At 45.8% G+C, this 63,500-nt stretch overlaps 2 protein-coding genes and 1 long non-coding RNA gene across 5 annotated transcripts in view; 1 reads left to right on the top strand and 2 right to left on the bottom strand.

Moving 5' to 3' along the window:
- Nucleotides 1-2,837: 2,837 nt before the first annotated feature.
- dnajb6a (DnaJ heat shock protein family (Hsp40) member B6a) lies at nt 2,838-15,699 on the top strand. 2 transcript variants are annotated; one of them, XM_049011096.1, is made up of 8 exons: nt 2,838-2,996; nt 10,238-10,322; nt 10,429-10,538; nt 12,037-12,093; nt 13,598-13,708; nt 14,396-14,539; nt 14,754-14,913; nt 15,212-15,699. In XM_049011096.1, exons 2-8 carry the CDS (start codon nt 10,258-10,260, stop codon nt 15,315-15,317), a joined length of 753 nt encoding a protein of 250 aa, XP_048867053.1. In that variant the 5' UTR covers nt 2,838-2,996; nt 10,238-10,257; the 3' UTR covers nt 15,318-15,699. The 2 variants fall into 2 exon arrangements, with proteins under 2 accessions (XP_048867053.1, XP_048867052.1); XM_049011095.1 differs by having other exon boundaries at nt 2,839-3,001.
- LOC125740213 (uncharacterized) lies at nt 5,741-9,670 on the bottom strand. 2 transcript variants are annotated; one of them, XR_007397471.1, is made up of 3 exons: nt 8,564-9,670; nt 8,130-8,275; nt 5,741-7,655 (listed from the first exon to the last, which is right to left on the bottom strand). It is a non-coding gene; the product is annotated as an uncharacterized LOC125740213 (long non-coding RNA). The 2 variants fall into 2 exon arrangements; XR_007397472.1 differs by having other exon boundaries at nt 5,741-7,619.
- A 19,902-nt stretch (nt 15,700-35,601) lies between the features above and the next one.
- Nucleotides 35,602-63,500, bottom strand: part of ptprn2 (protein tyrosine phosphatase receptor type N2) — a 129,776-nt gene continuing 101,877 nt past the window's right edge. Inside the window, exons 13-23 of the mRNA XM_049011094.1 lie at nt 62,220-62,432; nt 54,355-54,546; nt 49,526-49,673; nt 49,343-49,416; nt 44,215-44,292; nt 43,390-43,509; nt 42,948-43,114; nt 40,217-40,270; nt 39,293-39,357; nt 37,315-37,388; nt 35,602-35,961 (exon numbers count right to left, since the gene is read on the bottom strand). Of these exons, the coding sequence (XP_048867051.1) occupies nt 35,890-35,961; nt 37,315-37,388; nt 39,293-39,357; nt 40,217-40,270; nt 42,948-43,114; nt 43,390-43,509; nt 44,215-44,292; nt 49,343-49,416; nt 49,526-49,673; nt 54,355-54,546; nt 62,220-62,432 (1,257 nt within the window). The 3' untranslated portion in view covers nt 35,602-35,889. The remainder of the gene's footprint in view (nt 35,962-37,314; nt 37,389-39,292; nt 39,358-40,216; nt 40,271-42,947; nt 43,115-43,389; nt 43,510-44,214; nt 44,293-49,342; nt 49,417-49,525; nt 49,674-54,354; nt 54,547-62,219; nt 62,433-63,500) is intronic.

The following is a 63,500-nucleotide window of genomic DNA, read 5'->3' as shown; positions in this document are numbered from 1 at the left end:
TGGCGCCAGTCCCACACAGCAACAACAGAATAAAAAAAAACAAAAAAAACACCTAGTTTGTGATTTCTATTATGAGTGTTATCTTTTATACATTAACACCATAGAATGCTAATGCTTTGGCCTTTCTGTAGTGTTGATTTGACACGTATTATCAGAGCTGGGCACCTGATGATGAATTTGTGAATATGTGTACGTGTTTTTGATGTCCTTCACATAGTACATGTACAGTTTTTTTTCCCTGTGCATTGAATAAAACCTCTGCCTTCTGTTTCATGACTTATTAAACTCGAATCATCTCCGTGGCCCATATTGCTTAGAAATAAACCACGAAGCGAATCTGTTTTAAAGCTGGAGGACGTGCATTTGGGTTCCATGCGAATTGTTTCTTTGCAGAAATTAGGACACTTTCAGGCCTTCAGGCAAATATTTCTTTTTCAGGTTTCTGCACTAGGATGATTACAAACCAGCATGTCTACCCATGTCCATTAACCTGCTCTAAATAACCAACCCGTAAAGTCAGTGGCCTGTCTGTCTCAAACATGGGAGGATTAAGAACATGTTTCAGATGCAGTGTTCTAATGGTTTGCGAGGGGTGACCTTTGACGTGAATGGAAACCTCAGCCAACATTTTGTTCTGTTTTCATTTTGTCTATTGTCAGGCGTGTTTGCGTGTAGAAAATGACCCCCAAGTTACTTGAAGGATCTGTATGTGGTTTCGAGAGGTGGGAGTTTCCAGGTGTACACCATCGATGGAGGAGCTTCTGGTCCCTTGATTAGACTGTGTGGGACTCTTACTGTCATAGCCATTAGGTGGCGCTGTTGTAATACTTTAAATGATTAGGCTGTCGCGTCAATACCACAAATTACATTGATAGTTCCCGGTTTTGGCATAATGACTGTTTTGTTTTCTGTATAATATACATTAAGCATAGGTGATTTGACTGTAATATATCGCTTAAATTTCAGAAGCAATTAGCATAAAATTTGAAATACGAATTGCATTAGCAGAATAGTTTGCAGTTAAGTGTGTGTTGATGACATACTTCACAAAATACAGGGTTCAAGGTGATCTTACAGGGGCGTACATTTTTAATCAAATCAGTGAATGCTCTGTTCCTGCAGCATTTGTCTTGATTATGCTTTCATTAAAGTATGGAAATTAATTCAGACTAGGGTTTTGATAGATACGTGTTTCTGCTGTAGCCGTACAGAGATAATCAGGATATGTTTACTATTGTGTTGTCAAAATCCTGTATTTTCCAAACCGATTCATGTCGTACACGGTACGTCCTACACTGGCAGTTAATGCCTCTCAATGCGTAAAAAAATTGATTTCCATCACCTTCATCTCTTACAGAGCTGAAGGCTTTTCTTTTTGAAGAATGGTTCAATACTCCATTACACACAGATCAAGACTTGTAGGACAGCATTTCAAGATCCAGCTGTTCTAAAGGCAGGCTCCTCTTAACTTCAATATTATAGCATCCCAGTCTTGTGAATGGGTGTATTTTATTATTACTATTATTTGGTATTGTTTCCCTGTTCTTGTTGCAGATAATGATTATGAGTGGACTGTAAAGCCCTGAACCATGGGGTGGGGGCAGTTAGGGGGCTATTCATGGGTTAGTCTGGTCAGGTTTCTCTCTTGCACACTCACGATCAATGTGTTCAGTTTCGTGAGACGATAACAGCTGGTATTAGGAATTATTTGTCATCAGGAGTCTTGTAAAGGGGGGGGGGGGATAGAATGATTCCAAGGCTCCCTGAGTGACAGGGGCTATAAAGAAAATATGGGAAATAACTGGATTGGTATAGACTGGAGGGGGGCAACTTTTTAGCAGCACCTCGTTGTCATTGTTGACACACCACAGCCCACAACAAAAAAAATATGTCCTCTACATTTAACCCATATGCGACATCATGACATAGCAGCGAATTCAGCGCCCGGGGACCAGTGATTGGGGGCGGTACGTTGCTCAGGATACCTCAGAGGTATTTTGTTGGTCGGGGATTCGAACCAGCAATATTTCGAGTACAAGTGCGCGTCCCTAACCATTAGGTCACCACTGCCATATATTGTCGGGTGCTTCCGTTATTTAGTCCAACCGCTGATATATATTTCGAAGTATACACGTCTACGGTCAGGTCAGGGTTTTTCAGTTTCTAAGTTTACCCTCACATCACGTCACACTGCCCTCTTCCGGCCTTCCAACACGTCATGAGCACTGGATGCTTCGTTCCGTTTACTTCGGAGGTCGGAGCTGTGATAGACACGATCAACCCGGAAAACAACATGTACGCCTGCAGTAACATCTTTGCACTTTGTTGTTGTCTGTACAAGCGACGCAGAAGTTATTGCAGTTGCTCGCCCTGACTGAGCTTTTTTTTGTTTTAATCACATCAATAACCAGTCGTGTCTCTATCAATGAAGCTGGAGTAGACTAGTGGGCTAATATCAATTATTACAGACGTCTTTGCAAACACTGTAACGCTGGCAACTTTACTAATGTATGAAAAATGCAAACACATTTCAATAGCCAATTACTTGTTAAAAGTAATTAAACAGCGTTTGTAATATTACTCTCATCAGTCACGACGGAAGACGCCATGATTGTAGTTTTTATGACGTCATGTCAGGTAAATCGTGGCATTGGATTTCTGCAAGAGTTTCCAAGCAAAAAAAGAAGATCCAACCAGACCATGCGCTCAAAACATTTCGTCCGACTCGGTGCTTGTATCCCCCAATTTCCACCGTGTCATGAACGGAGCACAGGGACGCGGACATTCCGAATTGCCAAAGCCGCCGCATCTCGCGGAGCACGCGACGCAACTTCCGGGGACGGAGCTTCTGCGCAGGTCCGTAAATAGGCAGCTAGCTGAGGTGAAAAGGGTGGCTAATTATCGGAAAGGTAGCTAGTTAAGGTGAACCGAGGAGGCGCTGTCACTTACGGGGGCAGGACAAAGGACGCCGCAGAGGAACTGCCGGCAGCTAAAGAGTACGGTGAGCGGAAAAAATATGGTTATCTGTGGTAACATGATAACATTGGCTGCCTTTGCAGCATATAAACCGCTTAGGGCAGCTGCTACAATACCGACACAATTGAATTGCGACAATGTCACCGCGTTAACTACAGTGTTGCTGCAGTCAGTGTCACCTGCAAACCGGTAACCAGTTACTGTAGTTTGGCTTCGTGCTCACGCTGACAGTCCAAGCGTAGGTGCAACAGGGCGGTTGGGTCCAGGTGTTTGGGGCTGATTCTACCCCCCCCGGCTCTGGTTAAAATATGCATTGATGTGGTCGTTTCAGGTATGTCCATATAATTACGCGAAAGGTCGAATAAGCAAAAACGCTTCCCTCAGTTTTTTAAAGAACACACTTTATACAGGAAAGTGTTAACAGGTATCATTGGAAGCTGTTACTTAAATTTAGTTTTATCGTTAGTACCCGGTTCGCTGTTAAATGCGATTTTGGAAGGTTTTCCATACCTTTGCAGGTTTGTTACTACGTTAGTTTACTTATTGTGCTTGTTGACCATGATGTGTAAGGACGTGTTGTGATGTTATTAGTTAGGGGGACAATGAATGTGTAAAGGGAGCATCTGGCACGACAGCTCTCGGCTTTGACCTGAATCCAGTAGCTTGTCTTTGTAGATTACCTTGCATTGCATAATGGATTTGATTAGTGTGGTGTTTTTATTCCCCGGAGTCGCTTGTATAGTTTAATCTTTTTTTATTATTATTTTGCGATCCACCTGATGTTTGGTCCCGTGTTCATATCAAGACTCGCATGTTCACCTTTTGGTTTTAACATGAAAACCACCTGCTTCCTAATCCAGATACTTACAAAGCAGATTTCCCAGAGAGACCCACAGTCTTATAGAGCCTGGTTTCAGGGAAGGGAAGAATTCTAACATAATTCCCCCTATTCATTGGATAATTTAAACTATGTGAAAGCTACGGGTCAGTATAGTGTTGTGGTAATTGTGCTTATTTTACAGACTTCAGTTACTTGTACTTGTGTAGTGTGATTTTGGGTGGGAGAGATATTTAAGTGACTCTAGAATTACTAATCAAGCAACGGTCATGTTACTTGCCCACCAAGAATACTGTAAACTTTGAAGCTGACATGATTTGGTTATAATTTTCGTGTTGCCACTGTGGTGGAAAATACATTATCTTTTTTTTATGGTTTGATTTTTATGGAGGAGTCATTCTTGGTCTCCAGCCTGCAGTCTTTCAGTGACATACCCAAGCCCTCAGTACACTGCTGCCATATGTTAGGCGTGAAAACTGCAGGCCAACCATGGCTGGAGCAGCTGTTGCGCTAGGGGTTTGGTCTCTGATTCCAGGACTTGAGAACAGAGATGCATGTCATTTACTCGGACATTAAGCGTGTTTATGCAATACACCCAGTGTGACTTTGGAAAACCCCTGTCAGACTGGGTCTCTCAAACCGGCGTGGTAGCGCTCTCTACTTCATGCTGAACTTCCTGACTGGATCATCTGATACTGGAGAATATTCTCCTCGGGCTCTGTCGTACTGAGTGTCAGCCACGAACCGCAAGACGGACCGTTTTGCGTATTTGCGGTTGAAAGTTGATCTTGAAATCGCTGTAGATGGAACGTGATTGATTGCCTGAAGACACTTGTGCTGTGTTGGCACTCCACAGTCCTTCTATGTTGACGTACGTGATGGAACAATTGGTTTTGTCAGGCAGTGTAAGTGGGCAGCACAGAGAGACATTGAGAACATTGCTAATGAGGGTGACTGTTGTACTGATTACATTACAGGGGGGGGCAAAGGACGGAGCCATCTGTATTCGCCATGGATATGCAGAAATCTCCAGAACGTCTGTATTGGTTAAATATTATGTGGCATTGGAGTCCTGAGGTATCTAGATGTTTTTCCAAGAGTTTCATCTTTAACAGTTTCTACTGTATGCCATAAATGACAAATAGTCTATAAGTTCGCCATTGTAAGATACCCCTGGGATTTTGCAAGTTAAATCGCCTCTGAATTTGGGATTCTCTTCAGTGTTAACAGAACACAGCTGGTGTTTCTCAGGAAGTTCAATAAATGTGGGATTTGCTCAAGGGCTGTTAACACTCTGTCAGCTCCGGCTTTGTCTGTTTGGTTCGGTGTACATTGACATAAAAAAAAAAAAAAAGAAAAGAAAGTGGAGTCACCTTTTTCCACAGCAGAAGAGCAAATGATCAGGATTGTAGAAGGGTTGGAGATATTTAAATCGATCCTCAATGAAAGGAGCAGAATATGTGCCAGTTTTTCGGTGTGGGAGCCACCCCTGTGAGTGCTATTTACAAAAGGAGTCTGGAGCTTGAAATAATAATTTAAGCAGCTGCATGTAACGAAAAATTAAACTGGAAATTGAATAGCTCAAGCATGACAAGCAGGTATGGCATTTACAATTACTTGCCATTGTGTGAGTCTACCAGGGGCAATTTATGTTTCACTAGATTTCAGCACCCGCGCAGGGTATGTTGTGGGAGGATGGGGGTTGGTGTGTGATTGATTCTGCTCCAGGGGGTTTAGGAGGGACAAAGTGTGGTGTATCACCATGTTGGGGGGACCGATGTGCTAACTTTTCGTGACACTTTGCTTTATAATTGATTAAAAATGCCAGTGAATAAGCTGCACAGGGTGCAGACCTGCATCCATTGATGATGGTCGTCATTCATACCCAACACAATAGAGAAATGTATTGTACATGCGGGCTTTAAGTTCAACTTTACTACACATACTGTATGTGGCTAGAAATTGCATACCAAAATAGATTAATGGTATTTCTTTATTATGGAAAAATATAGAGCTCCAGAAAAGAGGGAGGAAGTTCATGAAATGTATATATGTTTTTCCCCTTCTCAGTTTGGGGAAGGGTCATATGTGACTGGGTAAAGTGCCCTCCAAAGTAGTTACTATGACAACGCTGCCGTTGGTGGTCTGTGGTCTATCGGCTTTGGGCTCCACCTCAGGCTCCTCCAATCCTGAGCAAATTGAGGGCAGTTGAATCTTGGCATCAGAATAGCAAAGGTCAGCTCTATTCTGAGTCCCAGGCTGGGGGGGTTGGATCGGGGGGTTATTGGGTATGACTGGTAGGCGCACCCTCCATCTCCGACAAGTAGCCCACTGCTGGGTTCTGCAGGACAGGCATAAACCAAAAACGTTTTAGAGAACAGTTGTAAAGAAGATACTGACATGCATTTGATAGTTACCCAGATCTAAGGCATTACATAAAGCAGACTCTTAGGAGATCTGAGAGACATTAGGCACTAATGGTCACATGTCATCTGTGTAAGAGGTGTATTAATAGTCAGCTAGCGAATCACTTCAAATACAACACTGTGTATAAGTTGAGGTAGGGCCAACCCCCTGTTCCACACTCCTGTATCCTGTTCAGAAATGCAGTGCTTGTTTCGGTACCTGCACACCAGTGTTGTGGAAAGGATTCCTGCTCACGTAGTCAGCCTTGTGATCCCCCGAGGCTGCCCTAATTACTATATGTGTGCGACAAGTTGCCCCAGTTACTCTGGGGGACGTCAAACGTGGACCGGACTGGAAATCATGTAAATGAAGAAGCAGTAGGAATGTAGAATTGGAATCGAGAGGTGCTATGAAAGGCTCACGTTTATTCCAGAAAAGGCTGTGTTGGGCTAAATGTGCGGATAAAAACAGGAAAGTTGCTTAGGAGACTTCTGAGAAGCCACACCTTGTGTGCTTGAAGATTCACATTTTGTTGCAGCATGCCGTTCCGGCAGGTTAGCGTACGGGTGTGGTAGGCACAAATATTTTAGACTTCAGAGGAAATGTATACCCCTCATACAGAAATACAAAAGGCTGAAGGATTTTATCTGACTGTAAAGATTCAAGTCCGCCCCAAGGGATCTTCTTACAATGTAGTCTTGGTGAAAGGTGATGTCGTCGTGTTTTCCTTTTGATTTGATTGGCCGGGAGGTGTCTCATTGACGGCCAACAAAACCTGCTTGGGAGCAAGTTACCTTTTGTAGAGTCTGTTGCCATAATAAAATACCCAGTTAACAATTCACTGCTTTAGTAGTACCAATAACCTCAATATAAAGAGAGTCTGTCCTTTTAATCGTGCTTCATGGTAACGGCCCCTGGATACTCCTATTTGTGACCTCGGCTACCTCAAACGAACTTCGGTCCTATTGGAATTCACATGAGAGGATCACGAGGAATCACTTGATAATCCTCAAACAGTTTTTTTTTCCAGCTATAGTTTTTTTTTTATTAAATGTTCACTAATACTACCTCACACCGTAGCCCCACTACTTCTTACTCTTGTTCCTGGCCATTCCTGGAAGCTCAGCCTAGCCGCACTTATGCCTAGTCGACCTCTTGAGAGCTTTATGTTTGTGATGTACTAGTGAGGCAAATAGTTCACTTTGAACAAAAGCTACTAAATAAAGTGAATCTAAAATACCGGTGTAACCAGCACAGGGATTTCTGTAATAAGCAGAATAGAGAGCTGGATGTTCTCTGGAATCTCCCCGTGACGTTTGCATCCTCTGTGTGCTGGAGGCCAAATGGTCCGTTTCCCCATCGCTCGTGGTAATGGCAGCCCGGTTATAATGTCCATCCTCTGTGGAAAGGGCTAGCGTCAGGTGGAACTGCAGTTCTGTGCAAAAGGCATAGGCAGTCGAAGAGAGTAATGATGCTTAAACGATTTTCTGTTGGTATAAAACTGACTTTGACAGGCAAAATCAATCAGCTTCGCCATTTCAAAATCTCTCCTAAAATCACCCAGAATTTCCAGCAACCATCCAATACACCATCCATCCATCCATCCATTTTCCAAACCGCTTATCCTACTGGGTCGCGGGGGGGGGGTCCGGAGCCTATCCCGGAAGCAATGGGCACAAGGCAGAGAACAACCCAGGATGGGGGGCCAGCCCATCGCAGGGCACACTCACACACCATTAACTCGCACATGCACACCTACGGGCAATTTAGCAACTCCACTCAGCCTCAGCATGTTTTTGGACTGTGGGGGGAAACCGGAGTACCCGGAGGAAACCAATACGCCATGTATTTTTTTTTTTTTTTTTTTTTTTACTTGACAATTAGCATACCGTGTTTGGCTAATCATTACCTCATTGAGTCCTTTAACTAACTGATTGAATAAGAAAACTGGTGGTGAAATTCAGCAAATACAGGGAATGCCTGCGGTGCCCCGAAGGCGAGAGCCGGAACTGAAGCTCTGTTCTTCCAGCAATCCAACAACACATCGCTGACTTTCTGGAGAACAGAGGACATTCTTTTTAGTTTTTGTTATAATTTTAAAATCTACACTTACTACCAGGATAAATAGCTTTAGACATTTCAAAGTATTATTATGCAACCTCAACAGTCGCGTAATGGTTCTGTCGTTGGCGCTGCCATCATTGGGTCCCTGAGCAAGACCCATAACCCCAACTTGCCCCAGGGGGACTGTCCCTGAATTTAGAAAAATGGAAGTGGCTCTGGATAAGAGCGCCCGGTAAATGCTGTAAATGTAAACTGAATGTACAGTTCAGTACAGCTCACCCAGAATTCAGGTCCCGCCGCCACATGGCCAGTCGGTGGCCCGCATGCAGATGTGCTTTTGTTTTGCCTCTTTCCGCCTGCTGGGCTGTGGGAGTTGGTGCCGGCAGTGGATGTGCATTGCCGGTATCTGACCGATGCTAATGAGTTTTCCCCGTCTGTCCCCTGTCAGTCAGGAGTGCCAGTTTGTTGCCTAGTGACTGTCAACAAGAAGTCTGACAATCGCCGTCCCCCCCCAGTACCGTGACAGAAGGGCATTTAGCTGCTGGAAGCAGAAAGGGGTCTCCATCTGTCCCATCAGGCGCTTGCCATGGGGCTTATGCTGCATCTCACAGGAACACCCCAGGGGGTAATTATGCCCCTGTGGTGATCATCGTTATCTGACCCCGAGTGGCTGCTGGAACACTTGGAGGGCTATTATGTCTTTGGACAAGGCTGCCAGATTGTCACGACACTCATCCGCTTATTAATCTATCTCTCTATTCGATTATAGGTGTTACACTGTGAAGATCCGGCCCACTGTAGGCAGTGCAAGTGGCTGGGATTTACCTGACGTAGCAGCCTGGAACCGTTCTATTTGAGTACCTAATGTGGCTGTACAGCTCTAATAGACCCATCTCCACTGGCATTCTGCCTTGAGGTCACTCCAGTCTGCCCCCTTAACCTCAGTGCCTTCTGATCCTGACTGAGTTCTATAAACGTCCCTTTGTGTGATTAGGGAAACGTTACAGAGGATGCAGGTGGCTTTATATGAGTCATCTGTTGCATAAATAGACTCGCACTTAATGGCCTCGGTCACTGGTGAAATCACCCTGCTGGCCCTGGGATTCGAACCCTTCCCCCGTCTTATGCTTCTGCCTGAGTGTTGCTGGCTTTATGGTGTAGGGCAGGGGTGTCAAAATCCAGTCCTGGGGGGCTAGAGCCCTGTGTAGCTTAGTTCGTTCCCTGTTCCACCACAAATGATTCAGCTCAAGAGTCACGTGGTAATTAGCACAAGGAGTTAAATCAGGTGTGTTAAATGAGGGGGAACCCAAAAATGTGCAGGGCTCCTGCCCCCCAGGACTGGAGTTTGACACCTCTGGTGTAGGGTGTCAAGGATGCTCTTTACCTCTTTCTCTGGTTTTGGTAAAGAGACATTCCTGGGGGTCCATTTGTCATGGTGGATGTGATCTGAGGTGGCAGCACGTTTGCTTGGTTATATTATCTGTGGAGAACTTGCTGCTGGGTCCAGCTTCTAGAGTTATGCCACGATGGTGTAAAGCTCACTTCCCTGGCCTGTAACATTCTGGCTGGGGGGGTGGGGGGTGGTAATAGACACTGTTTCAGAAAAATCTTCTTGGTGCGGAGAACAAGTGTGCTTCTGCTGTCCCGTGCGATGCTCACATAAGCCACTCCCCCCCCCCCCCCCCCAAAAAACAACATCTGTGGCTGGCACTGAATGTTGGGCGTGGACCTAGTACACGATGTCTGTTTGTTCAAGACATGATACGGGGCGATTTTGCTGTTGTCTACCATCTGTCCTTTGTGTTTTCTTTTAGTGGAAGGTAAATGGGTTCAACAGACTAATTTTATGCTGTTCTCATACCAGGTTCTTAACTCCACTACAGGGAATGTTCAACTTCACCCTTTTCCACAGCAATCTCTAGAAGATCTCATGTTGTTCTCTTTACCCTGCAGACTCATCCTCCAGTAAGAACATGGTAGATTATTACCACATTCTAGGGGTGCCCAGGAATGCATCCCAAGACGATATCAAGAAAGCGTGAGTAGAATCCTCTGTACTATTTTTAGTCCTCAGACTTCCTGACCGGCACGTGCCTGGCCTGCATTCCTCACTAAAGTGAAACACCTCTGTCCTCTTGACACAGGTACAGGAAACTGGCCCTCAAGTGGCACCCTGACAAGAACCCTGAAAACAAGGAGGAGGCAGAGAAGAAATTCAAGGAGCTCTCAGAGGCGTATGAAGTTCTGTCAGATGGTGAGACAGCTAAATTCTAACCTAAAGAGCGGTTAATGACGTGAAACACAAGAAGTGACAGCCTCGCACTGTTCATACTTTCCCTCTCTCCATAAGAGTCACAGATGCATCATGAAAGCAGACCATACTGGCCATATACCAGTCGTTGTAGCTCTTTAGGTCTGGGAGGCACTGTCTGAGACCTGTGGTCTTCAGAGGAGTCTTGCTTTGTGTTGTGACTCATGAAGGTATGGATTGATGGGTCTGGTGGGTCTGTGAGGAATGGCAGGTCAAAGACAGAGGTGGGTGTAGGTGACAGGGACTCATTAAATGGGAAGGAATCGCAGGTAACTAATTTTCATCTAAGGGCAAAAGGACGCGGTTGAGGATGGTAGGGGGTCTGTTATGGGGCCATCATTTGGGGTCTGAGTCTGGGTCTCACTCTTCCCTCTCCTTGTTTTTATGGCCTTGGGTTATGGAGAGACAATTTGAAAACGTTACAGTGAAGGTTAGGGGCACCAAAATGGGTGGGGGGAGGGAGTTGATTCTAAGGGCATCCAAGTGACAGGGTCCAAATCCAACATAATTGGATTGGTATGAGTTGGGGGCCCAATATCTGCAGGGGCACCGAAGGGTGAAGGGATAAGACAAAATGATGACAATCATTTTCACATTGTCTGAGAATAATCTTTTTTTTTTTAAATAATTCTTTCAGTTTTCGCACATTCCGTCTTGCTCTCCATTAGGGACACACGCACACAGATACATACACATACATATATTGGCTGTCTCTTGCTTTGTGGGGACTCTCCGTTCATTTCTGGGGGGAATAACAACCCTAATCCCAGCAATGACAACCTTAACCCCTACCCAGCCCTAACCTTTAACCATAAGTAACCAAACAAAATACAAGACTTTTTTTAGTGTTTTGGTTGCATTCACAGGTTTTTGTAGAACTGGGTTTCCCTTGTGGGGATTGACATTAGTCCTCACAATGTATTACACACACACACAGGTGACAGCGAAACATCCGCCATTTATTTGATACCGTAAGAGCATTTCAGCAGGTTAAGGGATTTTTTTCAAAGGCACAATGAAGGTGTGAATTTTCTGCTGAGGATGGGATCCGAAGCAGCGACCTCCCGATCACAGGCCTGACTTGCTGAGCCACCCCCCTCACCGCCCATGTTCTTCCGATCCTGTCGTCGTACAAGCAGCGTTTCTCCGCCCCCCAGACGGTCCCCCCTTTTTGCTCCTTCCCTGCACCCTCCCACAGTCCACATTTTACCTTGAAGGGAGAAAGATGCAGACTGTCTGGGGCTTCCTAGCTACCAGGTTACACTGTTCGAAGCCACAAGGCTTGACAGATAACTGTCATTTCGTTAATATTCATATGATTATTGCTAGATGGAAAATCTACAGTAATAGTCGTTCTAGCAGATGAGCCATAGAATTCTGACCACCTTGTATTGGCTCCTGTGTGAATTTAATGCATTTTTAATACTCTCTCCTGCTGCAGCCAACAAGCGTGAGACGTATGACAGATACGGGAAAGAAGGCCTGAGCACTAATGGAGGTTAGTCATCCGGCTCCCGCAAGCATCGCGGCCCAAGCACATGCAGACAACACTCTTTCGCAAGAGGGAAACGCTCGTGCGAGACGTTCACACGGGCAGTAAAAATCAGATTTGCAAAACCTTACGTAAGCCGAGATGCGCGTTATGCAAAGTTACAAACTTAACATAGAAACATTTGCATGTGTGAGCTTAAGAGACGTCCCCACTCCCCCACCTAGAAATTACCCTAAATTGGCATGTTTGTAACTGCATTTTAGAGACAATGGAGCCACAATTGAGGGGGGAGGGGGGGCAGAAGAATCTCTCAGAATGTGAAAAGCAGACTTGTTGGTGTCTGAGGTTGAAGAACACCAGCCCATTTTACTTGCTGGTACATCTGCTGGTGTGACAAACGGAAGTAAAATAATTGCTAAATGGTTGCAGGTGACTGCTGCTGTCAATGTGTTCAGCTCAACAAACCGAACGATTACAAAAATAATAAAAAGGAAAAACGAAACTGCAAATGACCTGGATATAAAAGCAGTTGAACTGGCGTTCCTCTTATCCATATGCTTGATGAAATAGGGTTAATAATCAACACTTAAAAACTGCAGTCTCCTGTAAGTAGTGCATGTAAAATCAGTCAACGGAAAACTCGGTATATACTAAGCCGGACATTGCTGCAGAGTGTATTGTAATGTTTTTGCCTGTACGTCCACTCTAGGGAAATTTCATAGGCTTGAAAAATAATGGGGTGGGACATCGCTGATCTGTCAGCCAGGTCCCACTGTAGTTAAAAAAAAAAATAATAAAGCCATCCAAGTGTTGTCAGTACATAAAGATGGACAGGAAGAGCATGATTTCGTAATGTCGGACATTCAAGGCCAAGGGCAGTACATCACATCAGAATTGCTCTTGCCTGTTTAAACCGGCTTAGCCACTGATCGTTATTGTGATTTCTCCTTGCTCCCTTCTGCGTTTGGTTGTATCTGCACAAGGTCCTCTAACAAAGCAAAGTATGACATGATGATGCTACGTGTGACATGCGCACACATGGGCAGTTCTATCCTGATTACATGCGTGTGCACACACGTGTTGGTGATTATTGACTTTGACTTTTCAATACGTGCACCTCTTACTTGCATTCTGTTCCATAAATATATTGGTTTTAAAATAGTTGAGTATCAGGTATAATAAAAATGTTAATATAGAAACATACATTTCACCAGGCTCTAAAAAAATTGACTCAACATAGATGCACATTCTTATCTGATCCCTGGATGTTGTTGTGTTTTCCCCCATTTCCTTCAAAATGTTTGTACGGCTGTTCTGGACCATTTGTAGATGTGCAGACTTCTTCCAGAATGTTTTTCTTTTTAATTCCCAAAGTCTTTGTATAAATGTGCGCTTCTTGTCTCGAATATTTTTCGTCATTTTCATTCAAATGACCCCTTGATCAATCATTCACGATCTTCGTGAGCACTGAGAGAATCAGAATGCCAACCTGCCCCCTTTAACTCTACAGGGGGGAATTACCAAAACGGCGACCACATGGGTGGGGGCTTCACCTTCCGCAATCCAGAAGATGTCTTCAGGGAGTTCTTCGGAGGCCGGGACCCATTTGCCGATTTCTTTGGTAGGTCTTCCATCTTCTTGTTCAGCTGTGCTTTGGATTAACGAATACGTTTTTTGAAGTGCCTGTGTTTTATACTGACTGTCCTTCCTTAGATAACTCGCAGCATACCTTAAGAGCTTCTTCGCATCTGGACAGATGTTGAAATGTGGAGTTTAAACATTAAGCATGTTTGTTGTCTTGCTTTTGAATTTGTTACTGGCCGCGGTACAGCATCAGCAATATCAAATTACTGTACCACAGCCACAATCTGGGGCGGGTTTCCCAAAGCATTCTTAGCATTTACGAACGACGTAGTGTTCTTTTAATGTAGAACTTACGAACGATGTAGCTTTAAGGAGGACTTCAGGAAGCTCACCCCATGTCAGTTAACTGATGTTTCCGCTGTGCTGCAATTGTGTGCGAATTGTGCAAAGTTTAGTGTTTCGGCTGTTAAACTCTTAGGTACCAAATCAATATACCAAAAAAGGTAACTTTTTATATATACTTTTTCCTCTCTCCTTATTATCGTGCTCATTGCTCTCTTGGTAGTCATGCTCGGCCCTGTCCAAGTCTGATTTGAACACTTCAGTGCCAGTGCTCAATGCAAACCTTCTGGGCTGCCCTGTTCGTCACCATACACCCAGCCCTGCTTCTCATTCCGGAGCCTTCTCACTGTCACCCTGTGATCTCCCCCCTTTCCCCCTAAAGGCCCCGATCCCTTCGCCGACGACTTCTTCGGTGGAGGTGGCAGGAACCAGCGCGGGATTCACAGGAGCAGGACCAGTGGCCCCTTCTTCTATGGTTTCAGTGGATTTCCACCCTTCGGGGTTGGATTCTCAGGGTTTGATACAGGTTAGTTTCCGTGTCCCTGTATACGATCATTGGCTGTTTTAGACCTAGTGACCCTCTGTTTGGTACTAGTGTCTTGGTTTTATAGTGTTATATAGGAGAATGTGCAAAGAACTCCTGATGCATTGTGGGATTGCTTTTAAGTTGGTAGAGTTAGCGGCCTTTTGGGGGAGGACTGGTATTTCCTGCTGTAGCGTTTGACGTCTCGTCCACTCAGGGTTCACCTCGTTCGGCCAAATGGGAGGTGGGGGCTTCACCTCATTCTCCTCCACGTCGTTGGGTGGGGGCGAAAGTGGGGGCGGGAGCAGGATGGGGAATTTCCGCTCCGTATCCACTTCCACCAAATATATCAACGGGAGAAAGATCACAACTAAAAGGTATAGTCCTTCCATTTCTTCCATCTCCTGTCCAGTGTTCATTCTGCGTTTACGGTGAAGCTTCCTCCATTGACTTGAACTACTACAGAAGCATCTGCTAAATAAGTAAAATGACCTACTGAATGTCACATTGCGAATATGATCTTGTACTGTAACTCTAGACTCTACCTGGTCTCGCCTAACTGCTGCAGAATGTCTAGAGCATGATGTGATCTTATTTAGAACCACAGTCAGAATCCCGTAATCCTCTAATGATAATCCAGCATCACTTTACTTCTTCCACTATGTGTGCTTTTAGAATTGTGGAGAATGGACAGGAGCGGGTAGAGGTGGAAGAGGACGGACAGTTAAAATCTCTGTCTATTAATGGTAAGGAGCAGGTGCTGCGGCTGGATAACAAGTAAAACTCCCTGAATCAATGTGAGGACCTGTGTGGGCCAAAACGTCGTCATAGCGATGTTCAGATTTGTCTGTTTGTTCATTGTTGTTTTTCATTTTTCTCTGTTGGCATTTGTAATGCAAGGTTAACCTTCTGTGAAACGTCTATGTTTTAATTCAAAGTATTTATGAGGTGGGAGGGGGATTAAACGTTTTGTGTAAGAGTGCATTTGGTTGTGACTTGTTTCGTTCGTTTTTTTTTTTTCGGTTGTTTTTGTTGGTTTGTTTGGGACCAGCCTTTGTATGCACTTTGCAGTATTGCAGTTTATATGTGGATGTGCATTGCCTTTTTTATCCTTGGGGAGGGGGGGAAAAATGTACATTTCAATAAAGCATGATATGATTTTACATTTGAAGGTTAATGTTTCATTGAAGGAAAAATATTCGTATGGCTCTGTAGGTTAGCACTGATCAGAAAAGTGGCAGGTTCAAATTCTGTGGCCGGCAGAGTGGTCATATCACTGTTGGGTTCTTGACCAAAGCCTAGCTTTGCTGAATGGCTGCCGGAAGCAAATGATAAAAGCGTATTGTTAATCAAAATTAGCCCAGGTGAGACGACAACTAACATAGACCTGCCTATTGGCTGTCAGTCTGTACGCCTACCGAACATCCTTCCTCTGGTAATAATTGACAGTCAATACAGCCCAAGATAAGTGTATCAAATTCACAAATTGGTGTTTGCCCCTGTGAGACTGAAACACAATCTGAAGAGATTAGATTAAACACAGATATGCAGCGACCTGGATGCAGACATAGAACTGTTGAACCATTTTGAGTACGACGCAAGCGGTTGAACGTGTGGTGTTTAGCTTAAAGGAGCCCAGCTATCTTAGACAGGCTGCCATACACGTTTATGAAGAGGTGAAAGCGGCCCTATCAAAAATACATACTTCGATGGTTTGTGCTCTTGGTTTTACGACGTTTATTAAAGCTCGGCCTTTAATATCTTTCGTTCTGTGTTTTTTTTCATGTGATGGCTTTTTTAAATTATGAATTTCACTAAAAATACAACAAAAACAGACTGGCCAAAAACTGAAAAGCAAACAGTTGGGGGGGGGGGGGAGTATTTTCCTCCTAGGCTTAATGAAGTATTTCAGGAAAGCAAGAATTGATGCGTGACAGCTTATGTACCTCCACTCTAGGTTTTTAATAATGTTTTTAAAGGGAGGCGCTCTCTACAGTATATATCGTCACTGGAAGCAGAAAGCGTCACAAAGGGTGACTGGAAATTCCTGTTTGCAACACTGAACCAGTTGCGCTTATGGAGGATCATTTATTCGCTAGTGCAGTGACCTCAGTCGTAAGTAATAGTTTCAGCTTCATGCTACAGTGCAGGCTGACGATGTGCACTGCCGGTCACATTGCATTTTATTCTATACCTTTCTATTTGTCTATTCTATACATAAAGACAAATTATGGAGACACAGAAACAGAAAGTGTTTATCCAAATAGATGCATGCAAACAATCACCACAAATCAACGGCAACTGAACAAAAGGCAGAGGCTCCAGTAAGGATACAAGGGTACAGACAAAACCCCGTCGACGGTTGAAGTTTATTAAGGACCGCACTTCATGCGAGTCCATTGCGGGCAGTCATCCTCCAGTTTCCCCCGCTAAAAGAGCCGGCACACACCGCTTACTTTCCCCTTCTTCCCAGTACAGACTATTAGGCACTACAAAACAACTCAGTGCTGCCACCTGGGGTTCGTTTCCCGTACAACGACATGGGTTTGAATTGAATTAACATGGCATGATGGGTCATTGAACTGACGTCTGAAGTACGACTGTTTCCCGTCGTACTTTTAGTACGTACTTTTAGTAGAAGTTCGAACTGCAATGATCCCAGAGGTCCTCGGTCTGACTTTTACAGCCTTAAGCGTGGAAAACCCGTACAAACTTTATATTATTATTCCTAAATATGACAGCTGTGGTTGTATTACATTATTAATTTGTCATATAGTATTAAAATTTCAAAAACAGCAGTGGGGTAATAATAATGACACGCTTCTCGTAGAGAAAAAAAAATATAGCTATTAGAATGTATTTAGTGAAATATACTCTCTAATGACCTTTATGTAATTTCAATCGCCCTATAAACACGCCTGCAAAACCATGGGTTTCTATTCAAGCACCGCGTTTTTCATTTTTATTTTCATACGGCAATGAAAGCTCTCTTGATTGAGAATTATTAAGAATTGATTCAATATTTTAATCGTGAATTTTTTATTTTTTTCCATACTGTGGTCAGCTGGCTGGCGTGAGATTTTCAATTCGAGGCAAGTCTGCACACGCATTTACATGTATGTCACAGTTTAATTACTATGTAAATAGTCTGTAGGGTTTGCAAAGTACTCCAAAGCTTTTGATGTGGCGAGTTTTACGTTTATAATGGAATAACAGATTTGCTGTGGGATTTCTTATGTGAGCGTGAGAGTCAGACAGCGTCGGCAGGTATTAACCGCGCCGGGTATATAAGCGCTGAGCGATAAATGGTTTCGGCGTCTTCGTAGCAACTTGCATAATAATCACATCACTTTTTGTGGCTGCTGTTTTGTCTTTGTTGCCACAATTCTCGGCAACACCACCACCTTCCTCGGCACATTCTATTGTTAAGTTTTATTTGGCAGATGATCATTTCGGGTAATTTAATGTTTATAGTTGTACGCATTTTGCGATATTATTCGATGTGATATCAAGATATACAAGTCATGCAATTTATTCTACCATATAGCACAAAAAGTGGGTAAACAACATCCTCTTCAATCATACCATTCTCATGAACAGAGACGTACATAAAAAGTACTCTTACAACTACATCTTAAAAGCCCCTGACATCATACATTGGTGTGTACAGCAAGATTAATATTTTCCACCTTACTCAGCTGGCGATTACCTTCCTTTGACTGCATTTTCCGTCATCGATAACATCCGGAATTAAGCTTCCTACTATATCTCGACAGCTGCAGTTCGAAATGCACAACTCAGCTACCATTTGCGAACGTTCTTTCTATCTATACCTTTGGGAAACACCAGCGTCGTTTAACGATGGTTCGTACTATGCAAGTTACCGACGTAGCCATCACCATAATTCGATCCATGCTTTCGGGACACACTTGCATCACAGCTTAATAGATCTAACTATGCTTTTGGGAAACGCACCCCTGGTTGTATCAATAACTGTTTACCAGCTGTGTCCAGTTGGCACTTGAATCCAATGTTGTGGAAACCACCGTTAATGCTAGACTGTGTGGTACTGATCGCCCCCTACTGGTGCATTCCCAACTGGCCTTCCAGTCACAAACCCCGAGCAAAAACACCCGTATAGCGCAATCCACACTCCACGCTTCTTAATACAACACTTGAATGCCCCAAATGGAAGAGGAAATGAATCACAAACTCACCGACTTAAATCAACGCATTATTAACTTTCAGGACCAGGGTAAGAAATAGTCCACTGAGAAATACCAAACATTTACAATACCTCCAGAAGCATCTCTCTCTATTTGGACTATTTCCAATTTATTAATGAAGAAGGTAAATACGGGTGCTTCGGGGGTCGATCTGGCCAAAATAACGAAAAATAAATGGGATTAGCTTTTAAACCTGACTAGACAGAAAGTTGAAAATAAATACACAAAACTTCCCTGACTAACTATCCCGTCATAAAGAAAGACAAGATAAATCAAACAAATGGCATACTTACGAATGACCAGAGAGAAGTTTACCGTTATAAAAGTAAGAAACAAAAACAACGTGAATGGTTTCCAGCATCGGTGTTTAACAAGCCATTTGAAGGAAGTAGTGATCTTAGGAATCAGCAAATCGAAAAGAAGATTTGTGGTGACATAATGACAGGAAGGGGTTGGGGTCGGGAACGCCAAGACACGCCCATAGACACACCCAGCCAGCGTGTGAATGTAGATCTAGTCGTAAAATAACAAGACACTGACCAACCTGCATCGCTCCAAATTCTCACATACACAAATCATAAGAAAAAAACAGAGAAAAAAAATATGCGTCATAAATTATACATTAATTTTGTAAGTAATAGCCTACTGACTGTGAATGAAACTACTGAGTAAAATAATTCTCTTGAAACGGACTGATGGTGCAGTAAATTGGCCTGGATTTATCACGTTTTGTTTGAATTAGAAAAGATTTTTTTTTATTATTTGAATAACTCATCCGAATAATATTATTAACAAATTGTATTAGCAGGTATTACTTAAATTATCTAGAAAGATTATGTTATATTTAAAAATAAAATACTAATAGCAATATTAGTAGGCCTATACATTATTCGTAATAATGGCATCTGATAATGTTTCAACTGCTGAATATTAAAACTATGGATGATGATAACTTTTTACTCTTGTGACTCAAGTACCGTTACCCGTGCTTATACTAGGCTTAGCGTCTTTCATAATACAATAGCTCCCTCTGCTGGACGATATAAATGTTCATTGCGTTTCCCATCCATTCATCCATCCATCCATCCATCCATCAATCTATTCATCCATCCATACATCCATCCATCTGTCCATCCAAACGCTTATGCTTATAAATGGAGTTGCGCGTTGGGGGGGGCGAGGCTGAAGTCTGACCCCAGGCGAAATAGGTTTTGGTTAACAAATATTTACTCTATTTTTATGTCAAGTAATGAAAGTGATTATGTGAAAATTACATTACTTAAATATAACTCGAATCCACCATTCTCGACAGAAGACTGATGCTGAAAGGTTGTATTATTCATGACTAGTTTCCGTGTATGATAATGAATTTTAAATAATGCCTTTTCCTTGCAACCTTCATCTTCCCCCCTGGGTATTACTACCAACACGACGTTTATATAGAAAATGTCAAAGTAATTAGTGCACCCGACGGCGTTGCTTTTACTTTATAGATTTATAAAGCTTTTAAGCTATTTTGGAGGTTGGGAATGTGTGTTTGTGGGGGGAGGGGTACATATTTCATGTCATTCATTTCCCCCACAGAGTCCAAAGTTAATATGAAATATAATAGCATCATACAAAACAACGAGCGTATAGACCTTCGGATTACACGTCCTCGATACGAATTTCATTCCGAATTCACTCATTGTTTCCTGACACAATACGTCCACTCCATATTTTGTTCTGCAATGGAGAAAGAAACGCACCTTCCAAGTAGCTATAGCAAAACGTAAAGGACTATCATATGTCAAGGATAAAAATCATGCAAAAAAAACTCATTCATATCCGCTACGATGTCAGCGCTATAATGAACCTTATTAATCTTAGTTCTCTTTGTATTAAGCAAGCTACGCAGCCTTGATCGGCGCGGAAAAAAGCAGGCAGCTGAGCGAAGGAGAAATGCAGCCCTGGCTGCGCTGCAGGGTCAGTACCGGTTGGTCACCCCAAATCTCCCACCCAGCCTGCGAAGGTCAGGGGGCGCGGCGTGTTAATTATAGTGCGGCTCGAGGCGCTCCCATTCGCCGAGGCACCAACAGCGTTCCACCCGCGACCTTCTCCAGGGACAGACAGCCCGTTGAAGGGACGCGAATTTTAAAAAAGCAACTACGGCTGTCATTTCCTTCATTGAAAAGCAGGAGTATTCGCTAGCGATTGGCCTCTTAAATTAAACCTTTCCTTGAAATCGAAAATAGCCTAATAGACATACTCAGTGGGTATTCAAATATATAGGCGTCATGTATTGGAATGGCTCATTTCTTGTTTTTTAGATGAATGATACTTTCTTAGCGTGCTTTGTTTTTGCAATAATAGTCTAACTTAGGTTTTGCCGTTAGAACAGACACTAATTCTGATTAAGTAAACAGTGTTACACCATGTATGCAAATAAAATCGCACTATTTTGATTAACACAATAGTGGATAATTATTAATTAAAGCGGTCAGATGTATCGTTATTAGTGTAGGGCGTTGGAAGTTAAGGACGAATGACGATTTTAAAGTTTAGGCTAATTTGAGGGACACTCACGTCTCATCACCAGGTCCAAAATCCCTCTTCATACTGCGGTCAGATGTGACTCAGCCAGCTCCTCTCCAGGACCACTTCTATTGCTTTTCTGATTTCTATAATCACCATTTCGTATGCAGCTGGCAAACTGACAAGATAAGACTTTGTAATAGCGTCAAGTCGGGTTGAGGCATTTCTGGAAAGGACGTAGCCTAATTAGGGACACCTTAAAAACTCGACTTGTCTTCGCCCATGCAAACCTCTACATGTGGGCGCAGACATGCTTTAAAAATATCTCATTTGAAAGCAAACCTAAAACAACACAACGTGTAGTGTTAATATCCCATAATGAAATCTGCAGAGTAATCGCCCTTTCCGCGACGCGAGTTCGGATTCTTAAGTGTGACACTTGCATGCTACGGTGCTTTTTAAATTTCGTGGACGTCTGGATCTCTCTCGGTCCATCGGGTTCCGGTTAGCCGGCCCATTGGGGCAGATCGCGGACTAAAGGCATCGCAGCTGTCAATCACCCGTTTCTATGGTGAAGATTCGGGGATGAAGCTGACGTCTCTCTTACAGTGTTCGGCCTATACATGCGCTAATTTTCCAGAAGAATATTTACTGTTGATCGCAACGATTCAACCTGTAATTGGCTATCAAAGCAACCTACACCCCACAATATTTCAATAATTCTCAGAATTACGCTAGAAATTCTTAAAATAACATTAAAAAGCGAATTGAATATACTGCCGTGAATGAATATGCTTCATCGTATGTATTTCGTGTTAGATCATACCAGCTTTGTCATTCTCCAGTTTTATTTTATATTACATGCGTAGGCCAACCCCTCCCCCCCTTTTCAGGCCTTGGGCGATGTGCCGTAAAATGACGCGCAGTGAGTGAGCGTCTGCATGGGTCACTATGTCTAACCTGCAGTCTACACCAAAATGAAGACGTTTCATCCATGAAATAATTATTCCGCCCCCCATAAGCCTTTTTTTTAACTAAAACACTGGCTATTTTAAGAACACGTGAAGCAGACGGAAAATAATAAAGAAGCACTAAGATTTTACAACCGAGACTTTATCTTTGTTGTCTAATTTGTGTGGCTATTAAACATACACGACTATTAAATATTTACAGGGGCAGGGGAAGGTGGCAGACTGTATTGTAAATGACACGAGTCGAGCCAGGGGGCACGCAGTCCTTTTCGCTCACCCCCGCTTTAATTACCCGACACAATGGCGGCGCAATCTGCCGGTAATCTCGCCGTATAATCACCGTGCTTTATTCCCTCCTCCGCCGCTAATTCAATATAAATGTAAATCGCTAGGCGAAAGGAATAAAGAAATCTCATTTTTATTTACATGATTAATCACAATAATTGTGAACGGAATATTGAAGGAGGGAGGATGAAAAGAAAGAAAGGGCTTTTAAGAGCGAGCTTGGACGCCTCTGGACCGCGAATTCATTAAGAATTCAGCATCTTTAGCATCAAATACTCTCCCTGCAGCCTCCCCCGGGACCTCAAATCAAGGGCGACCAAGGTAGAAAATTATTTATAGAACTGAATACAATATGGTGGAACAGCTGGCTGGCGAACAACGAAACGTTGAGCGTTTTGAATATATTGATTGTTTTTTAATGTTTCGTTTCAGAGGGGAAATAAATACCATGTGACGCTTGACTTTGGCGCTGCGCTGCACCAACCATCTGCCTCTGTCCTGTTTTAAGCATGTATAACTGGACCTGTTTTCCACTCATTAAATAATTTCCACTGACTTTAAGCAGATGACCTACATTATCATATGAATAATACACCTTTATTGCTTGCAAAATGGAACGCACTTTATTTTTTAGTAGGAGCATTTTAAAACCCGTGATTGTTTTGAATGTTTAAAAGGGTAAAGGATGAGGATAAAGAGCCAGTGGTTTATGCATGGAAAGTCAATGTCTGTGCTCGAAGAATTATACAGTGAATTTGGCCCTGTCAATGTGCAGCCGGTCCGACGCTTCTAGAGGAGGCGGTACAGGGGCCGAAAGCGTGGGTTTGGCCGCCTCCTTGCGAAGCCTAGCCGATGTTCCCCAGGAAGAGGAAGAGGAGGAAGATAACAGACCGCAAACCCCACAGCAGATTGGAGGTAAGAATCCATAAACAGCTTCTCCTCTGCATAGAAAATCGGGAGGCGGGGTCGTTTGTGAGTTAGCAAGGATATCGCCCCCTAGTGGGCCATCCCAGTGCAAAGTGCCATATCGGGGTCGTTGATCGGTCAGCAATCGGTTAGTTGGCTTTGTTGAACCCTCGTTGTGGTACGAGGAGTATAATCGCTTAGCTCTGCACTCAGGATTGGCAATTTTCGGAGCTGCTTTGTAGCAACAATTTAAACAATTTCTGTCGGTGGTTCACACTGTTTGTCTTCACGCTGGATTTTAGTCCAGCTGGGTTCTTTATTAATTAAGCTGATTGAGCTGTTGATTAAAGTAACAGTACAATCAGAATTATGTTAAACTTAATCTGTGAACTGAATATTTTTCATTTGTGGCTTTAAATGTTTTAAGCATAAACATAGTGGTAAAAATAATTAGGTATTGACCCATACAATTAATTATGCAATGGTCATTCATTCAGTTAATGATTATCTTAACAATCAGCTAAAGATAATCTAAATTAATTACAATGTATACTCATATGTGCTGAAGTTTACAAATGATGAAATAACTGGAACAAGTTTAAATTGGTTGAGGCCAATTAAGAAATATTACAAGTTCCAATTTAATGTATTTCGTAATCTGATTTGAATTGTGCACTAAATTCAATTAATATCTCAATCAAGCTTAACTAACTGAGAGCTTAGCAAATATGAAATCAGCACAAGGGAAGCACTGAGGTATATTAATAGACAGTTATTTACAATAAAATATGTATTATTCTTATTTAATTTGAAATAGCCCAGTTTTGACAGTGTCATTGTCTTGTGTACAGAAGTGACTAAGAGATCTGATCTTTAGAGAGACTGGAAAGGGAAGCAGCGTCGGCTGGCAGAGTCTGGGGTAACACGCTGTGTAAATCCTTCATTCTTGCTGCTGCATTGTGTTGACCTTCCACCAGCAGAGTCCGCGTCACCAAGTAGAGGATGCTGAAAAACTAGAGGTCAGTGACAAGAAGTGGCCTGGACTGGCTCACTGGCCTGGAACAGGCCTTCAATAATGGATGCTCGGGCTACATGAGAGCTTTAAATACGGATTTCACGTAACAGCTGTTCGGAGCCATTTGCCCAACATGCAATTCATCTTAGTGCTTTCTTTCAGGTCTTCTTAGCCGCTACGTGAATCTTTTATGTGCCAACTGAGTTAGAACGGTTTCAGTCGAAGCCCCGCTTTTAGTCAAACGTCCCTGACTGAAGATATGAAAATGCCCTGAGAGATAAATCAGTAAGATAAAGGTTAAATAGGTAAATCTGGACGATGCAGGGTGAGAATAAATGATGGTGTGGGTTTTGCTATACTGGCGTGATCATTTGCACAGAAGGTCTCAAAATGGATCGTTCCACAGCAGAGGTGGTGGCCTTTTTGAGCTTAATACAGCCCAGGTGCTCAGTACTTCCGAAGTACACAAAGGCTTGCATCCCTTCCTCATGCGATGAGTGAAACTTGAATGACCCAAGCAATACAGCGACTAGAGAACAGCAAATACTAAACCAGTTACTGCGTTTCTCTGGCGAGTTGCCTCCTGTAGTCCAAAATCACACCGGTAAATCTCTACATTGCTTTTAGTCTGTGATAACATATATGAATCTGTGTCCTGTAATCTTGTCTAAAGTATCGCCTGCCTCATACCTCGTGCTTCCTGGCCATTACACCCAGAGGAACATTTATACATCAAATTCTAAATCCATAGGCATCAATATGAAGTCGGTCCCCCCTTTGCAGCTATAACAGCTGCCACTCTTCTGGGAAGGCTTTCCACAGGATTCTGGCGTGAATCTGTGGGAATTTTTGCCCATTCATCCAGAAGAGCATTTGTCAGGTCAGGCACTGATGATGGACGTGAAGCCCTGGCTTGCAATCTTAATTCTAGTTCATTCTAGGTGATTATGGGGTTGGGGTCAGGGCTCTGTGTGGGCCAGTCGCTCCACAGAACACATTTCCACTGCTGCAGACTCCAATGGCGGCGAGCTGTACACCACTCCATCCAACACTTGGCATTGCGCTTGGACATGTGAGGCTTCCATGCAGCTGCTCAGCAATGGAAGCCCATTCCATGAAGCTCCCGGTGTGATTTTTGGCTGGGGTTAATGTCAGAATGAGTTTGGAATTCTGTAGTTATTGAGTTAACAGAATGTTGGTGACTTAATGCACCTGTTCTGTCCTGTTTATGTCTGCTCTTACAGAAGATTGCAAACGAACGATTGATGGAAACTAAAACTACAATCATGGTACGGGGAGCATTTTTACAAGATTAACGTGCACATTAAGTGGGAGCACAGGCCTGTAAGACAGTTGTGCTTCAGCTTAACTGGGCTCCTTGTAAGTAACGCGCCCAGGATCGATATGAGCTACACGGGAAAGGAATAAATTGTGAAGGAAACATCGGCAGCTGAACTCTGAAAGGGCTGTTTCCTGAATGACCATCGTCACCTTCATTCTTCTCTCTGTCTCTGTATCAGTGGTTCTCAAACATCTAAACAGGCGTGTGGAGCCGGTGGGGATGTGTACCCCCCCCCCCTCCCAAAAAAAAACATTGGTCACATCCCACAACGCCTTTCTCCCTCAACCCACCGAAGCAACAGCAGATTCTGTATTTCAGGGATACTCAGCTATGTGGGGGCGGCTTCCCCTATGATAAAATTTTGCCGAGTGGTGGTGGTGGGGGGGGGGGGGGGGGGTGATTTGGTGACCCCCAAGGTCCATGTCCTTCACTGGTGCTTGGCGGCCCCTCCTGATTCTGGACTCCAGTTCTGTAAGTGACGTCCCCTCCCATCCACTCTCATGCCATATTCCTGTTGACTTCCAGCCTTCAGTGACTGGAAAGGCAGGATCCCACTTGCTTTCACTCCTAATTTAATTTCCCCCAAACCAGCCCCCCTCCCCACCTCAGCCACTGTTTGGATTTCTCCATAATGTAATTTCAGATGCTTTAATCGGCATTTAACACTATAATTTTCTGCAAAGGGCATTATTCACACTGTGCCTGATAAATGGAAATATTACAAACTTTGTATCGGTTCTGGGTACGCAGTTCTGTTTGCAGTCTCAGTGAGGAGACACCGCAAAGATGGATTCATTTCATGAACTCTTAATAATCGCTATCATTAATCACTACTGTGAATCAATGGTAATTATCAATAAATACAAGCTCATACCGTGCTGTAATTGTCATAGATCACCAAGGAATTTGTTATGTGAATGTCAGTGAATGTCAAGCGGGGTATGACTCACCTTGTTTGTGTGTGACCGGAACAAAATACACTTGGGGTTTGGGATGTGAAAGTGTCACATTGCTATCGGCCTGGTCTCCACTGGGCCTCCGCTGTTCAGCAGATGTGAACCTGCCATAGACCATGAGAGATTTTACAGCCCCTTTATACTTAATGTGATATTATTATTATGATTATTATCATTATGTTTTTATTTGTCAAGCGCTTAACATTTGAAACTAATCTCAAAGTGCTAGAAATGAAAAACATCACAGCAAAAACAACACAAAACACCTAATATATATTTAATTTAAGGGGGGCATGCTGGCCTCCCGGGTCGAGGTCTGAATCCTATTTCCGCTCTGGGGGTGTGGAGTTTGCACCCCCCCCCCCCCCCCCCCCTTCGTTGTGCACGTTTCCTCCTGGAGTCCAAACACATTATTGCAGGCAGTAAATGGTGTAACACTGGGCGCTGGACAGGCTGCCAGTTATTTAGACTCATTTATATTTATACATGTTTAGTTTTAACAAGGGTCTGGTGGCTGAGTTTAAAGTGTATATTTTTGCAGCTGAAGTCACTACCGCTAATCGAATTATCTCCCATCAAGAACAGGATGTGGGAACAGGATCACACCACAGGGGGCGCCAGAGTAGGTATCTCTTTCTCCTACAGGAAAAATGTCAAAGGAGATTCATGAGACTGAACTTTTATTTGCACTAACAGTAGTCTTGGTTTGATTGCAGTAGCATAACTAGACAACACTAGCACAAATCTGAGCAATTTAGTATTGGCGTTTACTTATTAACAAAAACGTAATTTTACTTGTTTAAAAAATGTCTAAAGTATGATTTGACCAAGTTGCACGATTTGCCAAGGCTTCATAGGGCTGGAGGCTGAAGGGACCAAATGTGTTTGCTGTCCCACGGCTGTGTGTGTTTCTATGGGACTAAATTGCTTTGGATGTGCTTGCTGGCGTGTGGTTTCAGTCATCAGCTCCTGCTTATTTAAACTAGATTAGAGGGCTGAAGCCAGTCAAGGGGGAGAAGGGGGACGGGGGGGGGGGGGGGGCGCTTTGTCACACAATGTATAATGGGTCGGTGACCACAATCCCGGCTTCACAAATGCCAATTAAGTGAAAGTAATCTCGGAGGTGCTAATGTCCCTGCCCACCCGCAGCAATGAACAAGACGCCCGTAATGACTTGTCTTCTCCTCTTAGAGGAGGTGTCCCAAAATGCATTACTGCATGTCCACTTCACTCAAATACCCACAGCTACCCTCGCAAAGTGGACTGTGACCTCAGCCTACGCAGGATTCATCAGTCTCCCTTACCGTAATGACCGACAAATATGCCAAAAGAGTACGTTTTTTTTAAAGATTTATTCCAGTCCAGATGGGTTATTTATTAGGGATTTTATCCTTGGGGTGAATCGTTAAAATCCCGCCTCTATGTGCTTGTCACCATTTATACCAGCCGAGCGGTCGGTGGTCGGCAGCCCCGAAGAATTGCCATCGCATCTCCAGTCACAGCAAGACATGGAAAGTCAAGGAAAGACTAAGGGTCGATCCCCATTTACAGGGATAGACAGAAAACTTGGAATTTGAAGGCGTGATGGCAGAGGGCACACCTCTATGTGCGTAATATATATACTGGACTTGATCTGCATCAATCTTAACGTCATGTACTGTTCATTATTTATAATAAGCTACAGGTTTTTTTTTTTAAGTAAAAATGAAAAAGTAGATTAAAAGCAACTCGGCGGAGAAGGCAATGCTTGAGCATGATAATATATCATTAGTGAGCTGAGATATAAGTCACATACATTCATTTCCTCAGCTGTACTCATCCATCACAGGGACACATGCAGATAGGATGGTGTATAAGGACTCACAGACTAAGGCAGCGGGGGGGGCAATCTTATCCGCAAAGGGCCGTTGTGTATGCAGGATTTTGGGGTAACCTGTAGGTCAGCTGTTCAAACCCCGGTGTGAGGACTTCAGCCAATCAGTCCTCTAATCGGTGACCTAATAAGGGAGTTGCATCGAAAACCTGCATATACAATGGCCCTTTCTGGATAAGATTGCCCCCCCCCCTCTGTACTAAGGGCTATTTAGAGCCAGCAGATAACCTAAGCAGCATGTGAGCTTCACCGCCAAGAGCCTGGAAGTAAGAGGGCACAGGGCTCCCCGCTGAGACACCACAACACCCACTAAGTGAATTACCCATCAGTCTTATAGCCATATACCCTGGTTAGGCGGGGGTGGGGGTGGAGATTATTGCAGGCTGCAAAAGGCTGGTGATCACCCTGGATGCTAGTCCACTGCAGGGCACATACACACAGTATAGGTAATGTAACCATTCCAGGCACCCTGAGAAACCCCATGCAACATGAGGAACATTCAAACCCTCGACCTTGGAAGCATGAGGCAGTAGTGCTAATCACTGAGCCACCATCGAAATATATTTATAATAATTATGGGTTGGTGAATATCATTGTCTTATCATATTATTTTATATTATATTTAAATTTTCTTTAAATTTTCTCTACTGCTTCTGATCATAATCATGATCAATCGCTTTGAAATAGGAATAATCTTTAACATATTTTAAAATTCAAATTTGTGTTGCATTTCCAACAGTACAGAATTTCTTACCTTTGACTGTAAAAACCTCTTTTAATTTGTTAAAAGTAAGTCTGGGCTTAACAAGTTCATTGCATTACGGTCTATGTCATTTCAGCCATTCGTGGGTGGGATTACATTACATTACCTCTCTCGCCTCTTTGAATTGGCTGAATTGGTGGAGACACCCGAGCTCCTGATTGGCTGGGAAGAGCTGTTGCAGTTGCTAGGATTCTGTTGCTAGGATCGCCGCCGTCTCCAGGTTCCGCAGGAAACATGTAATGAATTATGGATGGATGATTTTCTCAGAGAGGCCTAATCTGTAATGCAGATGAGCTCAGGCTCTCCCCCCCCCCCCCCCCCCACCTCTTCTTCTGGGTTCATTAAAAAGTCGGGAGTTTTAAATTGGGAGCCGGCATTTGCGTTGTCCCAGTTGCCACAACTGTGGCTCCAGAATACCGATGTGGATTTGTATGCAGAGGAAAGGTCAAAGGTCAATATTAGTTATTTGTTCCTGGAAAGCTGGGGGAGGGGGGGGGGGGCTTGACAATGATTACTCTGATCCCTGGGATTATTTATAGAAGAGTGACAAAAGACTGGTAGGACAACTTATAGGCACCACGGGTGGAAAAAAAGCAGAATGTAGCCAAAGAGCCTGGAGGATTAAGGATCTCCACGGTGACGTGTTTTCACCCACAACTGTGAACAATCGCATGGACCCAGAAGATACACTGAGTCAATGTCACGGAACACAGCTGGAGGATGTTTGGCGTTATTGTAGGAGTGCGAGTAATTGATTAATAATCAGATTCATTCTGCTCCTGGTGATGATCGCAACCCAATAAACAATAATAATGTTGATGCAGGACATGTGCATATTTGGCAGAATGTGAACTTGTAAACAGACCTGCGTTTTGCACAGCTTGAAGCAATATTTAGGATTTACAGGCATAACACAGCAGAAGTGTCACAGTATTCAAAGACGCCCTCACTTCCAGACGCAGTCTAGGACGAGCTGTGGACTTCTGAACACTGTGGTGAAGCAGCCCTGCAGATGGCAGTGCAGCCAGTAACAGATTTGATTTTCATCTCAGTAGTTTGATACATTAGCATACAAAAGGAGCTCGTCCGGGCGACTGCATAATACATGTTTGCGGTTATATAATGCTTACATTTTATATTTAAATGATGCAAGTGGTTATTAACCGATATTATGACTGCAAGTTTTACATCTAGTAAAATGTTTTAATGTGTATATATGCAGATACACAGACAATGAGTGTATATATATGTATATATATATATATATATATATACACACACACACACACACACTGAAAAGATACTTGTGTTGTCTATCTATATATCTACATCTAGGTTTGTGTGTACAGGCGGGTCTGTGACCAGCGCCCTCGTGGCTGCAGGACCGGATGGCTGCTTGTCTGTGCTGGACTACCTCCACCACCCCATTTCCCTCACCTGTTGCTAGTCGTGCCTCTTCCTGACCTGTCTACCCCCTACCGTGATGTTTGTGTATATGTATGGTCGGGTTGATGGCAAGTTTTTTCGCTGGTACTTGTGACTAGTAACATTGTGTATTGCAACAACAATAAATGATTTTCATCACCATCATCATCATCATCATCATCACATATAGATACACAGATATAGATATAAAGACAGATAATATAAGTAGCATTCAGTTTTGACACAGCTTGCACCCCCCACTTTCCAATTCTCCCTTTCAATTTAGATTTTCATTCTAATTTGCAATTACACAATTGTCAGCGATCTCCTTATCGATTGTAATTACGCAGAGGAGGCTTTCTTCATCAAGCACGGAGAAAGCAATTTTTGTATGCAAATAGTTAAAGTCTCCGGTGTATAGGGACGCACCGGCGTGTGGGTAAACTCCATCGTGTTGAGTGGCAGGTCGCAGTATTGGGGTCGCGCCGGGCACCCCCAGAGATGACACTGATGAAGATGACCGGCAAGATGCCGGGGGAGGGGTCCTCACGCAGAGGGAGTGTCTGGGCCAGACTGTTAATAGCCGTTTGGGAGCCTCGGTACGGGGGCTGGGGGGCTGTTCCCACCATTACCCAGGACACATGGAACGCCAGTGGCCCATTTCATCGGCCTGTTTCGAGGGGGTGCTGTAGAAGATATCGTTCGAATCCACAACACCTACAGATGTTTTACATCGCTTCTAGCTAGCTTCAAAGAAGAACACAGTTACGTAAATAATGAAAATTATGGGTTACTAGACTCGCTGCCATCATGAGAACAAGACTACAAAAAAGCGTCGACATCCTATTTATACTCCAGGCCGACAACATATATTAAGCACATCGCATGCCAGACTGCTGGCTTCCAGTCCGCCTGTTTTACGTAGCTCGTGGTTTTATCTTCCACTAACGACGACACGCAGATGGTGTGCTGAAGCTGCTTTTTACTGGGCATGGTGCATAATCAGGGCTTATTGACTTTGGAAAGTAGGTCTCTTTATATCCAATTTCCAGTGGTGGACCCCGAATTATACTGGGACCTGCGAGTTGTTTTTAATGGTGTCTGCAGTCTGTATTTTCAGAGAGAGCTATTCTGTGTTGTCAGTGGGATAATTGGATTTCTCGAGAAGTGCAGCTCGGCCTGCACTGAATCCGTATGAGTCACGGTACTCTGTATCGCCTTTAATGTCGACCACGGAGCTGGCTGTAGGACAGCAGTCACGTTAATGGTGTACGCGCTGTGCTTAAAACGGCAGGGGTGTCGGACGCGGTTCGGAAGGATCCCGTTCTGTAGAACCCGTGGACTCAGAATCCACTTAGTAAATGTCACCTCACATACACATATTCATAAGCCTGGGTTTGTGGCTACCGAGGCTCAATAATCTGTATTCAATGATTCTTGTCAGTTAAATCTTACCCTCTAATGTGACTTACCCTGATCCACCAAAGAATTAAAAGAATAAAAGAAATCTATTTAGCCGCCTAAATCTGCCATTCGGGGTGATGGCTCAGCTGTCAAAGAGTGATTAATGCAAACAATCTTTTGAAAAACTGCTTGGGTTGAAATGAGATTTGCCGTAAAATCGGTTTGGGTCATAATGTCTTTTTAATGCCAAATTTGAAGAGCTGCTGTAGTACCTTGATCAAGGGTCCAAGAAAAGAACAGCTTTTAGCAGTGAGAACCTTTTGGTCGGGCTTCTGCCTGATGAATGGATAGACAATAAGGATGGATTATCACAAACAGCCAGTCTTGATTACTTTTTAAATACACACTGTGCGTATTAGCTGTGGACTTAGCGTGTTCAACCTTGAAAGTTCACAACAACTTGTTTAACAGGCTGTCATTTTCAAGTCCAAAAAGTGGGCATGCCCCCCCCCCCCCAAACACTTAAAATTGTGTTAAATGATTTTTGACAGGGGTTTGCCTGTCACTCTTTAGACAGCTTTAGTCTAATTTCACGTTCTGACTTCGAAAGGAGCAATCAAACCAAACAGATTTCTAAGGAATCACAGAATAGCGAGACCGCTACTCTGGATCGAGGCGTAAATAGGGGTGAATCATCTTAAATGTAGCCATGCACCGTTTTATCAGGAAAAAAAAGGCATTTTTTTACATTTATTTCTGTAAAATCAATTTTTGAGTCGGGTTATAAATGCCTCGAGGATAGTGCCGTGGAGTTCAAATTGTAATGCCGACTCGATGGCTGACGCAGTGGTGTAAAATCCCACCAAAGCACCCCGTAAATCAGAATGCCCAGTGAAGTGAAAGGCTATTCCCTGCCATTTATGCCAAGACTCGTACCCACGCAAGCCTTGCATTTCACACCTAAAAACAGCACCTGGCACATAAATGACTGATGGCATTAAGCCAATTCTGAAACTGTCTGAGTATGACGGATTGACCTAACCGGCTCATAATTTTAGACAAGTAAGCTATGTTAATGCTCTCAGACCCGATAAGTCAGTTTGTTAATCCTGCCATTGTCCCGAGGCATTGGTCCACCGAGGAATAGCCCCTCCCTGCCAATTGTAAAGCACCTACTTGGGTACATTTGAAAACCACTGGCCCAGTTTTGCTAGTGATGTCACAATGGAACGGACCACATTCTCATGAGTTCCATTGCATTGATGTGGAATATGGTGAAGGTGGTGTCAAAATGGGATACAGTTCATCGCCGTAGAGGCTGGCTGGTGGAGCAGGCTGATGTGGGATAAAGGTGCTTCTTTACTCATATTGACAGGCAGCGTGTTTGTGACACATCCACTTAGGCTTGGCAAAACAAGTCTGTCTTTCACCACGAGTGTGGAAATTATCAACGCAAAACTGACAGCGACGCAATTTCAATATTCACAGTTTTCCACAGACAAAGCAACTTTATTCACAAGTTTTTTTTTTTTTCTCCCCCTTTTGTTTACACAGATAGAACAAAAATATCTTTTTCTGTCATTTCGGTTATTATGTACAAAGAATTGGACAAAAATGGAGTGTGTACGAGGGCATCGGCCAGAGAAAATGGAGGTTTAAGCAATCGACCGCACGTACGGTTATCAAACGAGCATCACGGAGTGATGATGATGGCGAACGCACTCCCCATGAATGTCACCTTCAGCTTTGAAAATGCAAAGGATTACATCAGGATAAATATTTCTACAGGCGCCTTATCTCAACCCTTTGCTGTGAAAACGTTAGATAAACAAACAGCTTTAATGTGGCGATAATATCCTTGGCTTGTGTGTGGCCCCGACCTCCCCTGACGTACCTGTTTATTGACTGGCTTATCTGCTGGCCCACGCGTGCTGTCTGACGGCCCGGGCATCTCCGGCACAATGGCGGCGTCCTCATCGTCATTCCCGGCTCATTCCCGGGCTAATTCGCTCACATCTTACTCATTGCCCGCTGAGCCGTGTTCTGACTCCTCAAACCTCTCTTTCGCTCACGAGGCAGAGGATGAATTCCTCTCCCAAACGACATTTATTTTTTTTCCCGCCGGTACGGCTGCAGACGGATGGCGTTAAGACAGAGTGACTGTTGACGTGAGTCATGTTCTCTGGATTTCACAAGGATCCATGTGGATATACAATCCAACATCTGGCTTATAAATCTTACCATTGCTTTCAAAACCTATTTTTTTTCTAAATGTGTTAATTGATTAAAAAAAAAAAACACCAAAACAAACGTAATTGGTGAAGGACTTGTGCAGTTGTGAAGGTCTTGATAAAAATTTTATGGAAACAGCTACTCAATCACTACTTTTCAGCGGGTCAAAACCACTAACCCAAAAATTATAGGGGCGCAAATTCAAGCCTCTGCAATATGACAACCTTACACTATTGGACCAAATTCCAAAAATCACAATAAAACCCATTTTTCCAGTGAATTGACCCAAATGAAGGTGATGCTTGAAAAATAAGCGTTTCATTAAGCTACAGGTCATTAATTTTGCAAAACAGATCTCACTGTTTGGCATCTAAAGCTGTTATGTTCTATGAACATTAGCACAGCTGGCTAAATACGATGCCAGTGGCGGTCTCGGCCGCCATACGGCACGCGCTTTTACCGCGATTCTTTAGCTACATAATAAGATGGCGTCACGGACCAGCGTCGCTCTGGCAACTCCGAAGTCCCTCGTCCTGCTCACCTGGCAGTGGTGCCTTAGCGGGTTAACAAGACAGGTGAAACAGCAGCATCACTTTCGCGCATATTTAGCCGAAAAATCCCGCGGCAGGACACAGGATGTGGGGCACGGGGATCACAGCACAGGGCGGGAAACACAAACCGGCAACAGCAATTGGACATTAGCTATAAAATTAATATTTAATTAGCACAAAGATGGTCAAAGTACTAACAGCCGATTATGGAGAGCAGGGCTTCATGTCCGATTGCGCATTAAGCGTATAACTGTACATGGGTCCAAATAAAATAGTTAGCCGTAAAATACGAAACGTTATATTGCTTATGTGTAATTTATTACTGAAAAATGTCTAGCCTTCACCAGCTTGAAACGAATGATGAAATGATGAAACATCGCACATCTTGGCACCTCTATACACCTCTAATGGTCCCTAATGTCACATGAGGAAACACGCTCACGCACGGCTATTTTCGACACCTCAGCCGGCAGCCGAATATTTAAAAAGCCAGGATATTAGGTACAGCTCAGGTAAATACATCTAAGGTTAGAATAGCCTGGGCTCTGTTAGCACCGGCAGCCTAAATGTGACAATTTCCTGACCCAAATTATGATGCACACTCACAATCTAAAACCGTTTTTAATCTGATAGTTACTGTACTCTATTTACAGAAATGGTGTTTTTTTTAAGCTGTTTTCATTATCAACATTGAAGTGTCAGCTTGGGAAGAACTCCAGAGCAAGAAGAGAGAGAGAGAGAAAGAGGGAGAGAGATTTAGGGGAGAGAGAGACAGCTAAGAATAGGTTAGGGTTCTGGTGCAACATCCACAGAGACAGACATGTAGGGCTGGGTGGTCCTTGGGGAGAGAGGAAGAAGAGGAGGAGGAAGGGCACAGGGCCAGAAGCCTCTCATTGAGGAAGAGCTTTGAGGATGGCGTTCACTTCTTCTGCTACAGCTGTCAGCGCAAACTCGAACTGTTCCTGCGGGGAGAGAACCAGACAGTGTTGTTTCACCCTTAATTTGCTGAGGCATCATGGGAAACCGCCCGTTCCCAGAATCGACCGCTTTCTGACCACGAGCTGTCCCGATCCTACTTAGCCACCGTGAGGCTGACAGCTCGGGTGGGGCAGGGGTGGTCGATGTAGAGTGAAGCGTCTGTCTCACCTAACAGGAAGCTGGGCGGGGCCTTGAGTTTGGCCACGCCCTTTCATTTTATGTTTTTTATCTTAGCATACAGATGTCGTCTGTCAAATACTTTAGGTAACATTACAGTTTTAGGTATTCCAGCTAATGAAAGCAGATGAGCATCTTGGAACACTGAAGCCTCAGCTAACTCTTTGTCACTTCAGGCCAGATGAGATCCATCACCGTCTCATTTCTGCTTAGCTAAGTAAATTAAAGTCTCCTTTAGTCCCTGCTACACAGGGCTTCAAATGTATTTTAGCTTTAATCCATTACAGACTTAAGCTATGCAGGCTGAAGCACTTGGTTGTGAAATAAAATCTAAGATGATACTGAAACTGCGCTGGTACACAATAATCAGTTTATGTTATGATTTATAAGTGCTCTGCAGCGGTTTGGTCTTTAGAATGTTTTTAGCCAATCAATTTAACTACCACTAGGGGGAGACAAACCGCACCTTGTTTGACTCCAGCCCGCTGCCAACGTGAACCCATAGTGCGGGACGTCAGTCAGGATTGAATTTTTCAGAGATAAGGAGTCTTTGTGTCTCATAACTTTATCGGGCATTAGTATCATCTCACCATCCCCAGGCTGACGTTAAACCCCAAATGAGCTTGAGGGGTCCTTACTGGTGCAAAAGCCTGATTACATTTAAATCCATCCACAGCAGACACCTGCCCCCTCACGGGGAGGGGGCGGGGGGGGGGGGCACATGGCCACCCGTTTCCCTGGCCCTGTGAGAGGCCACCCCACAGCCCGAGGCCTAAGGGAGAAAGGTCACAGCTCTGCCTGGTGCCGCCAAGCCCCCCAGCAGGGCGGCGCTGACTTACAGATTATAAATAGAGGCGCTGTTAGTTGGGGGGGCTGTGCCCTGCTGGGGCTGCTGGGAGCTATTAAAATGTGCAATGGGTCTCTGTCTGAAACAAACTGGCCACACTCCCTGGCTGGAAACATCACTCTCTGGGTACAAATTGCAAATCGCTGGGCCCCGCGCCTTAGGGAGCGGACCACAGGATTCAGGACCGATGGTCTGCTCTGGGTAATAGATGCTCCCAGTTCCTCTTGTCTAAGTACCCCCGCACCCCCCCCCAAGTCCTTGGCGGTCTGCTCCCTAGGGCCTCTTGTGGGTTCCTTAAAGCGGCAGTCTGTACCTTCGTCTGCACCATTCCCGGTCTCTGGTCCCGCAGGTGCTCCAGAGTTGCGGCGATGTCAATCTCCTTGGCACCTGCAAAGGACAGCAGGCCGGTCAGGGTCAGCGGGGTCACGGCAGCCCCGCACTGCGTCTCTTCGCGCTGGTGGAGTACTTCTGGATAAGTGCCTCCTTCACAAGGGCCCCTGTTCAAGGCTCTGCTCCACCTCAGAACTGAAATCCCGCCCGAAGCAAAAACAACACGCGATTGGTCTGTGTTGACGTCACCCCTTCACAGCCCCAACTAGCCAACGTTGGCCGGCTTCAGATCTTTTTTGGAATAAAAAGTCGCTAACAAAGATTTCTTGGGATTTTTCAGGACCTCCTGGTTTGTTCCCATGTAGAGCCCCTTTTCTTACACGGCCGTTGTCTCTCACTAAAAAAGTGGGATCTCCATTCGACACAAACATGGAAATGATTCTTTCTTTCACGAATGGCTCTTTCGTGTCATTTTCCCACTTGAAAGCACGCTGTGAGGTGCATTGTGCTCCAGTCGATTCTTACCGGCAGCCGGCCCATTATGCAGTTATGTGAACATAATTCTGGGGGGTGCGAGGGGGGGGGACAATGCAGCCGATGAATTCTGAAAAATGGGCTTTTTCAGCAGGGGGAGAAAAAAAGGCTTCCCACCTTTAGTTTGAACAACTTAACAACCGAACTATTAGAAGGATTCTAATAAACTGAGCTCTGGAAAAGAGGTTTAATAGTTCATTTGAGATTCACTGGGACACACACACACACACACACACACACACACACACACACACACACACAATCCCTCCAAGGAAATCCAAAAGGAAGGTCCTTTTGGGAGTTTAGAAAGAAAGGAAGGCAGCTAGGCGTACAGTTGAGCTCCTTCTGAAAACGGCCTCACCCTCCGTGCTGGACTCCCCAGCCGAGGGTGGGGGGGGGGTGCGATGGTACAAAAGGGGGGCTTTTTGGGGAGGGGAGAGAAAGCAGCATTCTTGAGCGGTTTACAATTCATCCTGGGAGAGAAAGGAGTAACGGCTTGGCCGTTTGGACCACGGGGCCTTTTGATCAAGCCGAGGCAAGCTGGAGAGGTAAGCGGGGCCTCTCCATTCTCAGGCCCGAACAAAAGGGACTCGGGTCTAACAGGCCAGGCCCAAATTCCTGTCGGAACCACCCCCCCCCCCCCCGGCCCCTCGCCCGACAGCCTGAGAACGGCCACGGCAGCAGGGAAAGATGGCCGCCTCGCTCTTTGATCTGTCTTCGAGGCGAGGGACGCCGGGTTTCTTTCCATTCGTCCGGCCCATAAGTGAACAGGGGTGGGAGGAAAGGGCAGCATTAAGGACAAATAAATGGGTGACCTTTCCCCATGGGGGGCAGCAGGCTTTCCTGCTTCTGGGCCAGTTTCACATGAGTTATTTCATATTATGCAACACTAAGACTGCAGAGTGCCGACAGATGAGCGGCACCCGGTCCTGGAAGATGGCCGACCACAAAAAAGTTCATTTTTATAAATATAACATCAGGTGTAAAGAAGGCAGCAGGAGTGCAGTAAAATAAGAGGATGCCAAATAAAATTTTGTCCAAGTGGTGCTATAAAATGAGGCTTCTTGAATGAATAATGTGACTGGGCTGTCTTGGAGCTTCATGGCGCCCCCTACTGACTAGTAACAGCAGGCAAATGGAACAGATCCCAGCATAAGCACCTGAAGAGCCAGCTGACAGAAGCCTCCTGAGATATCATAGCCTTCAGATAACACACTTATTCTGATCTAACATAGAACCGCTAATGTGTCTCTGTGCAAACCCCTCCCTGTATCTTCATATCCATTTAGCGTTCAGGAAAATCTTCACTCATCCCTTAATGCATCGCATGCCCCCCCTTTCTCCCGAGAGCCCAGGCCTGGGGGGTTGCCATGGTGACATCTCCACGCAAGTGTTTCAGAGGAGGGGGAATACCGGGTGACTCGCACCTTTGGCCATCTTGTTCAGAACCATGTCGATGAGAATGTAGGTCCCGGTGCGGCCGGCGCCGTCACTGCAGCAAGAGGAGAGGACTGTTAGCATGACGAAGCACTGAGACACAGGCCACATCCCTTACAGGCCACACCCCCACAGGCCACATCCCTTATAGGCAATGCCCCACAGGCCACATCCCTTACAGGCAATGCCCCACAGGCCACATCACTTACAGGTAATGCCCCACTGGCCACATCCTTACAGGCCACATCCTTTACAGGCAATGCCCCACAGGCCACACCCCCACAGGCCACATCCCTTACAGGCAATGCCCCACAGGCCACACCCCCACAGGCCACATCCCTTACAGGCAATGCCCCACAGGCCACACCTCCAGAGGCCACACCCCCGCCCCCCCACAGGCCATGCCCCCACAGCCACCTGCACTTCCAGTGTTATTGTTTGTCATTCTGTAAAAGCACGCTAACTTTCGCTAAAATCACTGCCCCCCTCATTCCCAACACTCCCTGGGGTGGAATCATTTTGGCATTTATGCTGACGAGTCAAACGACAAACAAATCTTAAGGTGAATTGTTATCCTGGGAAGGAAAAGGATGCATTTATGGGATGCTTTTTACACCTCACGCACTTTACCTTGGTGACAGGTCTGTGGTGGGCGATCAGCCATAAACGAGGGCGGAGCCACCATGGACATTAAACAACCTTACTGCCTAAAGCACGTCAATATTTATTTTGTCTGGAATCTCCCGTTAAAATGACTGGATTTCATCAAAATTTGCAGCTTGATAGAAATATGTGACCAGAAATTTATGTGACCATTCATCAAAATCGAACGATTTAAAATGAAGAAACAATCCTATTCCCGCACACGCACACACACACACACACACACACACACCTGTTCCTTTTATACTTGCCTGCAGTGGACAATTATTGGGCAAGATCGACCTCTGTAGCATTTGTTGACCTTTCTGTAAAAGAGAAACAGGAAAAATAAATATTAAAATATATATAATAAATAAATAATAATAAATATTATGCCATAACAGGCCTGAATCTGAATAAGCTGTTGAGCCCATCCCTCAGAGTTGCCCAGGACCGCAGTGAAATGTGCATGGGAAATGCGACAGAAAGCCCTGGTTTTGCATGTTCTACCTGACAGACTGACGGCGTCCACAGGCCTCCCACAGCTCCAGGTCTGAACATCACGCAATTAAAATAATTTAATTGTGCCTTCAAATTAAGCGTAGCCTTATCGGGGGTGTGGAGCACCGAGGTGAGACCTTCGCAAAGAGAATTAAACATGCGCAGACCTCACTGCCGTGTAGGTCCAAAGGGTCCGTTCCCATAGCGACAGCCAGGCTATTAATTATACTGGACCCACTGTTTTTCATACGCGTTTAAAACACGGTGGAATTCAGACAACCTTTCAATGACGACTTAAAAAAAAAAGTCATCTAAGAATTATTAATTTCAACAATATATCAACCTAATTACATATTTTTTTGCAGAATACTTCAAGAATTCTTTGAGGTAACAATCATAAAATCGTTCAGTAAAGTTTAATGTCTATATAAAATATTTGAAGTTAAAGAACATAATTATACCAAGTATGAAATATGCTGTTTTATCATTTTTACAAACCTGAGTTTATGACTGAAAAATCCAATAAAAGGACTGAATTCAGGTTGTAATTAGGTGCCAGGGAATGAACTGCCCCCCCCCCCCCCAAATACTTTCAATAACCGCAAATGCCCTGAAAACCTTAGAAATAAAAGGCATACGTTGTAGGATAAGTCTGCGTTTTCCTCAATAGGAGCGGTGACATACATTAGGGAAGAACCAACACAGACAGCTGATCATCTCGAAAGCCAATCAAATCAGAGGAAGAAATCAAACACCATTTAAGCAACACCCACAGAGACACGTCACCGATGGCAAAAAACAGAAGCGTAAATCATTGAAAGGAATCAGGTATTTAGTCTGCCGGCCGATAAAAATGCAAAGAGGAGATAGTCATGCAAATCATTAGCGAAAGCGAAAGGGCAGAGGTGGTCAGAGGCTGTAAAAAAACAGGACAGGGAATTTCCCATAAGCCCCTGCTGCAGAGTTACAGTCTCCAATGATCACTTTTGTGACTATGCAACTGGGCTCATATTACTAGCTGCAACATCACAAAAATGACACTGGCAACCGCTAATTAGCTGGCGAAAAAGGATACAAATTAAAACGAAAAAAGCCCATTCGGTCGGGAGTCGTGTTAGTAAATACTGCCGCACGCCCTGAAAGATGAGGCCGCAGTTTATATCTCTGAAAGCTCCTGCGTGTACTTTCATTACTTTTTACCTTTGTGCTAATTTGCTCCCTGTAGGATTTAGGAAGCATTTAATTAGGTGTAACCACATGTATCGAGCGAACCTCCATAGCGACAAGCCACTTAAAGGTGAGTGGTGTGTTTGGTGAGGCGGGATCCGATTTTAATTTTAAAATAAGGAATCTAATAAAATGCATAGGCACAAAGCATAGACTGACGCGTTAGTGAGAAGCTAATGAGGGCGGCTGTGAAGCTGTGAGTTTATCAGTCTGTACGTCTCTGTACTGTCTGTCAGTCTGGGTAAGTCTGACTATAAACAATAACACACAGATATATGTCTGTCCGTTTGTCTGGGTGTGTGTCTGTCTGTGTGTCAGTGTCTGTGGGTATGTGTCTGTCAGTCCTGTCTGAGTATGTATCTGTGTTTCAGTCTGTGAGTGTGTCTGTGTGTCAGTCTGTCTGCGATTGTGTCTGTGTATATCTGTGTGTCAGTCTGTGTGACAGTCTGTCTGTGAGTTTGTCTATCTGTGTGTCAGTCTGTCTGCGAGTGTGTCTGTGTATATCTGAGTGTCAGTCTGTGTGACAGTCTGTCTGTGAGTTTGTCTATCTGTGTGTCAGTCTGTCTGCGAGTGTGTCTGTGTATATCTGTGTGTCAGTCTGTGTGACAGTCTGTCTGTGAGTTTGTCTATCTGTGTGTCAGTCTGTCTGTGAGTGTGTCTGTGTGTATCAGTCTGTCTGTGAGTATGTGTCTGTGTTGCACTGCTAAGTCCGTAGGACGGCATCTCTCTCCATCTGCTCTCAGGCCTGCATCCTCCCACACAAAGTCTGCTTCGGCTCCTGCAGTTATAACCAGGGCGTCACCGGGGCGCTGGCAGCACACCCCCCCCTCCCCTGGCAGCACACCCCCCTCCCCTGAGAGCATAACCGTGTACCGGTGTCTGCGGCTGCCGATCCACATTACTAAATTCGGTCACTTCGCTTTATCGGGCTTCAGACAAAACATGATCCGCATGTCATGGATCTTCTAATTTTGGAGATCTCGTTTTAGGTTTTCCAGGGTACTTGGAGGGGGCACCCACTGGTGAAATTTCTATTGGTAAATCGGGGGGGAGGGGCAGATGTTTGGCTTTGTCCTGTCCAATGCAACAGTGCCTTGGGGCTGAGGAGCAGGAGACGGCTACCGGGCCAGCCATCGAAGGAGCAGCAGAGCCAAGCATGGCGTTAACGGGGAACGCGGGAAGGAGGACCAGAGGCAGCGCAAGGACACATGGCACCCGATTAAACCGCCACACGGCAGGCAGAAGGTCATCCCAAGTGCCCGCAAGCTCCTATACCTGCGGAAGTCCAGGAGGGTCCTACTAGATTCCGGAACGTTCTGGTTCAGCCAGGTCAGGAAGTGGAACTGCGTCACGGTGCGAGTCTCATTTGTCTGCATGTTCTTAAGGTAGAAACTCCTCACCAGGAAGTCTTCACACCAAATGTGCTCTGATACCAGGTTCACCTTTAGTGGGGGGGGGGGGGGGGGGGGATTCACAGAAGGAAAATTCTGATCATTAACTCTTATAATGAACTCTGCATAATGAATGAATATATCATTAATCACGCTGTGGTTCAGACACTTTGCCAGGAATTTAAGCCATTTTTAAAAGTGACGTGTTAAATGAGTCATTACAATAAATGAAAAGGGAGGGGGCATGTATGCAGGAAGAACAAAACAGCCATAAAAACAAAAAACAAGGACACCCGGGGGGGCTCTGAATGGCGGTGCACAGGCACCTCGTAAATGTGATAGAGGTTCGAGCCCTCGTCTGGCCAGTAATGGTAGCATTGCTTGACTCCATTCTCCGTCAGGGGTGTCAGCATCACGATAACCACACATCCATTCTCCCAAACCATCTGCGGATGGAGAGAAACAAGCCAAAATCGCAAATTACACACATAACCTACCAGACGACTGGAGGTGACTGACGTCTAACATGACACCCTTTGGTAATGGTTTCATCGATAGCCAAGGAGACTGGGGTGCTCTGTAGGCCTGAGAGGAATCTCAAAACGCCATGAAGGAGTGACTCCGCTAGTGCTTTGAACTTGTTTTCACAATTAACTCGCACGGCGCTGCTCCCAGTCACATTACAGAGCTTCATTTAGAGAATTTCATGCCCTCTTAGGTGTACGCGGGACTGCAGAGGTTGTCACGAATGCCAGCTTTATGACGTTAATAAAAACGCAGCGATGATCCGACGGGAAGTTTAATAGCTGGTGCTCCAGCCCATGAGAAGCATTTCAGCCTGTGCAGGCCGAGCCATCCGACGTCAACTAATGAACCTTTAATTACATGTAAGTGTTCTGAACGCATAAAACAGCTGTGTTTATTGGGAGAAATTTACTGCAAAATAATGAGTGAATGTTATACTACAGAACTACAATTGCAATCATTAATGGTACACATTGTGGAGTACACTGTCCAGTAAATTCATTGAATGCAATTGGAATAAAACAGTTTTAATTCATCTTAGACCAGGAAACGCTCAGGCCTGAAAGCTCTGGAATGCTGCAGAAGCTCATCTAGCAGCTAAGATCAGGTGCCCAGCTGGGTCTTACCTGCCAGAAATCTGCCACAGTGGCAGGAAGCGGCCCCTGCGTCGCGATGTAGGCGGGGTTTCGGGGGTCGTGGTCCATCTGCGTGAGAAACGAAGAAAGTGGGCATGGGTGAATGTCACCATGGAGACCATTTAATCCCACCCTCGACTCCAGGGCGACAGGCTCGCGGAGATTCTGAAGGGGCAAATCTGCGGAAGACATACACAATGGCGGCTGTTTCCAAAAACTTTCTCAGGGGATATTTGCCGGAGATGTGTCCATGAGTAACACAAAAAAGCACCATGGTTTGGTGTGATACCTGACCTCACACCATCAACATCCCTACGTGACTTAATCTCTGCCGAGAAATACAGCCCCGATCGGCGTGTCTTAAGACATAATTACTTACAATCGGTATGTAATAAAACCTTAGATGTCGGTAACCAGAGTCATCATTATCAGCAGCTTCAAAGGGTCCAATCAGAGAAGCCGTTTGCTGCACAGTTTGTCTTCATCAGTCACGTGTCTGTAGCCTTCAAAAGAATGGAGTTGGGCAGAACCGGTCCTTGGATACAAAAATGATGCTCAGAAAAAGAGGAGGGAATCTGTATCCCTGTGTCCACCGTGTGTCTCTTCCCCTCCTCATTTCCTCAAGGACTTTAATTCCGGTAAATAACGGGAAAAGGTTGGCTTTTGTTACGCTGCGATATTTATTGTTATTATGCTAGCTTGGCTGATCCCTAATAAAAAGACCCGGTAACACTTTACTTGCATTATAATGCATTATAACGCATTCATTAAGTATTATAAGCACCGCTATTACTATTTATAAAAAGGCATAATACATTATAGCCATGTGTATTATGCATTGTGAATGCTCTACGAAGCTCTCATCTATGATGCACTATAGATACCTTAATAATCTAGTACAAAGCATCCTTAATGCTCATACGGATCATTATAATACATTATAAAGGTATCTATAATGCATTATGAGGACTGCTTCAAGTAAAGTGTTACCAAAGACCCTTCGATTGCTGGTTTTGGTGTAAACGGAAAGCACAGCAATAGCCATTTTCCAGTCGCTACAGACACGGCAGCTATTAATTGGGGGGGGGGGGGGGGGGGCTGTTAAACAGTGCGTCGATGTCGCGAACCGCCAGTACAGCAAGGCGTACTGAAAGTGATAGCGTATCAGATACCGCCCACGTTCCGCTATAGGTGAACGCCCACAGACTCATGAAGTACTGGTAATGTTTCCACTGGACGGGTAATTAATGAGGGATGGCTGGAAACGTAATAACACCCCGCTGTAATTTCGTTAAATAATTAAACACTATAAAGTCTGTTAGTGTCTAATGCAAAAAATGACACATTTTTACAAATATGTAACATTAAATGTATGCAGACAAGGGAAATGCAGCCGGGATCTGCAGGCAGTGTGTGGGAGGGGGGGGGACGCAGGCTGGAAGTGGGGGGTTTATGTCACGCCATCTCATGAATACTAATGACGGGGCATTTAAGGCTAAGAAGTGTGTGGTTTTTTGTGCATGATTATTGGGAGGAAGTAATCCAGAGTCACGCACAAACGCTTTGGCACAATCGCGCAGATGCATGGCCACACGCTCCGGTCTGACTGCGCAGCACACGCACTCCCACACTTTGTGGTACAGTCATGCAGTGGGAAACACACACACTGTGGCATGACTGCGCAGCACGGGTACGCACAGACACTTGGGCATGACTGCGCAGCACGGGTACGCACAGGCACCATGGCATGACTGCGCAGCACGGGTACGCACAGACACTGTGGCATGACTGCGCAGCACGGGTACGCACAGACACCGTGGCATGACTGCGCAGCACGCGTATGCACAGACACTTGGGCATGACTGCGCAGCACGGGGACGCACAGACACTGTGGCATGACTGCGCAGCACGCGTACGCACAGACACTTGGGCATGACTGCGCAGCACGCATACGCACAGACACTTGGGCAGCACAGGCATGGCTGCCAGGAAGAGCCAGGCTTGCAGGGTGCATGGTCCCAGAAACACGAGTCAGCGCCCCTGGTATTTTTGAGTCAGAGGGTGTGAGGACCTGGGTGGGGGTCCACCCCGCTATCGTGTCTGCTCCCCCTCCCCCAATTCCATGTTATTATTTTCTTTGGTTCGTTAAGGCCCTTGTGATGAGTGCATGATACTACTAACCTGGTTATGGCTGCACAATACCAGTAACTCTGATACTACTGCAAGACAAATACTAACTGAGTTATGGCTGCACAATACTAGTAACTCTGATACTACTGCAAGACAATACTAACTGGGTTACGGCTGCACAATACCAGTAGCTCTGATACTACTGCAAGACAATACTAACTGGGTTATGGCTGCACAATACCAGTAACTCTGTTACTACTGCAAGACAATACTAACTGGGTTATAGCTGCACAATACCAGTAGCTCTGATACTACTGCAAGACAATACTAACTGGGTTATGGCTGCACAATGCTGCTAATTCTGCTACTGCCGCAAGAAACTACTAACCCCATTACGACAGTGTGACACTACTAACCTGGTAATGCCTGCACAACGATACAGACTCTCATACTATTAACCCGGTTATGACTGTGTGATGCTGCCAACACCGCTGCATAAACCCTGTCTGCATTTTACCCTAAATGAGAAAGTGAGCTGTTTCAGTTGAAGGCATTTTAAAAAGTATATTCCTGAGGGTTTATTAAGCTCTCTCATTGCATAAGTGACTCCCTGAGCTGACGGAAATAAGACAAGTGCAAACCAACGCAGCCTTTCCCACTGCGGAAGGTAACAAATTTGGGAGGGGGTGGGGGGTGCTGCCCTCCCTCCCATCTGACGGTCTGGACTTCATGCTCACAGATCAGGGCGTGTTACAGTGAAACTGCCTTTTAGGAGAAAAACAGCGCAGGCTGGGGGGATGAGGGGGAGATGAGACACACTCCGGAATACAGTGAACGTTACGGCGGCCCATTTCCGGGGGCAGGCTCCGGCGTTGCGGAGGGGGGATCCCCGTGAGCGCTGGCGTGGGGCCTGTGCTCAGGCAAACCTCTAACACAGAGTGGAACTGGCAGCTTCAGCATCTTGCTGCGAATAATCCGCAGGAGCCCTTGTCTTCATCCCCTGCCGCTTGTAAGTAAAGCAGCTAGTCTGGGCTTCTATAATGGAGGCCCCCGCCATCTGCCCCCCCCCCCCCCGGGGAAATCACACAGAGCGGGGGGAAACACCCGCCTTCCTGCACCTTATGATCCCCATCCACGCGGAATGAAGAGGCGAGTGGCTCTTCCCGGAGAATCCAGTTGGAAAACGTGGCGTAAACCAGAAGCATCACGGACACGACAGAGTGCGCCAGTGCACTGCGTGTATATCAGCGTTCATGCACACGCACGCTAACGTGTGCACACACACGGGTCTGAGATATACACCACCTCCTCGTATGTCGGGAAACGGACACACAAGCCAAACAGTTATGATAAAATGTGCTTTATACTCCGTGCTCTTCTATTAGAAAGACATTTATACACACAACCACAAAACACAGTGTATATGTTTGGTTAAATACACTATTGGGCAAAAAACAGGGATAAACCGAAATTGCACAACATCTAGCTTTGGCCTATTTTCTTGCCCAGGAGTATGTACTTGTGTATGTGGATTATGTTTCTATTACATTGTGGGGACCAAATGTCATAAATCTGTTTTTGACATTTTTGTCAAACTTTTGACATAATTTTGATGTCGTGGGGTCCATTTTTCAGGTCCCGACAAAGATCTATGAATACAATCAAAAAACTAAAACTGCCAAACGTCTCATGTTTTGTTTGGTTCCTTATGGTTAGGGTTAGGGCTGGGTGGGGGATAAGGTCGCCATGTTGGGATTAGAGAGTGTGTGTGTGTTTCTGTGTATCTGTATGTATAGAAATAAATGCCGAAGGGTTGCAGTTTAGGTATGAAGTCACAAACAGTTTCTTTTTTCTCTAAATTGTGTGCACAGTTCAGCTTAATGTGTACACGAAAATAATTGATCGAGCTGAAGAAATGCCCTAACATGTGCGTGGGATTTACTTTTTTTCGTGCTCTCAGTTTGCTATTTTGAGCTCAGGAATTAATTAATTGATCACGTTTTGGTTCTTTGCGCACTTGGGACTGCGGACATGTCATCCACACAGTCTGCGGGTGCACGATCACTACGGTATTACCGTAGGAAATGTATTCGCTCGAATCTTTGTAATACGACGTAATATGTCTCCCATTCCAATTAGAAAACGGACTCCCATATATGAGAACTAGTCATACAAAGTTTCAAAGTTCAATTGTTAAAATTAGAGGTTACAGTCAGATTATATACTGTAATAACAAATAACATGTATATATCACTAAGCTCATATCTTTCTAATAATGCAAAATATGTCCTCCAGTCCAGCTTGTCCTTATTCTGGCAGATTAGACACATGTTCACACAAAATGCCAAACAATTCTATATTAGAAATTACGGATTATGGTCGTCTAATCCTTAATGTCACACAAGGTAATAACTATTATCTATACATCTCTGAGGCTTCATCATAATGCATGAAGTCTGCCATTCCAGACTCGATCTCCTGTATTTCTTTAAAGGACATAAACTTCGCTTTGTGGTCACCTGGTTTTACACATTTATGATGAGATCGTAGCTTTGCAGCCACAAACAACCAAAACATGAGGACAACGTAATTAATTTGAGAGCTTGAAATTGCAAATTGCATGAAATAAAAAGAAATCGGACTGACATGATTTAGTGTATCATGCACACAAGATAAAAAAAAAAAAGTTGTGGCCCCTTCAAATGAAGGGTATAAGTATACAATGTTTGTGTAAAATGATATGGGTTCATAATGCTTTCCATTCCAGTTTATTTTATACTGCGTAGATTTGTAAAATGCAGTTATGGTGGGAATTTGATCTTCGAATTTAAAATGTCCACTGTTTTATGCTTTAGTAAGAATACGCAGAAGATAATGAAAATTCAACTGTAATTCTAGTTCTGAGCCACCGTGCGCACATGTGCGTGTGTGTGTGTGTGTGTGTGCGTGTGTGTGTGTGTACACGGTATATATATTTGTATACACTCACGATGGGGCTGGCGTTGATGTAGTCTGAGCTTCCCTGGTTGTTCTCTGCCTTCAGGGTGATTCGCGAGTGATCGTCTGTAACACAGACGTGTGCGTGTTACGAGAGGAAACCCACACACGGGCGGGGAGAACACGCAAACGGCACGTGCGCGCGCCGCGGTGTTGCCATGGAGATGGGACTTACAGGCCACCACGGCGCTGGAGCGGTTCTTCTTGCTGTTGCTGTCCCTCTGGCCGACGGCGCAGGTGTTGGGCTCCGCCTGGTACGCGCACAGCGCCTCCCACTCCTTCTCCAGACGGTTCTTATTCTTCAGGTGGTCCTCCATGTAGGACTGCGGAGACAAACGGCGAGCTATCAGTGCTGTGGGACCGCGGTTGGCAGGGCACACAGGATCATGGCAGTCGCGGCTTTCTGTATCAGTGGCGTTGTGAGAGAGTGTGTCTCTGTATGTGTGTGTGTGTGTGTGTGGGTGTCTGACACGCAGAGAGGGGTTACAAGACTGTGGATGGGGTCTCAGCCATTTATAATGCTCTCCAGCTGTGACTAAATGGAATCCGGCAAATAGCACCAGCCCTGCAATTTCAATAAAAAAAAAAAAGAAAAACGACGACTGAAAGCTGATGGCTAGACCGCCTTGCCGGTGCCCTAACAGGGTCTGCCACAAGCAAGCCGGTCTGCAGAGGTACGTCTCAGGCCTCATCAAGTGCCCAGAACACCCATGACTTCAAAATGGGACCATGTGACCGAGCTTCGGCCGTCAAAACACTGTAAGTTAAAAGCTACGCAGGCGCCTTCAGACAGATGATGAGGGAGGGGTCGCGAGATCAATGAGAAAGTGAGGTGACCCCCCCCCCCCACCATGTGGTCTATATTTCATAGCAAGGTGTGTCACCTCGAGCTGACACCAAGACCTATATCCAGAAATCCAAAAAAATAGCATAAAATATACCATGTGAAGCTTTAGCTTGCCGTTTCAGTACCTATGATAGGGCAGCCATCACTCTGCGAGTATGATATTAATAATAAAAAGCATTTTTTCGGTTATGAAACCGCTAACTGTCATGCATACCTCGACAGAGACCAGGCCAGGCTGCTTGTGGGATTGGGGTGTGTGAGTGAAGTCAGTGTGTGTGGTCGAGTGGCGTTCGTGATAGTGTGATAGGGCGTGGTCAGGACGGTGTGCCATCCGTGGGCTGTCGATATAAGTGTGTTCAGCCAGGGTTCTACTCAGTGCTGGGTACGGTCACCCTTCGGTTCCAAGAGAGATCACGGTCCTCTCCGATTTCAGATCTGGCGACAGGGGTGGAAACAGCAGCTTAATGGGACGTGAGCGTCTTACACGCGGCTTAGCATTAGCGACACGTCCCTGAGCCGCAGGCCCGAGCGGCGGTTTCAGGAACCTGCTGCTGAAAAGCTGCTAATCAAAGGAAACTGGTGAGCCGCAATGGCTGCAGAGCCGTGGGGTTCCTGGGGACAAGGCAGGGGGCAGGCGGGTGTGCTGCACATGCTGATTGGACATCCGGAATGAGGCGGATCTGGGCTTCAGAGAGACACCCAGACAGAGAGAGAGAGACGCAGCCACACACACACACACACACACACACACTCTGACAGAGTCAGAGAGACTCACGCGGCATTCTGCTTCAGAGACGCTCCGCTCTGATTCCTAGGCACACCTGATGTTCCGCTCTCTCTCCCCCTCATGTCGCTCGGCGCCAAACGCTGCGGACCTTCTGTTTTAACGCACAATGGCACCGGGGGGCGCCGCTATTACCCTGTCCAGCTAGCCGGACACCCAGCGAAGACTCAGCCAACAGTAAAATGACACTTTTATGCTATGATGGGTTTAGAAAATGCCTTGTCTGTCTAGGCTAATTCTCAGAAACATTTCCATCTGTATTACCAGAACTGTGTTAGCTGGCTGTATAATTACACAGCAGCACACCTTGTCACACTAAATTTGAAAATTTTTAGGATTCACTCCTTGAAGCACTCGTGTGTGCGTGTGTGTATGTGTGTGTGTGTGTGTATATATATATATATATATATAAAGATTAGGGGCCCTGTCGGATGTGTGTTTCAGTTACGTTTACTCAGAGGACACTCTAATGGCATTAAGTACCAAAACACGGGTTCTGCAGTCATTGAGGGCATGGCCATGTGACCACACGCACCGACACCCAACACTGCCGCGTGCCTCATACCGGGGGGCTCTCACAGTGCCAACGGTGACCGCTCCATGGCCGACGTTCAGGGAGGGAAGATGCCCCCCCTCCCACCACCAACAGAGAAGGGGACATGGGCATGCCTCCCCCCAGCCACCTGCCCCAGAACTACACAGTGACCCCCCCCCCCCCAACTTGCTCACGCGGCTAATCCTCACGCCCCAGGGAGGTGGTGTCTCAGTGCATTCAGGATAGGCCCACGTGGGAAGAGACGGGCGCGAGACAGACGCCCGTATCTCCGGAGGCCGGCATCGAGGACCCCTTGCCCGCCGTGCAGCTTATCTGGCACTTTGGACCTCGACTGCCCTCCTGGCGCGTCGCTAATGCCAAATTAATGGGTTTTCGTGACGAGTAAAGGGATTACCGACAGGCCAATCAGGAGATGGCAGGATCGTTGCGTCTCCAACAGACAGCATTTAATCCACCCCCCCCCACCCCCCGTTCCGCTCGCAGCTGCCAAGACGTGCTCGTCGAAGCCCGGGAGGGGCGCTCGGACCGGACAGCGGACTCAATCGCACGGTTCTGTGGTTGCTGGGGAGATCCGAAGAGGTACTTCAGAAGCCAGAAAACGGATGCAGATAGAGCTGAGGAGAGTGAGCCATACGGTAGGAAAGTCAAGTGTCCTGGTATCAAACTCTGCAATTCATCACAAAATCAAGACCCAATCTCCAGGCAGCCTGCCTGACAAATCTTTAAGCCACACACACACACACACACACAGATCAGGTATTTATATCTTTGTGTGGACTCTCCATTCATTGCTATAACCCTAATCCCAGCGATCCAGCAATGGCGACCTTAACCCCTATCCAGCTCTAACCTTAACCATAAGTGACCAAATAAAATACGAGAGTTTGGATTTTTTTTTGTTTTTTGATTGCAGTCACAGGCGTTTCAAAAATTGAGTTTCGCTTTGTGGGGACCGAAAAAAGTGGTCCCCACAAGACCAGAATGACAGGTGTTTATTGCATTGTGGAAGCATGACCAGACACACACACACACACACACACACACACTCACACAGAGTATATATACAGTGAGAGCAGCATTAAAAGGGAGAGAATGAAAGACAGAGTGAAAGTTAATCCTCTTAAAACAAACTAATTCTCAGTAAGCCCTGATGTGAAATCAGGTTACTCTCGAGTGACATGGGGCGCGGAGAAGCCGAGCTGTAAACAGCGCAGGGTCGCTCCCTAATGTGATTTCGGCACGGGGGGTCACCTGCGGCGTGCCCCCTTTTTTTATACTTAATGTGTCCCTTCTTTGAGTTTCAGCCAATAAAAGGAAGTAAAATAAGCCAAGCACCATAAACAGCAGCTCATATGGGCTGCTGTTTTCCGTGTTCCTGTATGCTCCGGCTTCTCCAGAACATTCTACACAAGGACTGTTCTGAGTGACTGTCCATACGCGTTCACAAAGGGTCATAATCTGGCCATTAATGCACGTACTTTTTCGGGTGCTTGAACACTATGGGGTGTGTGTGTTTGTTCATACACAGATTTGTGATGCTTGAGAATGTTCTGACCTCGATGATCATCACGCACACAGCAGTCCCACTCCAGCTGTATTGTGGGAAATTTCAACCATATCCATAATTGAGAGGGAAGGGGGTCGGATTTAACTGCACTTGAGGACTGAAGTCTTGCAATTAGCGGAGCTCTGCAGATGGTTCGTTAATCGGTAATTATGATCCCGGTCAGCTGATGAGTCTTTCTAAATGTGATCGGAAAATATGCTGCTTTGGGGGGTCGAGCGTTTGGGGATAAGGGGAAAACAGCTTGATGTTGCTTGTAAAAGGGCAGATGTTAATTATCAGTGGGCGGGGACATGATCTTTCACTTCGTATTGTCATTGGATCATCCACAGTAAGACTGTCCAATTGGAACCAGAGGACACCAGAAAAGACCCTCAAGGAGAAGGACATGATGGAGTTGTCCAGAGCCATCTACAGTGCGTCCCAAACTCCATTTACATCAGCAAGGGAGGAGGGAAAACCATCAGCTCGTCCCTGGTAGATGCTGTAGAGGGATGCTGTAAAACGACCACGAGACAGATTGATATGGATACAAAATGATGAAAAGGAAAGTAAGAGAAGGAGAGGAACAGAATGAGCAGGGAGATGGGCAGTGTCCGATCGAGGCAGCGACCCGCTGGGTCCCCCGACCACACACACCCACAGAAGCTCCGCCCGCCGCAGTGCACCAACTCACAAATGGTGATCAGTGTCAAAACCCCCATGTAGTAAATATGACCAGGCATGGCCGGGGGGGGGGACCCTCCTGGTACAGTCAGGCACTGCCATGCGTGCTGAAAGGCAGATATCACTCACGCCTAGTCAGCCGCTATGGGGGGGGCGTTGGAAACAGAGACATAAGCAGTGCGGGTGATGCATCAGATAACAGCCCACCCCCCCGAAACGATTTGGCCTGGCGGGGGCTCTATCACTGACATCATGCAGAAGCATCACTGCCCCATAAATCCACTGTGGACAAACTGGAAGGTGTCTGGCATTCCGAACTCCACCCCCCCCCCACCTTGCCAAAAAAGTGAGATGTCATCAATAATATGGAAAATATAAATTGGAGGGAAGCCGGCAAAATAACAGAAAAGTGAGCAATTGGTAGTCGATGAGGGAATCGTATTTCACTTGGGAAAGGTCATTCTCTCCTGTCGTCAGGGAGACGAAGGTGGGAATGGAGGGATGATGTAATGGGGGCTCTGTGTGTGTGTGTATGTGTGTGTGTGTGTATGGGACAGCGTGGATCCAGAAAAGGGGCGGGTACTCACCAGGATCATGTGACCAGTGGAGATATCCATGTTTGACTGCACAGGCTCCTCACACCAGGAGGAGGTGCTGCTGCGGGCTGAGGGGCTGGGAATGGGCCCGTCGCTGAACTGCGACGACACGCTGTTGATGCGGGACCCGTGTGCCGGCTCGGGCCGCTCCGTCTTCACTGCCATCCTCTGCCGACATAGCTCCTGAGGAATGCATTGCATCATGGGAAGGGCGCTCTCAGACTGCCCTGCCTTGCGGATGCTCAGTGCCTGCCCTGCAGCATTTACCCTTCAGAACAAACATGCAGTGCGTCTGAAGGTTCTCCCATGTGGCACAAAATAAGCAGCGGAGTCCAAAGCCCGGCATGCAGCTGTCTGAGCGGGCCCTGCGCGGCGCTGCCAGGCAGGCGTGGGCTGCGTCATTCGACAAAATAAACCGAACGCTCCACATATTCTTCTGCTTTTGCACAGTGCACACACAAACCGTGTGTCGCTCAGAGATCCATGTCCAGAAGGCTTTGGGTTCAAATCCCATAACAATCAGAACCCCCCCCACCCCCACTCCTGTATATAATAAGGTATAACAGTTTCTTAAAAAAAAATAGCTGTGCCTCTGTCCCTACAGTCTGTTCATTACGCTTTACAGCATCATCCACCTCTCTCACCTCCCGTGACACCGATACAGAATCCGGCTGTTTACCTCGGCTAGCGATTAGCACGTTAGCGATGAGCGCATTGGCGATTAGCGCATTAGCGATTAGCATACACGCTCACACAAACGGGCACACCACGCAGACACGCACACTTACAGTACATTTATAGAAAACAATAAACAGCCCTGAGCAAAAGAATTTAATATAATAACATTAATGTCCACATCTGACGACAGTAAAATGCAATAAAGTCAGACAGCATGGCCGTGACATCGGCCATCGTGACAGCGCCACACCATTAACGAGCATCGGCAGATCCCACATTCATCCGTCATGAGAGCTATCCTCCCCCAAAACGACGCCGCTCTGCCGCATAACGTCTTTATGTGCCGGCCTGCTAATTCTCTCGCTGCTCTCGCGTCTGGTCGTAAATGTCACCAGTTTTCGAGTCGTCCCCGTCTGGATTTGTTATGAGTCATCAACTCCGCACTGAAATGCTGTTTTACAAGAAACTTTTCCCAAGAAAACGGATCCATCTGTATCATTCATATTTATGCTGGGTGCATATACAGCCCTGCAATTCAGCACTTAATGACAGCACTGAATTTCCCCACGAAGATTAATATAGTTTATCTAAAGAAAATGGATGGATGTACTTCAAATGTTGGCAAATCGAAGTAAAGATGGGTGCCAGGCAGGTGTAGGGATAAAAATGAAATGGATGACAGAAATCTCAGTAATAATCGCTGTCATTAATGACCCGTTGTCACTAATGACCTTACGTTCCTGTTCTTTCTTTTTCGACAGCAGTTGCGCAGAAGAAAAATGATTCGGGTATGCCAGTGAGCAGCCTATTACCTAATCTGCTGGCTCGGCCTCGCAAGTAAAAAACAGACAGACATGCAGACACATGGGAGAAGGACAGACAGAAATACAGACAGGCAGAATCCATTAATTTGGAGCAGGACCCCTGGGTCTCGGCTGTGTTTTACTTAGCAGATGTGACTCCTACATAGGAAATCACTTACGGCTACCCTGGACCCTGAGGGAATCACCCACGCGACCCCAGCCAATGGGTGATCCCCTGGTGTCGGCCAATCAAATCAGCACAGCTGCAGACACAGACTGTCACCTGGGGGCGGGGCCAGCCATGGTAAGAGGCCAGCCAGTATAGCCCTCACGCACCTCTCCTTAGCCTCAGATCGAAGGGGGTGCAGGGGGGTAGGGGGTTGGCTGTAATTCTGGGTCGCCCCCCCCATGGGGTTTCTCCTTTAAGTGCCGGGACGTGATGTGACCGCCGGCCGGAGCATTTTACACAAGCCTCAGGCATCTCGAGGCAAAGCTTCTGCCAATTAGATGGACATTTGGGGGTCACTGAGAGCGTGTGCTTCTGTTAGGGTCTCCGAGTGTAGGCCCTGTGGGGGGGTGGGTGAGGGTGGCCCGCTCTGGTGCCCCCTGCAGTGCTTGCAGGTCAAAGGTCAGCAGCCTCGGCCAATAGCCTCGCATAGCGTATTATCTCCCGTTTTTGGATTGGGATGGGAGGGGGTAGGGGGGGGCTGCCTCCGGAACACCTGCTGGAGAACATGTTTGAGGGTGGGGTGGGGGTACTACACAGTTGTAACACCTCCCCGACTGAATCTTTGATACTTCTAAGAAATGAAAAGAATAGTTCCTCTGGAATGGAATCTGCTCTCCAAAAAAAGAAAAGAATTAAAAGAAAAATCAGCGTTCAAGGTCAGCTTCAAATTGAATAAGAGAGGCTTCTAGATGTCGAGTGGGAGCCTCGCGAAGGGCGACGACATCCATCTTTATTTATGGCCTATTGATTTCTGTCCGTGTGCAGTTAAGCGGCCATATATGGATGTCTAATGTGTGTGGGATTATTGTACCTCAGCCTGTTATAGGGCTCTTACACAAGGTGAATTGTAATGCGCTCATGCGTCTGCGATGAGGCGAATAGGGAGGCTCGCGATCCAGGGAGGCTGCAGCTCACCTCAACCCTCCCCCTCGCCCCCCCCACCTCCATGGGTGGGCTTCCGGGGCGAGGGATGCAGATCTGAACGCGCCGCTGAGACTTTGTCTCATGTTTACGATCACATGTTCTCCAAATTTACTGGCACGTGAAACAAGCTGCAGGAACTATTAGCGATTAACTGAGGAGAGGCGTGAGTCAGACAGAAGAGGGATGTCTGTCTGCTCGGCTGAACCAAAGAACAGGCTGATTATGTTCGAGTTAAAATCATCATATTCGCCAGACAGTCATCACTTCAAACAAAACCACAAACTCCAGCCTTTTTAACCATTATTTTAACCAAATGAACATTATTTTTAATCATTATTTTAAGCAAATAATGAACTACCAGTGCATCTTCCAGCACAGGATCCAAGTGACATGGTGCATCAGGCAGGACCAAATCCTGCACGGGATTCCGGTCCATCACACAACATGGGAGAAGCTTCTGTTAGCCTAGCGGTGTGACGTAATAAGAGCCCCCAGAGGAAACCCACACAGCCCCAGGAGAGCATGCAAACACACACACACACACACACACACACACACACACACACACACATGCACACACACACACACATGCACACACACACATGCACACACACAGACACACGCAGGCACACACAGACACAGTCATGTAATCACATCTTTTTGTGGACCGCTCATTCATTTCTATGGGAAAAATGCTAACGCTAACTATGACAGCCTTAACCCCCACCCAGCCCTAACCATAACCATAAGTAACCAAGCAAAATTATACAAGAGATTTTGCATTTTTTGTTTTTTTATTGCAGTCACAGATTTATATTTAACTGAGTGTTCCCTTATGGGGACCAGGAAAAAAAAACAGGTATTCATCAGGTTGTGGGGACATTGTGTCCCCATAAGGTAAGGTATACCCGCTCGCACATACACACACACACACACACACACACACACAAACAGCAGGATACAAACCCACTGCCCTGCTGATGCAGAGCTGCCCACCACACCACTCTGCCATTAACAATCAAATATTTTTTTTATCAGACCAAATACAATCACATCATCATACACATATAATAAATCACTCAATATTTATAAACAAATAAATATTACTTTCCCATTTATATTTTCGTTGACAAGTATCACATAAGAAGTGCTACACTTTAGATTGAATTTCAGACCTCAAATAAGACTGAAATTAAACAAACTGGAATTTATCTGAAATGAAAGCCTGACATTCTGAAATATTAATGTTTTTACAGCCCTGCTGTTCAAACACACACACACACAGTTGGAAGACAGCAGAATTTCTGAGACGTTCCCAATTCCCTAAATGGCTTGTGTGTGACTGGTTTATTCCAGCCCCCCGCTCCAGCCCTTCCAGCAGCACTAAGAAGGGATTTTTACTCCCCAGTTTAATGACAGTCGGTATCCAGTAAGCAGCAATGGACTAGTGCCCCATCCTGGGGAATTCCAAGCCTTGCGCTTGTAACGTTTGGGATAGGCTCTGGATCGCTGACCAGAATAAGAGGTTGTAAGATGGATGGATGGATGGTTGGATGGATGGATGACAATAAGGCCACACACACACACACACACACACACACACATGAATATCTGTAAATGTGTGTCTGCACACAGGCTGTACAGCACTGCAGCACAGTAAACATCTACATCAGTTAGGGCTACTGTTCCTCTCTGTGCTTGACCTCACTTCACAGTCCAACAGCGACCCCAGTGAAACTCGACATACTGCTGAAAGACACCCTTCCTTAACACCCTTCCTCCTCACCTACACATAACCCCAGTTCATCTTACCTTAACACACTGGCTGTTCATTACATCAACACTCTTTCTCTACCTCACCTTAACACAGCCCTTTTACTATCTGAACATACCTATGGTATCCCACCTTAACACACCCCCTTTACTATCTGAACACACTTCCTGTCTCCCACCTTAACACACACCCCCCCCTTTACTATCTGAAAAACACTCCCTGCATCTCACCTTAATACACCCCCTTTAGTATATGAAGACACCTACTGTGTAGGTGAGCCAATGGCCCCCCCGGTCCCCACACCACTCTGTCGTTAGCCTACTTTCTGTGCCTGACCGCTCATGGGTTATGCCGCCGGTGAGGGGACACTGTCTCACCACACCTCAATATCTCACAGCCCCTGTTAGCGATGTCATGACTGAACACACGCAGCAGAGTGGGAAATAAGCCCCCCCCCCCTCCACCCACGTGTAAGTGGGGGCTCCTTGTCCGTAACCCAGCACCCCCGACTTCTGCAAAGGACCTCAGCCATCACTCAGGACATTCGGACCACACCTATGTTCCCCGGTTAGCTATGGCTATTCCTGCTAAACACCGCATCCCCCTGCCTAAAATGAAACGAACTGCTTTTTTGAAATGTAATGAAATGCCAAAAATATCCGTGGCTCTTTGCAGGAAAGCTTTGCCCAAAGGCTTCATGTCTTTCAGCAGGACAAATTCAAAGGTAAACACCTGAACATATACTCTCTATGCCTAAATGCGGTAAATGGAGAAAAAGACTCAAACACATTGCATCCCCAAATCTCTCCTTGAAACTCTCCTTTTACACCTTAACACCCTTCCTCCTCACCTACACACAACCCCAGTTCATCTTACCTTAACACACTGGCTGTTCATTACATAAATACTCTTTCTTTACCTCACCTTAACACAGCCCCTTTTACTATCTGAACATACCTATGGTATCCCACTTTAACACACCCCCTTTACTATCTGAACACACTTCCTGTCTCCCACCTTAGCACACCCCCTTCACCATCTGAACACACCTCCTGTCTCCCACCTTAACACACCCCCTTTACTATCTGAACACACCTCCTGTCTCCCACCTTAACACTTCCCCTTCACTATCTGAACACACCTCCTGTCTCCCACCTTAACACACCCCCTTTACTATCTGAACACACCTCCTATCTCCCACCTTAACACACCCCTTTACTATCTGAAAAACATCACCTGTATCCCACCTTAACACACCCCCTTTACTATATGAACAAACCTACTGTGTCCCACCTTAACATACCTCTTTTCTATCTAAACACAGCTCCGGTATCCTATCTGAATACACCTCCTGCATCCAACCTGAACACACGCCTTTACTATCTGAACAGACCTCCTGCATCTCACCGTGACATCCTCTCTCTTTAGCATCTAAACATACTCCCCAACTCACCTCCTGCCTGTTCCTCCCACGTTACTCCCTGACAGTGCTCCTCCTTCCCCAGTGACTTCCCCGCATGCAGTAAGTCCATCTCCATCCTGGTCACGATGGTTCATAAATACACAAAGAGCCCCAAGTGTGTGAACACGGCATTAACGGCCCTGACCTTTTACCCATGCCTGGACCTCTCGGCCCACCGGTGATTCCCTGACTGTCCACCGCCGCGCTATAAAAACAGGGCCCCCCAGCATTATCCTTCTTTCTGTATTTACTTCCTCTCTGAGCTTAAACGATCGCAGACAGAGGTAGGCGCTGGGCGGATGAGCTGTATCGGAGCTCGTTAAGCGGAACGCATCTGGGATCCACATTCTAGAACCTCCGAGCAGAATGCTGTGACCGGAATGTTCAAACGGGTCGGTGAATGACTGCTTCATTAATATGCGTCCAGGCCTGGCCAGCGGCGTGTGGGTTTCTGTCCTGGGATTGGGGGGGGGGGGGGGGGGGCGACCTTGCCTCCCGTTCCCGGAGGGAAGCCCCCATTCGTAGCGGCCATCGACCTGTGAAGTTTCCCGGCCGGCATGGAGCCCCACGGAGAATCTGCAGCGGCATGCGGAGCACGTAACTCGTGAGTGTGACGCGTGGGCGTGCACCGGCGCTAAATTTACTCGTGATAAGAATTCAGAAGTAATATCTGGTATTTGACTGACAAAATGCCACAATTTAAGCTCTTAAATGTCAGAATAGATGCCAAATCCATCCATCCAGCAGAGGGTGAGGGTGGGGAGGGGGGGGGGTATGGCTTCCACTCCAGCATATACAATAAAAACAGGGAAACGACATGGACTTTCATATAGAAGCTTGATGTCAGATGCAGAAAGAACAGAGCAATGGTAGCCGCACCCAAAGGAACGAACACGTCTCTCTCCATCAAGGTGCATTAAAAATCCAGGCCTTCAGCACCCCACTGAAGAGCAGACTTCATTATAAAATCAATATCCCACTGCTCAGGTCCCCAGACGAAGGGCAGCGGGGGGGGGGCAGGGGGGGTTAGCCAGTGAAATTTAAACTATTTCCCCGCATAAAAGGCACACTTTTAATTACGGACTGTATTCATTAGGGCTGTCATCATGCTTTTCATGGCATGTTAATTAGAGCGGCCAGGCGGATGTAAATGACCGTCGGAGGCGCGGGGCGGGTAAACCCTTTACCGAACCGTTAAACGCGCTTTTAATCAGCCGCGGCAGAAAGCGGGCGGGCGGCTGGCTTATCACGCCGCAGGAATAACGGGTTCGTCTGGGACACGCCTTCATGCCCGGGCACAGAAAACGCGCGGGGGTCGTCTGGGGGGGGTGGGGGGGGGGATGCTTAAACGTTTCCCCCTGCAGCGGGAGCGACAGCCTACAGGGGGGCGATGCTGAGCTACAGCAGACCGAGCGCGAGGACAGGAAAGACATGACAGCAGGAATTAGTAGTGTTTGTACAAATAAAACAGGAGGCTGCCTTCATCCTTCACTGACATTGTGAGGTTTCCTCAAATTATAAATAGCCTGTCACTATATTAAAATATTACATTTATTAAAATTCAAACAATTTACTTAGGGATCTGAGACTGTCAGTTTAGTGAAAACAGTAAATTTATCACATTCGTTATCGTTATTCAATACTGTTCAAGAAAGCCGGGAATTTTACTGAAGGGCCGCTGTACTGTATCCATCAAACAAATGATCCTCTCAAAAAGCAGGACCAAACATCTTAATGGTCAGACACAGCACGGTAAGCCGTATCATGCATACTTAAGCTGCTACAGTCTGTTATTCTCTTAAGAGACACTTTCGGACAAGAAAGCTTGCCCTACAAAAAAAAATGTACAAACCAGCCAATCAGAAGTCAGAATTAGCATCGCATGGATTCAGGTCCTGAGACGGCCGCAATAGGTTACGCTATGCTAAGCTAGTTAGCGCCGCGCCGGTCTGGCACATGCACCCTGACAGCAGAAAGCGTGCCTACCTGGTATGTGGCGGACGCCCCAGAGCTGGCGTCGGTGCCCAGGCTGGTGAGCTTCTCTTTCAGCTTGTGGTGGGAACGGTGCCGCAGTACGTAGACCCCCGTGGAGGCCAGCAGCACGGCGATGATGCACACGATGGAGATCACCGTCAGGATGAGGAACTTGGTGGACTCGGCCTCGTTGCTCCTGGTGGGGAGTTCCGACAGCTTGCTCTTCTGCAAGGAGGTGCGGGAGCAGGTGCTGCGTTAGCTCGGCGTCTAAAACCACGCACTTTAATAGGCCTTTTGAAAGCACTTAACACTTTGGTTCCCAATTGGACCACAGGCAAGAGATGCGCACACCTTAATGAGCTTTGAAGTTGCTCTCCTGGAGGATTGTGGGATTGCGGTTCCTGTGATTCAGCATGACGGCTCACAGGATATGTATTGGTATGAAATTATCGTCCGTATCAATGGTCACGACGCCTCGTAAGATGAATGAAAACAGTGGAGCCGTTGTCCTGCTGTCAGCGATGCAGACATCGTCTCCATGGTAACGCACGATTGGAGCAAACACGTTTTTCAAATAAAACCAGAGACGGGGTGTTTAAAATAACATAAACAGCCGAATTACCCCATTTAGAACGAGATGTCTTCGAAATCCTTGAGGCATTTTTTATTTTTTTTTTAAAATGACTCACAGCGGCCCCGGCTCCGGCTTTGAGTTGCGCGACGCTCTCGGCGTCCTTGCGGTGACAGCCGATGCCCAGTCAGCCGGGGGGCCCCAGGGGCCCCGTGGCTAACAGCCAGACGGCTTTCTGCCTCACTCCCACATACGCGAAACAACGTCCCCACGATCCGCCGTTGTCGGGAGCTGAGAACAAAAAGGCGTCCCTCGTGAATGCCTGTCAGTGTCGCGCGCCCAGCCACTCCCACCCCACAATTATCGCAAAAAAAAAAAAATGCACAAAAGGGAAAATAAAGCAATTGGCCAAATTCGCGCCTTCACATGACGGCAACAATTAGCAACCTGTCGCTCCCCTTGCCACCCTACCTAAGCCATTTCAACACCCCCTTGTCCAGGATTTCATCATTTAATAATTTCATGGCGCACTCTTGTAACGCGGGAAAGCGAAAAGATGGCCGTCGAGGGAAAGCAAAATGACGTCCTCTGGCAGAACGTCACCCGGCCTGTTTTTTAAAGGCTGTGTCTCCAAATATTTCCGGAACCCTCTTAGTGCGATACCAACAAAGACGGCAGCACCATGTTTGAGGCCTGCCCAGGTCAGTCCTGCATCACATGAT

The sequence above is a fragment of the Brienomyrus brachyistius genome, chromosome 4 (assembly GCF_023856365.1).
Source record: "Brienomyrus brachyistius isolate T26 chromosome 4, BBRACH_0.4, whole genome shotgun sequence".
Classification (NCBI taxonomy): domain Eukaryota; kingdom Metazoa; phylum Chordata; class Actinopteri; order Osteoglossiformes; family Mormyridae; genus Brienomyrus; species Brienomyrus brachyistius.
The sequence above is the reverse complement of the archived record's forward strand: the minus strand, read 5'-3'. Positions and strand labels throughout refer to the sequence as shown.

What these genes read in the sequence shown, in the direction of transcription:
- dnajb6a (XM_049011096.1), top strand. Translation starts at nt 10,258, where the DNA reads ATGGTAGATTATTACCACATTCTAGGGGTGCCCAGGAATGCATCCCAA. An exon ending in CCCATTTGCCGATTTCTTTG is followed by an intron (nt 13,709 to 14,395) that starts GTAGGTCTTCCA and finishes TTCCCCCTAAAG; the next exon opens with GCCCCGATCCCTTCGCCGAC. An exon ending in ATTCTCAGGGTTTGATACAG is followed by an intron (nt 14,540 to 14,753) that starts GTTAGTTTCCGT and finishes TCGTCCACTCAG; the next exon opens with GGTTCACCTCGTTCGGCCAA.